At 49.5% G+C, this 70,158-nt stretch overlaps 1 protein-coding gene across 2 annotated transcripts; it reads left to right on the forward strand.

Moving 5' to 3' along the window:
- Positions 1-14,071: 14,071 nt before the first annotated feature.
- TBX5 (T-box transcription factor 5) lies at positions 14,072-55,019 on the forward strand. Of its 2 annotated transcripts, none has more exons than XM_062010011.1 (9): positions 14,072-14,344; positions 16,908-17,083; positions 18,768-18,862; positions 21,561-21,680; positions 22,358-22,505; positions 24,607-24,759; positions 34,153-34,244; positions 44,830-45,056; positions 54,000-55,019. In XM_062010011.1, exons 1-9 carry the CDS (start codon positions 14,326-14,328, stop codon positions 54,581-54,583), a joined length of 1,614 nt encoding a protein of 537 aa, XP_061865995.1. In that variant the 5' UTR covers positions 14,072-14,325; the 3' UTR covers positions 54,584-55,019. The 2 variants fall into 2 exon arrangements, with proteins under 2 accessions (XP_061865995.1, XP_061865996.1); XM_062010012.1 differs by lacking the exon at positions 14,072-14,344 and adding an exon at positions 16,748-16,800.
- Positions 55,020-70,158: the final 15,139 nt, after the last annotated feature.

Raw genomic sequence — 70,158 nt, forward strand, 5'->3', positions numbered from 1 at the left:
TCCAGGTCCCTTCCAATCCCCTGTGATGGGATCTCAAAAGACTTACCCTTACCCAAGACCTCAGTACTGAGCAATGACACCATGAAAGAAATTGGAGGTCTACAATTGTTCAGAAAATGGTCTGACATGGCACAGAGGTCTTGGACTTCCCATGCTCCTTCCAGGTGTCTGAGACCCGGAGGTGTTGCCTTTACAAGGTGGGGGGTATCAGGGTTGATAGGACTTGTCTGGGACCATCTGTGAGTGTGGGAAGTGCTGCTGGCCCTGAGACCATGAAGTGTAATAAGGACACTTATGTACTAGTGACTGCACAGACACCACTGAACCCTTTCAGAAGTGACCAATGGGGATGAGCAACAGCTCTTACTACTGGGGTTTCAACAAGCTGACAGAAACGTCTGTGTTTGCACCCCACTGAGACTGAAGCAGACACCTCACTCTCTTGATCTCATCCTGTGATTGTGTCATGACACAAGGAGCTAACATTTCCAGCTCCATGGGGAGAACAATTTGGGGCAAGGAGGACCCCCAGCTTGGGACTTCCTTGGGGTGAAGTCTTAGCCCTGGACTGTAGTGTTTGCCATGAGTGGATTGTCCTCCCTGCTCCATCTCAGTGACCTTGTTTTGGTACTGGCTGTGTTGAGGAGGTTCTTTGGCCCCAGGAGGGTGTCTTGCAGGCAGCCTGGGCAGCAGCTGCTTTTTGGAATCCAGCAGTGTTTTGCTCCTCCAAAATCTGGTGGCAGAAAAGCTTTGGCAGAAGTGGTACTGTGAGCAGCACTGGGGATTCCAGCATGCCTGGCTGGCTGGCCGTAATGGCCCCACAGAGCGACTGGTTCAAGCAACCACAGCTTCACGCTTCTTCCTGGCCCTGAATCTGCTCTGGGTGGACATCTCAGGGCCAGCCCCTTTCTGAATTCACTCTCAGGAAGCTCAGGCTGCTTTCTGGCAGCTTGGATTTGATGGGAGCCTTGCTGCAGGCTCCTTTCTCATGCTTCATGGCGTGTGGTCCACGCTCAGCGCTGGGTACCAGCCCTCTGCCCAGCTCCCACTGGTATTTCCCACACAAGCTCTTGCTCATCCAGTTTTCACTACAAAAATAGGAAATGAGAGTTAATGACAGCTAACCTGTTAAAGCTGAAGAGACAAGTGTTGCTGAGAGAGTGTTGGCATCGTGGTTTTTTTAAGAGGAGGATTTTATGTCTATTTGGAAGGAGCAGGTTAAAAGCAAAAGCCAACATTAGGTTAAAGTGTGCACGAAAGAAACAAAAATAGCCCAGCTTGGACTAGGTGGGAGGAGAGGAGGTTGCACTACTTCCATTGAAAATGTCATTTAAGTAGAAGGTGAGCTTGAAACTTTGACAGGACTGTGTGCATCCCCTTCAGAGGCTGCTCCTGTAGAGCCAGGGTGGCATGGCTTTCTCTCCCAGTGATCACTGGTGTGGCCCTTTTGGATGTGGGGAAAGCTCACAGAATATTTTCTGCAGTCCTCCTATCAAAAAGAGCTCCTGGAGCCAGATTGCTCTCCTGCTGGAGATTTAATTTGGGAACTAACTGATGTGCTCCTCTTTGTCCCTCTCTGTGAGGAAAAAGTATTAAAGGATGTGTTCAGGTGTCTCTCCTGTTTCTGAAGGTGCCATGGGGCTTTTGTCTGGACTTTATTAAAGCTCAACTCTGCCATGCTTCAGCACCTGCTGAGCCTCAAGGACAGGTCTGGAGCACATTCACTGTGATGTGGGTCCCAAATCACCTTATAGTGGGGCTGGGCCTTTGCCTGTTCCTATGGGGCTGGGATTTGCCCCACACTTCTGGCTGCAGAGGGTACAGTGGGATGTGAGTGGCTGTTTCTCCTTCCAAAACCACTCCAGGGAAATCATACCAAGAAACAAGACATGGAAGGGTAAAAGACATGAGCACAAGGGAGGGAAATAAAACAAAACCTCCTCTCCTAAAAAAAAACCCTACAAAACCCTGTATCTCCTCTTCTCCATGATTTTGAGTGGATGGTTTACAAGACTGAGACCTGCTTTCACCCAGTTGAGTGGGGGCCATCCTGCCAGTGCTGCTGTAGCAGGGCACAGCTGGCTCCATCCCCACATCCCTGCACCCCAGGGCAGCTGAAGTGGCTGTAACCTCAACTCAACGTGCTCAGCCAGGCCAGGCAGAGCTCTCAGCAGGTATTAATAACCCAGGGGAAGGCTGATGGTGCTCTGGTCAGAACAGGCCTCGCTGCTCCCCAAGCCCAAACCAGTCGTAGGGGTCAAGCTAATGCTGACACTGGGGCCTTTGATTACATTTGATTCATGTGAGTACACCACTGGTAGGTCAGATGGGCCGTTAATCCCCGAGTCCCTTCCCCCTTCCCCTGGCAAAAGGAAAGGAAAATGAGAAATAAGTTTAGGGGGTGACTTTCCAGCTTGCATCAAGGCTTGTGAGCTGCCTGCAAGGTCTGGCTGCTCAGAAATCTGTTTCCTCTGTGCTTTGAGCTCAGTTGGTTGGGGTTTGGTTGGCTTTAAATATCTAGCCTTGGTGACTAAAACAAATTGAGAGGAATAAAAACCTCAGCTGCTTCATGGAGGAGAGCTGGAGCTGGTTGTGAGGTGGTTGTAGTGTGTTTCAGGGGGACCCAGGCTCTTTGGGAAGCTGGGGGAGAAAGGAGGTGACCTCGCTTTGCTCTTTGTATTTAATCCCAGGGATTAATTTTCCATTTCCATCTTGGCACCCAACGGGTTGGAGGAAGCAGGATTGGTGCAAAAGTGCATCTCCATCCCTTGTCTGTCACAAGGAGAGAGATTTCCTCCTGTGTTTGTATGTGATGGGGGCAAGGGGAAGGTTTCTAGCTGATTAAATGTATTTAATGTCATCTTAATAACGACCTGGATAAGTTTATGGGTGCTCTCAGCCAAACAAATGCAGGGTGATCAGTGGGACTGAGGCTCCTTATGTGCACAGCCGATGGGAAGTGATTCCTGAGGGGAAGATGAGGCTGGAAACATCTCCCTCAAGGCTCCATCCTCCCCCGGGGTGTGCGGGAGGCTGTGGAGGAGCTGAGCAGCAGCTCTGCCATTGTCCGAGGATGCGAATCTTCCCCGTCAGCCTCAGCCTATGCTGCTGGGTGCGAATGAGGAGAAGCCATCCCGGGGAATTTAGGAAGCAAAGAGTACAGGGAACTACAGCCGAGTGGGGTCCTGGGGATGAGATACCCCCTTGGGAAGCTGAAAATAGAGTCTGCCGGGCCCCGGGGTGGGGAGGCTGCTGGGGGCAAATGACCAATTAGGGAATCTTTGTCAGATTCGGGAAAGCTGAGATAAGTCTCTTTTATCAGCCTATAAAAATACCACTTTCACTTATCTGGAGCTACCTCCACGGCCCAGCTGCGGGAGCCGGGCTGGGGGGGAGCGGAGCCCATCCGCAGACAAGAGGAGGAGTTAGGGACGTGCTTGATGGGGACGGTGGGGGGGATGGAAAACGAGCCGTCTAGGGAACCCACCCGCTCCCCTTGCCACAGCCTGCCGGGATCGGGGGCCCCTCCACCCAATCTTTCCCCAAATCTCTTGTTTTCCTCTTATTTCCCACCCTCTTCTCCGGCTTCGTGCCAAGCGGCAGAGAAACCGAAGAGTTATTAAGGCAAAGCCGACGGTTTGAGCGGGGAACGGGCACCCATGGGCACGGGTGGGTGCCACAGCATGAGCCCACTGCATGCCGAAAACACACCGATGCGAGTGGGTGGAGGTTGTCTCAACGCCTGTTTGTGCACTTATCTCCCCGTGTTTCCATCGAAATACTCCGACCCACGCAGCCATCCTCACCTGGAGCTGCACCCCGAGGGCCGTGGCTGGAGATGGGCCGTGGGGATGGGTGTTTTTTAGGACACCCAAACGCATTGTGCATCTGTAGATCTGTGTTTGAAGGCATCTCCGTATGGGTACCCACACGGAAGGAGAGGATCAAGCCGTGGAGAGAGTGCTAACATGCATTCCTACTGTGGGAAAACATGCTGCACTTTGATTATTTTCTCTGTGGTTTCCAGGCTATTTGGGCTGTAGGAAAACGACCAGATAGAGAGTGGAGGAAGGAGGGGGAAAAAAACCCCCTAAGATTAGGCAACCCAAATCAAACCAATGCTTTCTAGGGTTTATTTTTGAGAGGGTTGTTCTTGGAGAGAAAAATAGGGGGGAAACGACAGTTTTCGTTAAAATACCCTAAAGAGATTTGCCCAGGTGGGACATTGGGTAGGAACAGTGTGGAGAGGTGACTGCTTTCTCTTGTCCCCGCGAGGTCCAGACCCACAAGCCACCCGTCTGCTTTTTGTTTGTTTGTTTGGAGATGGGGATATAAGGCAGAACAAATAAATCTGCTGGTACAGGCAAAGGTAAAACTTCCACGAAGCCCTAACCCGTGCGGGGTGGGAGGGGAGGGCTAAACCTCGTCTGTCACGGGTGGAGATAAACAGGCTGAAGTTCCCTCTCTTCGAGCAGAGGGTTTACACCGTTTCGTGCATCGTTTCTCTTTCGAGGGATTAAACACGCGGGTGGGGAGCGGGACGCTGCCATCGGGGCGACTCTCGGGGTTGGGGGGTGCTCAGGGGGAAGGAGCAACCCCCAAACCAGCCTCTCGCATCGGGCCGGTACCTTTCGCACAGATTTGTTGGAAGGCTTTCCAAATTCTTTTCCAAATATAGCCCCGGGGCGGCCGCCTGCCTCCTGCCTCTCCCGTGTGTCCTTCACGGCTCTGAGCCGCAGCAGGGGCACAACCGCGACCCGTGTCCCCGTCCCCCCTCCCCGAGCCGTGCCCGGGGGAAACCCGGCGGGGGGAGTGGTAGTCCCACGCAAAACACGCGTGGAAACCGCGGATCCGAGCCCGGGTGCCTCCTGCTACTGCTCTTCGTTTTCCCTAGGTTTCTAGTAGGCTTTTTGGGAAGGAAATGGGATATTTCGGTCCCTTTGTCGCTGCTGTCATCCCCCGTCCCTTCACGAAAGAGGAGACCTTTCAGTGCCCTGTCCCAGAGGCAGCGAGAAGGGCTGAAGGTTTCTTCTCCTACTATACCGTCTAACCTAAAGTTGGGCATTCTGACCCAAATCACTTTGGAGGGGAGGGATGGGGGGCGTACTGCTGGTGGCTCGGGAACAGCACGAAGGAAGCACTCAGGTCCCGGAGAGAGGACACAACAGCTTTTGGGAGAGACGCACAAACACACACACCAGCATCCCAGTCCTGGGGTAGAACCTGGACAGAGGACTGGGTACCCTGACCGGCGTCTGGGGTTGGGAGGACCCCCTCCCCAATGAGCCCTTACCCTAGAAGCCTTCAAAGATCATTTTAACAGCGATAAATGTGATTTCTCCCCCTCCTTCCCATTATAAAAGGCTCCACCTGGGATATTTCTTCCCCATCACGTTTTTATAGCGAGATCAAGGACAAACTTGTTGCATTGTGATAGCGGGTCCTTGGTTGGGGTTTCTTTTTTCCCCGTTGCTTTTTGCTGGGTTTGGGTTAGTTGGTGGGTTTTAAAGTCTTTTTTTTAACCCTGCTTTCTAAATGCACTTCGGGGTACAGCTCAGAGAAATTTGCCGTTCTCCATCTGCAATTAAGAGAGAGAGGGAGCGAGACCTTGATTGCTTCTGCTCGTTCTGATCGCTTCGGAGGTGGGGAAGGGTTGGGGGGGGGTTGGAGGCGAGCGACGGGCGGGAATTGATTTTAGATTTCTCTTTTATGTCGGGTCTGGTTTCTGGTGATTAAATTTCTCTCTTATGTGGACTGAACCTAGGGATAACTGATTAATAACATGCCACTTGGCGCCAACACGGGGTCCCGAGGCCTTTAATCGGCGAGATGCACAAGAGAACAGAGAGAAACACAGAGCAGGACAAAAACTCCACCGACTATTTCAAGCCTGCTGGTCTCTGCATCGGCGGATTTTTTTTTTCCCCCACTTTTTTCTTCATCTTTTCAGTATTTCCTGCTAAACTCGTAAACTTTATATGATTTACAGCTATTTCATGAACCTGCTTAAACTAACATGTGTTCCGTCTTGTCCAACTGAATCATAAAAACCAATCTTGGATCCAATCGAGATTTTTTTAAGAGGAAAAAAAGAAGAAAGAATCGAATTATTAATGACAGAAAATAGACATTGTCTTAGACGGCTGCTCCTCCAGCCCCCGCAGAGGGGAGCTTGGCGGCTCCTGCGCTCAGCAGCCGCGGGATGGAGGCGGGGGGGGACCCGAGCCTGACTCCGCAGGTATCGCCCGGGCTCTGAGCTCCTCCGAGGGAGGATTTTATGCTGAGATTGGAACTGTTTTTCTCCCTAAAAAAAAGAATTATTCATTGGAAATGAACGGTTTCGAAGCATAACGTACCCAGAATGTGCTCTCAAAGGTATTAATCAGCAGCCCCCGTGCTGGCAGCCCGCAGGCAGGCAATGGAGCAGGTAAACACGCACACTTGCCTCCAAAAAATCCCCCAAACTCAGTCAGGCACGAAATGAGCTCCTAATATTTTCTCAAATACGTCAAAGCAGACGTTTCTGCGCCCACAACCACTTCTCCACCCAGATCAAACCAGACAAGCCTGCATCGAATACAAAATGCTCGAGAGATGTGGCCCAAGTATAAATCTACAGCAGTGTATAGACGTAGAGAAAATCGAGTTCTCCAAAACCAGCATCTCTCAGCATCTGAGTACTCAGCCCCCTTCCCCATCTCTCTCTGCGTGGAAAAGCTACCTGCAACGGGCTGTGTTATTACCCCCACGCTGCGGGCGGCAGGGCAAGGCCAGGGCACACTGCTCACCAATATCACTGATGCTTGTCCCCATACCTGTGGGGCTCTGCCCCTCAGAAGTAGATTTCTCCCCTGCTCTGGTTGCCGCGGAGCCATCCGCGCCCGCGCAGCGCACCCCAGATAGCGCGCAGGGCCCTGAGACTCGCATCTTATAAGTCCCTGTAAGGAGGAAAATGCTCTTTCCCCCTTTTCTCGTCCATCTGTGGATATTTTTTTGTACCTTTGCTAAAGACAACAAAGACAAAAAGCCTCAGGAGCTGTTTTAGTCATCCCCATCGTGTATTTTCTTCGCGCGCGCAAAAAAGTCGGGTTTTAGGATGCATGACCTCGGGATAAGGGGGTTCCTGTCGGCGGAGCAGGGCTGGGGGAGACAGGAGCCCTCGCCTCTCGAAATGTGTGGGTATCCTGTGAACAGAAAGGATAACACGGTGATAGCAGATCGGCCGGGCTCAGCTGCGTTATTTAGGGCAGGGGAAAGGAACGGAACAAGGGAGAGGAAAAGGGGAGAGAAACGTAAAGAGTGGATTGAGAAAGGGGAAGAAAGAGTTGGGAAGAAAGGAGGGTCTGTTGGGTGTCTCGGGCTGCCCCTCGTCGCGCTCAGGGCTGGTTTCTCCGGGAGCGAACGGGGCCGCGGGCCGGTCCTGCCCGGGGCCGGCGGGGGAAGGAAGGAAAGAACCATCACAGGTGTCACATGTAAGGCCTGTTTTTTCAGTGACCGATTCAAATCCTTTCGGTTCGGGCTCTTCTCCCCACCCCCTGGTCCATCCCGCCCCCGCCGCCTTCAATGTCATTGCAAGATCACTTTCGGGGACAGGCCTGGGGTGCTGAGGACTTCCACCCTCTTGCCCCCATTAGCTTTCTTCCCAGGACGAGAGCGAAGGCCTTATCTGCTTTTATTTTCTCCTTCGGGCCGAGATAACGCCCTGATTGACACCCTGTTTAGCAAGAGCAGATGAGCCTTTCTATTCTGGCATCGATAACGCTCCCGTCTCCACCGGGAGCATCGGGCATTGATGGGGGCCAGGGGAGATGCGAGGGACACCCTGCTGCCAAAAAATAATCACCCAGGCTGGTTCCCTGAGAAAGGGGGAAAAGAGAAATGCAGCCTAATTCCCCCTTGCCCTGGGTAGCACTGTGTCCACGAGAAAATTTGGGGGCAGAGTAGGGGCTGCAATTAATTCTGGAGGTGATGCCTTTTTTGAGAGAGAGATTTTTGCTCCAGGGATTCGCCTAGTTTGACTTTGAGATCATTCCCCCCCCACCTCAGGGGAGGAAAAAAAGGAGACCTCCATCCCACGGACACGCGTGGGAGGCTCCAAGGGGCAGCACTTCGCCCACCCCTCGCGAGGCTCTGCAGCCCTACCTCGGCCTGGCTGCTTATTCTTCATTTTCGTCACCGTTTTAAAGGCTGGAGCTCGCCTGGGAAATGAATGGGCTGCAGGGGAGTGGGAGGGGGAGGTGGGTTTTAATTGCAACTTCTTTTTTGTTGTTGTTGAAGTAGCCAGAAGGGCGGGAGGGAAAAAAAAAAAGAGACGAAACCACAAACTTGAAAAGAAAAACGTTGTTCACCTGCAATTAAAGAAAGAGAAAAGCTCGAGGCAGGTATCTGCCCCTTAAGGGTCGTCTAAGCATCCGAATCGCAGACCACTAACTACAGGGGTTTGAAATGGAAACACTGACATCAGGAGAAGTGTATTGGCGTTGGTTTGACATAAACATCGCGCTGATGAACCCTCACTGCTCCAGGCGTTTAGGGGGAAAAAATCCAAACGAATGAGCAAGTGAATGGACCAAAACGCTTCTAGAGAGGATGATTCTTTTCAAGGCTTGTTTTTTGCCAAAGCGGGTGCGCGGCCAGCAAAAGGGAGTTTAGAGATAAAAGAGAAAGGAAGTCAAATACCTAAAATGAAACAGAGGGGGCAAAAAAAATCCTGCTATGGGGGAGCAAATCTCTAGGAGAGAAGGGGAAAAAAAAAGGGAAGCCAAAAATGCCGACGTGTATCTGTTTTATGCCGAAATAGATGTGTTTTATAAAGTGAGGGTGGCCAAGGTGGCTGCCGAGGAGCGGCGGGCTGAACGCGAAAGGCTTTTCGGTGTGGTTAAACCTACCCAAGATGTGATTGTAAAGGGGGTGCGAGTGTGTGTGTGTTTGTGTGTGCGCGTGAGTTCATGCTCGGCACTATTTCTTGCTGCTGACACCTCGACCCCTCTGCAAGCCAGCACCCCGGCCACCCCACCCCCCCCTCCGCCCTCCCTCCACCTCTCCAGGGTAAAATCCTCCAGGGCGAGGGACACCCTCCAAAGGTAACGAGAAGCAGAAGGACTTCGCCGGGCTCCGGCCATGCGGCCCCCAAAAACAGAGCCTCCCCCCCGACCTGAGGCCTCTGGGCCGGGCGGCGGGGCCCGATCCTGCGCTCCGGCCTGCGGCGAGGAGCTGAGCCACAGGGATCGAGCCCGGAGGGGCTGCAGGAGGCTCGGCCTCCCCTCCAGCCCAGCCACGCACCCCCACACCCACGTAGGTAAGTGCCCACGGTGTGGGTGTTTGGGTCCGTGGCTGCGGATGGATGCTCCGTTATTTCTCTGCATGCGGGAGCTTAGATATCTCGACCTATAGATATCTAAACCTATAGGTATCCATGTATGTAGAGCAAAGTGTACAGGCGTTGTGCACGCCTTCATTCACTCGCCCGGGTCCTGCGCGGGTTTCCACCCACTCGCACGCAGCTGCTCGCAGCCTGGTGCTTGCGCGCACCCAAACCTGGTGTGTAAACCGCAAACGAAGTGGAAATATCCACGCGTGTGGACAGTGGATGGGGCATGGGAGGCCGGCGCTCGCGGAGGTGCTGGCGGGCGAGTGTGCACAATGTCCTTCTCATCCGCAGACCCACGCACGTAGGGTGTGTGATGTGGCCGTGTGTCTGTATGTGTGTATCTATATCTATCTGTATTTTTACGTCTACAAACAGACACCCCCACGCGAATCTGTATATCTCTGCCCTCACGCGTTTACTTTTCACGTTCGGTCTTAATGATGACAAAAGAAATCGCTCAAGTACTTGAAGCAAAGAGGAGGCAGAGTGTGCGTGGCTCCGTGCGTGGTGTGTGTCCAGATGTGCACGCAAACCTACACTTAATACGTTCTAACTTCCCTGCCGCTCATCTTTCGCCGGTACCGGGTGGCGTTCGGGGCCCAGCGGCTGCAGCACGGCGGCCGAGAGCCCGCAATGCCCGGCAGCCGGAGCGGGGTCGGCGGGGAGCTGCGGTTCCCCATCTCCCGGCTGCAGCTGCCTCAGGGGGGACCTCAGGGGGCTCGGGGGGCGGGTGGGTGGTGTGGGATGCGGGCCTGTCGGAGAGAGGCTTTTATTTCTTCTCTAGGCTAAGCCTTCAGCAGGAAGGTCCCCCGCACCTCTGGGCAGCTACTGACAGAGAATCATCCGCCGTGGAGTTTCTCCTCTCACCCTGCTTATTTTGGGGGGGCCTCCGAGCTGATGAGCGCGGTCAGATCCAGCGCTGCACTAGGGTAAATCAAGACAAGGGTAGGGGGGGATTTTCCTCCCTGACCTCCCCCCATCCCTCTTCTTTTTTTCCTTTCCCCCCCTCCTTGCGGCTGCTTTTTGCTCAGGGCCTGTCTTCCCATGGCTGGCTGCAGACGTTGTTGGGGGGTGTCCGCCCGGGTAAATCGCAGCTGCTGCCCGCAGCCCCCTCGGTGGGTGCAGTGGTAGGGGGGCCCTGCCTGGGAACACTCACCCTCGGCACCGTCCAGCTCTTGCAGCAACTTCTCGCTCTTCCTTAGGCGTTGCTCTTTATTTTCTTTCTCCCTATTTCTCCTTCTTTTTTTTTTCCCTATTGGAGAAAACATCGTTTTACCATCTTTTTTTTCCCTTCTACTTAAAAATAATTTCTTGGGGGGGGTGAAACCTTTCTGCAGCAGCCGCCGGTGCATCCCCACATCATTCCCAAGTCCCCCCATGCTGAGGAGAGCTGGGACGCACCGGTGGCTGCTTTGCAGCCACTGCCTGCTCTTGGAGGGATTTAGGGGAGTTTAAGTGATGCTTTTTTACCCCCCACCCCTTCCCTTATCCTTCTTATTTGGTAAATAATCACCCAGATTTACTACGTTTGTTTTATTTTTTGTTTTAATCAGAGAGAATAATTCGTTCCCGAAGCACATTCGAATCTGTGCAAATCCCGGGTTATCGTTTGCTATATATAGCTCAGCGTCCTTGCTTCCAGAGGCGTCTGAGCATTCGTTTGACAAGTTTCCTGCCCGCTCGAAAAGCGTTATTTAAAGAAAAGTAATTCAATTAAGATGAAGAATGACCAAACCGTTAGATTAACTGGGCTGCTCCCCATGAAGCGGAGGTTTTGCTACTGGTTTTTACCCCCTTTTCCAATCCAAGACAGAATGGGTTTTCCTGCACTTCCCAGCGACTCTGTGCCAGCTTGGGTGACACACACTCATAAATAGTATCTACTCCCTCATAGCAACATGTACGTTGAACATCTCACTGTGTGAATATATGTACTTATGTGTGTGTATATATATGTGTCTAAACAGGTTGCACACACGCTGCCTCCCTCTGTTCTGCGTTGAGCTGAATGGATTGCTTTGGGAGGAAAGGGGGGGAAAAAAAGCGAGCAGGAATCTCACTGATAGGGCTTTAAAAAGAGGAGAATAATACAAATTAACCTTCCATTACTGCTGCAGTCAACCATGACAGAATAGGCCAGTTGCGTGGTCGGTGACGTCTCCGTGTCCTATAGGAGCAAAGCTCGTGAGATAGCAGCTATCGCCTTGAACTCTCTTTATTTTATTGGAGTATGGCTGGTAATAAACAGTAATATTTAATTTGTCTGAGACCACAAATCGACTTCTAGCTGGAAAGCTCCTTCGCCTTGACATTGCCGTCCTGGAGAGCCTGGGCTCGCCGTTCCTTTTTTTTCCTCCTTCTTCACCCCCCCACTCCCCAACCTGCAGACGGAAATAAATTCCATTTATTTGCATCGTTTTCAACTTGTCTTCAAGGTGTTTGAGAGCTAGTTTGGCACTGGAGAGGTGAGTGCTTTCCCAGGCAGCGGCCGTCCTCGGGTTCGCTCTTACAAACTTCAGAGCTTTCCCCCCTTTTGCCTTTCTTTCTCGAGAGGGGAGGTAAGCTCCAGCTCCCTCTCGCTACCAGCTGCAAGAAACCTTTCTCTTCACCGCTTTCATTTGTCGTTTGGGGGTTTTTTTTAAGAGAAAAACCTCTTCTTTCGGGCGAGCTGTGGGGATGCTCCCCAGCACACGTGCGGTGCGTGGCTGCTGCGGCCGCGCCGCCGTGCTCGCTGCTCCTGCCCCGGCTTTCCCTCGGCCCCAGCAGCACGGGGAGAGCCTGCTTTTATTTTTTCCCCTCCTCAATGTGGACCTTTAGGAGCAGCGGCCATGCGATGGGAAGGGCTTTGCGGGAGCTGCCCGCTGCCCCGGGGCCGCTCCCGCCGCCACCGCCTTCCCGGCGAGGGAGAACCGCCCGCTTCTCTCGCTGGTTTATTTGTGTTTGGAAGGGCTCCACGGCTCCTTCCCCCTCTAAAAATAATGAAATATGGGACAAGCTTTGTTCTGTTTGTTTAAGTAGCGTTCTCTGGCTGATTCTCTGCGGCTACAAGTGCAGTTATTTTATTATTCCTATTTGCAACCGTTTGCCGTTGGCTGTTTCTTCTCCGGTAGCTCTTTGGAGTGGCGTTGAGGGTGGAAAGGGTTTGGGAGATGCCAAACTACAACCCCACAGGATTCACTCCCCCCCCCCTTCCCCCAATAGCCGCTCACCCCCAGACTTTTCCCTTCCTCACCTCAAACTTTGAGAGGGCTCCGGTGTTATCGCGCCCTGCGAGAGCTGAGAGCAAAGGGAGGGCTGGGGGCGGGGGGGCTGCTGAAAACTTCCGTGAAATGCAGAAGGAGCGAAAAGCAGAAAAAGAGTGAAAGACTCGAGAGTGGGAGGAAGGGAGGAGGGAGAAAAGACGATGGGACACATGGAAGGAGAAGAGGGTGGGAGCCGGAGGAGGAGGAGGAGGGTGGGCGGTGGGTAGAGTAGATCTAAACCATGCCATTTATTCCGAGTCTTATCAAAAATCCGCCTCGCCAATCTGGTTCTCTTCAGGCTGCAGAATGCGACAGGGCGGCTGTTTACCCTGCAGTGACCTATTCAACTTTACCCTCCAAATAATACATTAAAAAAAAAAAAAAGGAGGAGAAGGAGCGAAGGAAGATGCAGATAAACCCACATCCCCGCTCCTCGCTGACGGGTTGATTATTTGAGCATGGCAAAGAGCTCCGGGGGGCTGCGGCCATCGGCGGTGGCGGCTGGGCCGGGCCATGGGGCAGCAAGGGGTGAGGAAAGAGATGGAGAAGAGCAGAGGGAATGGTCCTGCATGTCTCCAGAAGCGAGGACAAGGGCTAAAACCCCGACTCACATACCCCGATGTCCCCCTTCTTTGGGTTTCTGTTCTACTAGCTCAGGTTATACCCAGTAGGCGAATCCGTTTAGGGAGGATTCTCCTCCACACCCCACCCCAAATAAAAGGCCTCTGTGAGCACAAGCAAAGCTAGAGCTGGGTTTAAATCCACACGTCTAGGCTGCCTTTGGGGGGGGGGGGGGGCGGGGGTGGTACGAGGTTAGTGGAGCCAGCGATTTATTTAAAGGGGGTGAGGGAAGAGGAGGGGGGAAGGATATTCCCATGCGTTGAATTTTCTCTTTGGTTGGGAGAGATGGATGGAAGAGGGAGGGAGCGAGCGGGGAAGGAGGTAAGGGAGAGGGGGAGGGTTGCTGGGGAGTTTGATGATTGTCTTTGTGCCTTGTTCTTGTTTGCCGGCCAGAAAAATAGGCTGGAAAAGGAGGTTTGGGGGGGGGGGGGGGGCGGGGAGGGGAGCAAGAGGGAGGTCTGTGTGCGAGTGAGTCTCTCCGGAGCAGGATCCCAGCTGGTTGGACAGTGGGTCCCGGCACTTGGCGAACAGAGCTGGACGAGCCCACGTCACCTCCGCGCTCCTCTCCGCGCTCCGCTCAGCCCCGGCGGCCGCGTTGCGAACCTGGAGCGGCGGCTCCAGCCCGCCCCAAACTTTTCCTTTTTTTTTCTCCTTTATTTTTTTTCTTTTCCCAAGGGGGTGCTATTTTCTTTTTCCCTCTCTTTCGCTCTCACCCTCTTGTTGTATTACTTTTTTTTTCTTCAGTTTTATTTTTTTTAGCTGGAGACTAGAAAGAGTGAGGTGGGGAAAACGCTTTCTTCCAGTTGAGGCTGAGAAAAGGGTGGGGGTGGGGGCTTTATCTTGGCCTCAGGATCCTTTCTAGTGCGTCTGACAACCTGGAAGTGTTTGGAAAGAGCAGGAGAGAAAGAAGCAGGCAAGCAGGCTTGCATTGGATAGATTTTTTTTTCTTCCAGGCTGGGTTTTTCACATGCTGATCCGCAAATAAATAAATAAAAGGAAATATGCACACGAGAAGCCTGATCCCATTGTAATTTCCATTGCAAAAGGGGAAAATAGACACATACATTATATATATGGAGATGCATTGATTGCATGGAATTCAACACGCAAGGTAACAGCTCTTCCATTGCCATGTATGTCCGTCGGTGTCTGGGCTCGGGCGGTGCGGGTGTGTGACCGAGGGAGAGCGAAAGTGGCTGTCGGGGGCCATTGTTAGCCACAAACTGCCTTGCTCGAGGAGCTGCGAGGCCTCGGGAGACGTGGGGTGCAGGGGCAGGGGTGCTGGGATATACGTGGGGCTGCGGGGGGGATGGGGGGGGGCAGGGCGAAGCCGGAACAAAAGCAGAGGGGTTTATTTTATATTTTCCCCCCTTTCCCCACCTTCTATTTTCCCTCCCGCAAACGCACTTGGTGCTACTTTAGCAAGGCACGATGCATTTTGCATACAGCCACGGCGGCCTGGTTCTGTCAAGCTCCATTTCTTCTCAGCAGCTCTTTAAAGGGGAAAAAAAAAAAGAGAGAAAAAAAAAATTAGAAGCCCCGGATCGCCAATTGCTCTTGGTCACCGGCTGCTTGGGGTTTTCTTTTTGCTGTCACCTCCCCCTCTTAGAAAAAAAAATATATCGGTGTTTTTATATCTGCTTAATTATGTCTCGAGGAGGAGAGCATCGGGAAGGCTCGCTGAGCCCGGCTGCCCTGCGCTGCCATAGCTGGGGCTCTCTTTGTTATAACAAACGTGCTTTAGGATTTGGATTTCTATTTTTTTCATCCCCTGCTCGCTCCCCTCTACATCCCCCCCCCCCCATCCTTAACTTTGCCAGCTCGAGGGGAATAATAACTCCAAGCTGGAGGGAAATCGATTGAAATAAAACGGACAACGGGCACTTCCCAGGCTGCAGCAAGGGCAAAAGTAAGAATATAAGAGTCCAGGAGGGGGGGGAAAAAAAAGCAGACAGAGAGGAGAGGAAGAGAAAAGCCTTAAATGGTCCCTGGAGCTGCGGCTCTGCTCCCGCGAGCCGGGCCCGGGGCTCCCGCAGCGCCCTCGGCCCCGCTCCCGCTGCCCTCCGCGCACTTCCCGCACCGCGAGCGGTTTTGCTTGGCCAGTCAGTCATTTCTGCCCAGCGCCCGGCTGCTGTGCCGTGGGGAGGGAGAAGTGGGGGGCACGGGCTGTTTCTGTACATCATCTTTTGCTCCGGAGCTGAAGTCCCTTCGCTTTTTGTCCTTTTAAATGATATACACGTATATGGATATATTCCCCACCACTAGCAGGGAAGATCATTTTCTGCTCCCTCCTTTCCACTCCCAATTTTCCTCTGCGTTTAAAGGAGAATTACCTTTATTTTTTTCTCCCCTCTCTCTCTCCTTTATTGTTTTAAAACCGACTTTTAAACGTTGTTGCAGGGAGAAGAACTCATTTCAAAACACCCTCATGTACTTAAACCCAATATTGCCTCCATATGCTTGGCCTTTCCAAACCGAATCCCCTTCTTGGAAACACGCGAGAGATAGATATTGTTTTTAAAGCTCCTAAAACTCTAAACTCCTTAAGAACAAACAAACGCCAGCAGATAATTCAATTGCTTTTATCTTTTGCGTGTGTACCGCTTTGAAACTTTTACTATTCCTGATCGAGCCTTTAAAGCTGCGTCAAAACACCGCTTTTAAAACTTAACCGTGGTCGCTCCCATCAGACAGAAACCTTGTGGGCTTGGTTGGGGTTTTTTTTCAAGCTTATTTTTCTCTCCCCGGTATAGTTTTACTCGAAATGTTCTGGCTTATTTCCCTTCAGCCCCAATTCCACTCTCTGCTCAGTAGCCCGAGAGCGTCTTACCTCGCACAGGGTCTGGGTCGATTGATTTATTTGCACTTTGGTTGCGTTATTTGGTTTCTTTTCAGAATCTCGTTGCTCTTTTTTGCTTTACTCGCGACTGTTTGAGGTGGAGAGAGAGAGAAAAGGCGCTTTTTTTGTTGGTGGTGGGCTCTTTTTTTGGCGTAGGGATGTGAGGAGTTGATTTCTCTTTGCAAACGGGGCTGTGTGAGGGGTCTTGTGTTGGTGTTTTCGTGGGGGAAACTGGAGTGGGGTACAAGCTGCCATTTCCCTGGGAGGGAAAGGGGGGAATTTTCAGCCTCCTTGGCCCAGCGAGCTCAAGGGAGAATTGGGAAGTCTCTGCCCCCACCCCACTTTGGACCCTCGACCTACAGAGTCATCTATGTGATGAGTTGGCTGGTCCATGTCCCCCCTGATGCTTTGCTCCCCATCTCCTGCCAGACAGGCCTAAAATACACTGTTTACCTTTTCCAAAAGATGCATTTAATAATACTGCCTCTCCCTTCCCCTCCCTCCTACTGCCCCCCCCCCCCCCCCCCCCCCCCCCCAATCCTCCCCCAAATCCTATCATCCCTTGCGGGCTGTGATAATAAATAAAAGTCTTTATTTCTCTCTCTCTCTCCCAAAGTTCAAGGGCCTTGTTGCCTCCCTGGGCAGCTGGAACTGAGTTGTGGGCAGCGTGGGTTTGTCAGGCAGCCCTGTCTTGGTGCTTTGGCTCGCTCTCCCTTGCCTATGTGAATGTGTGTGTGTGAAGAAAGATATATATATAAATATATCTGTTTTATTAAACGTCAGCATTGACTTATGTGTCTCTTATCTCTGCTCTCTCCCTGATGTGTGCCTGCAGTGGGGGATTCAGCGAAGGAAGCTCGTAACATGGCGGATAGCGAGGAAGGCTTTGGGCTCCCGACCACGCCGGCTGACTCGGAAGCCAAAGAGCTCCAGGCTGAAGCCAAGCAGGACACTCAGCTGGGAGCCACCAGCAAGTCCCCCACCTCGCCCCAGGCAGCCTTCACCCAGCAGGTAAGGACCCACGCTCCTCTTCCCCTCACTCTTTATTTTTCCTCTTTCTCTCTGCCTTTTCCCCCTCAAATATCAGCTCAGTTGAGTGGCTGCTCCTTCCCTGAGTGGTGAGCAGAGGTGTTTTAGGCCCCATAGGATTGAAAAGTCTCACTTGATTGTGGGCCTCATCCTGCTCTGGTGTTATTTGGGGTTGTATTCAAGCACTAAACCTATGGGGAGGTGCACACGGGAATATTGGGGGGATGTAGAGGGACACAACTGGAAAAGCACCCGAAATCCTGGAGAGAGGAACTCACTCATGCAGCAGCACACACATCCCCACTGGTGTGCAAGCATGAGTGTGCAAAAGCACAGGTGAATATACACACACAGAGACACACGTGTGTGGAGGTATTTGCCATGGACCCAGGAATACCTGTGCATTTTTATATAGGTATAAATGTATATATTCATATATATGCACCCCGGTGTACCCAGACACACGCAGCTACAGCCACACTCGTGCACACACAGCTCTGCCTGCACCCACGCAGAGGGCCCTGAGGGTAGATAATGGGTGTCACATGTGGGCACCCCTATAACTACCCCAGGGGGTCAGGCATACCCGGGGTGCCCCTCATATCCTCCATCCTCCTTCTTTCTCGCCGGGCGCCTCGTGTTGCCGGGACACGCGTGGGTTCCCACGCGAGACCCACGGTCCGCAGCTGCCGCTGGACCTCCGGAGGCGGCAGCAGGCCAGGACATCCCTCGGCTTCTTCCCCGTCCGAGCACGGCGGTGCTGGGAGCCGTCCTCCGGCCCCAGCCGGCTCGGGGCAGCCCGGGGTAGGCGGGGAGAAGAGGGGCTTTTCCAGAGAGGTTGTCTCGCCTTCCGCGCCTGCGGAGCCCCCTCCGCACAGCCCCTTGCAGGTAAACCCTTGGAGGGAAACCTCCGCCAGCCCTAGATGCTGCCCACGGGGCTGCGGGTGAGAGGCACGGCGGGGCCGGGCCGGGTGCGGGTACCAGTACCGGGGCTTGAGGCCATCGTGTGCGTTCGGAAACCGACCCCCGAAGCCTTTGGCGGGGAGCTTCGCCTCCATTTTTAGTGCGGGTAGGATATGTGCTTGTCTTGGTGAGCGTGTGCCTCCCACCCCACGGTGCGGGGATGTATCGTCCCGGCGGTGGCATCTGCGGTGCCAAGCGTGGGACTGACTGCTGCGGTGCGGGCTGGGGGGGAATATCATGAGGGGACAAGAGGAGTAAAGATGACGCTCTGCGCAGCTCCAGCCTGCAGAACCGGAGCCTGAGGGGTGTAAATCAGTCACCAATCTCCTCCGGCTGGTTCTCGAGAGCAGCTGGGCCGCAGCACCGGGCTATTTCTTCCAACGGCAGGAGGATGCGGGCTTGAGCCGGCTCCGGGGGTTGCTGCTCTTCCCGGGAGCACTGAGGTCCGCAGGATCCTGCTCCAGCCCTCCTCTCTCCTTTGACCACCATCACCCTGGCCTGAAATCCCATTCTTGGCCGGCTTTGCGAACACCCGAGCGGCCGGATTTTCCCGGGAGTGCCCCGAGCTCCGGCCGTTTTCCCTCCGAGCTTCCCGGCGGGGCCGCGCCGGGTCCCGCCGCCCCTTCCCCGGCTGTTCCCAGCGCGGAGGCTGGGTCTCCCCGCACCGCTCGGGCCTGACGGTTTGTGCCTTCCTCCCTCGCAGGGCATGGAGGGGATAAAAGTGTTTTTGCACGAGCGGGAGCTGTGGCTGAAATTTCACGAAGTGGGGACGGAGATGATCATAACAAAAGCCGGGAGGTAAGAGGCTGGCGGGGGGAGACCCCCGCGTCCCGCCTGCGTGGCTCAATCTGCCTTCGTTTGTGCATGTTTTTGCGGGGGAGGAGGGAAGAAGCATCGGGATGGGAATTGCCTAGGAGAGGGACACGCGTGTTCGCGCAGCCGCGTGGGCGGGGGTGCGTGTTTGCGGCCGCAGCATCCCTCTCCCTGGTGTTGGGACAGTCACGTCTCTCGTGTGCGGGACCCGCGTGTGTGCCACGGCCCCAGGAGGGGTCACAGAGCCCTGCGCGGCGGGGCCGGGGCGGGCAGTGAGCCCTCCCTGCGAGGGTATATACAGAAGAAACTGTTTCTTCTGGCTTCGCTCTTAACCAGACCGGTTGGATCGTTAATCCCAATTCCAGGCCTTTGGAAACTTTCCAGGCGAACGCGAGCTGCAACTTCTCGGCCAAAAACTAACCTTGTTTAGAGCAGCTCGCCGGACGACTTCGTTAATATTCTTGTTATTAGTATTTTTAATGAAAGGAGCAAAACTCAGCCCTTTGCGATTGCGTTTGGGGTTTTTTTTGCAATGCCTTGTGCAGTTTTACAGAAGTTTCTGATGTATTTTGCACACGCTGAGGCGAATATATCCAGAACACCCACGCCACCCTATTGAAAAGTCCATATGATCTTCAGCTAAGTGCTTATATACTGCGAGCAAAGCTGTTGAGATGCACAAACAGATATGGCCGCAAATAAACAGCATGAGGATCTAACTGCGTCCAGATATTCGCTTCTGGAGGGTTGTTTGTGTGGGTGTGTAGAAAAATATACAGCCTTGCAAATCCAAATTTATTGGGATTGTGCATAATCGAGTCCATGACCCGCTTAGTAAACCTGAGCCGTAGATATTTATATGTGTGTGTGTGTGTTTGAGGCGATTTAACGTCATCTTTAATATTAATGCGATGTGGGACTTTTGAAGAGTGCCTAAGACAGTAAAACTTGGTAAAATCATCTCTCCAGTCCCACTGGTAAATTGGGAGCAGCCCGAAGGAGGCTTTGCCGTTATGATTTTAAATTCAAATCCTCAGGGAAGTGTAGGGGGAAAAAATTCTTCCCGGCTTAGAAGTAACAGTAACTTCGGGTTGGGAGGGCACGATAAAAGTGGAACCAAACTTTCATTTGATTCTGGCATTTGTTGGGATCTTCCCAAACCTGCCTTTTGAAAAGGGAGGAAAAAAATGTACTACCGAGCTGGTTGTATAAAGTTGTAGTGGATAGAGGTGGCTGGCGGCTCGCCTTCCCCTCGGCCCCTGCTGCTGCTAAACCCGGCTTTAAAGAAGGGTTTTGTGTCCAAGAGGACGTTGTTTAAAGCGAGGAGTGTATGCGGGGGGAAGGTGCTGGGGGTCGGAGTCCTGCCCATCCCCGGGACAAGGGTGAGGGGAGAGAAGGATTCTCCTGTAACTATTGAGTTCACAGGAGAAAAAAAAAGCAAGCAGCGCAGGGAGAGAGACATAAACCACCTTGCAGAAATTTCAAACAACTCTCGGAGAGGCCAGAACGCTCATCTGGAGAGCAATAAAACCGGCGTTTCCAGCGCGGGGGCTTTGCGGGAGACAGGAGATAGGTGTCTTATTTACATCATTCCGCATGGTTTTTTGTTGGCCAAGTCAGTGCACTTGCTTGGGCAGGTGTTTCTATGGCCTTTACAAATCATTCTTCACGTGTAGTTTGGGTTCTTCTCCCTTAAAATGTTCGAGAAATCCCTGCTTGCTTCGTTTATAGCGCTTTTTTCTCCTCCTTCCCTCCAGCTTTTTACAACTGAATTAAACCCCATCCCAAATACCCCATCGAACGATAAGAGCCGAGCCTCAGAGCACAGAGCGAGCTCAGTATTTTTAGAGGTGTAGGGTTTTTTTGTTTATGAGTGTTTTAAATCCAGGGCTACATTTTCATCTGCTTTATTTTTAAATATTTGGAAAGCTCCAAACTAAAATAACACCAGTGTTTTAAGTCCTTGCCTTGCAGTCATGGAAAATATTTCGAAAAGCCCTTGTCTTCGGTGTTTTGCAGCTTGAGGGTTTCCAAGTATTTGTCAGGTGTGGTTGCTGATGGCTTTGTCTGTGCAGAACCCCGCACAGATTCGGGCTGAACCCCGCGCGGATTCGGGGTGACATCTCAATGCTTCTGTGCTTTTTGTTGTTTTCTTGTACTGCCTCTACCCAGAGCCGTTAATATACGTGGGAAGGGATTTAAATCTGTGTGTTTAAAATGCATATATTTACAGAAATAGAAAGATTTGAACTTGTTGTTGACAAATGTCCCCCCTCCTGCTCCAGCGCTTTAGGGATAGAGGGAAGTAACTCGCTTCCAAAGCTTCTCACGATGGGATTTGTTCAGGGAAGGGAGAGTCGAAGTCTTGGCTAAACAAATAATTACTAAACTCGCGATTAGGCGAGTAGACACACGCGTAGGTGAATAAATAACCGCGCCAGCCTCCTAATTATGCTTTTGCCTTGATAAACCGCCTGGTTCATCCCGAGAGTGGCACCCAAACACCTCCCGCGTCCACCCTCCTCTGCCTTCAGCTGGGGTATCCAAATATGACTGTGGCCTTGCCCTTTCACTAACTAACTCCCCCATCCCTGCTCTTCCACGCAAACACACACTAAAGCATCTTGAAAAAACTTTCCCACCTCGTTTTTTACACCTATATCCTTATTTCTTAATTGAATAGGCGTATGTTCCCGAGTTACAAAGTGAAGGTCACGGGACTTAATCCAAAAACGAAGTACATATTGCTGATGGATATCGTACCAGCGGATGACCACAGATACAAATTCGCAGATAACAAGTGGTATGCACGAGTAGGGGGAAAAGGGAAGGAGAGGGAGCTCCGTGTTGTCTCTCGGGGATGGCGAAACACGGGTTGAGGGGTGTCTTTGGATAGTCTTTTTCTTTTCCCTGCAAAGGATAGACGTTAGGCTGCAGGGGCTTTACCTGATCCCCTCTGGATGCTCCCACAGTCCTCGGGTGAGAAATGTGTAAAAAAGAGGGGAGAAATCCGTCACAATTAGCTGACGATAACTGCAATCCTCTTTGAGGGGATTATTGGCTATTGTGGAGCTGATAGTGTAATTATATTAAGAAAGGGAAATATGCCCGGGTAGGAAAATCTTTTAACGATGGGAACTTGGTCCCAGTCTGGATGCCGGTAATTAGGGAGGGGGAAAGGATGGGGTTAAACTGGGAAACAGGGAGAGTCATCTCGCACCGGAGAGGTGCCAAAGAGCTCAGTAAATTCCCCAAACGATGCTTTTAAATGCCTTTTTCTCCCTAAGGACGGCGTGATTGTCCAACACCGCGCTGCCCCTGCCTGTGCGGATACCCGAGTGGGAAGGAATCCCGTGGGAGGGGATGGATGGGGGAGCAGGACCCCACTGAAAGCACCCCATGGGAGGGGATAGATGGGGGAGTAGAAGCCCACGGGACAGCCCCCTCCAGTCGGAGCTCAGTGTCCTTGTCCCCACGCAGGTCGGTGACGGGGAAGGCAGAGCCGGCAATGCCGGGGCGGCTGTACGTGCACCCCGACTCCCCGGCCACCGGTGCCCACTGGATGAGGCAGCTGGTTTCCTTCCAGAAGCTCAAACTCACCAACAACCACCTCGACCCCTTCGGCCATGTAAGTAACAGGGGTGGGAGAAGGGGCTACCGGACATCCCACGCGTGCCCACAGCCCCACGGCTGTGTCCCACACCCCACTGCCAACGCCACCAAGGTCATGGCAATGTCACTCACTTCCAAATCCACTGTGTTGATAGGGTGTTATTTTCTTTCCTGAGAGGGTGGGATGAGACCTCAGTGAAAGACCCCCCCCCCTAAATGGCAGCATTTACCTTAAAAGGGGGCTGTTTCACAGCCTTGCGTGGGAATTGATTACAGACCCCAGGAGCTGGAGTTCGCGAGTGGGTGAAACTCTCTCGGCTTAATGGAATATGTAGCTACCTGGTTTTTAAGACTTCGAGAGTCCTGACGTGTTAAAAGCTGTTCACAGCCTCCGTGAATTTGCCTAACAAGTACAAATCAATCAAGCCTAATTATTCGAGGAAATGGGACCTGAGCCCACGTGGAGCCCTCGACCTAAAAATATGCTCAAATAATTAAAGACAATAAAACCCCCCCCCTTGCAATCCCTCTAGAGCTTCTCGGATATAAAAAGGTCTTTGCTGGACTCGGGGGGCTGTGAAAGCTTGTGTGAATTCTGCAGCCAGGAACAGCCCTCCTTCGAAGGTCTCCAAAGATGAATGTTCCTCTGAGCAAATATACATGTGTGCATGTATGAATAATATAGATCTCTCTATAAAAATATCTATATAATTACTTCAGCGGGTATGCGACTCCAGCTCCCACCATCCTTTTCCAAGAGCCTTATTTTTCTCCAGTCTCGATTCAACACTTAAGTTTGATTTCCCGCCCCCCCAAGTTCTTGTTGGTTTTTCAATTCGCTTTTTAAGGATAAATCTCGTGCTATTAAACCCTCGCCCACATGGTCTTGATGAAGCGAGGGGCTTGGGGGCTGCTGGGGAGAGCAGCCAGACGAGCCCCCAGCCCATTCCACTGCTGAGCATCTTTTCACGGGCGTTCCTTTCCATCTCTAATCAGGGAAAGGAGGGGAAGAGTTTCTTTTTCTCCCTTTTAATCAGTTTTCTTTCATTTTATTTTTGCCTTGAGCTGTGGGGAAAAGCAGTTTGCAAGCGCTGCTTTCCAGGCTCAGCTCCTTCGCCGCTTCTCGAAGGGAGTGGAGACTCCGCACCAGCGTAGCCAGGGAGAATCTCTCCCACCCCCCGATCTGTTCTTTTGGGGGGGTGATCCGGTCCCTGCGAGAGAGGGACGAGGCCAGGCATCCCCCGCTGCGAACAGGCGGCTTTGGGGAAAAGTCCCTCTAAACAAACCGAAGGCTCGGAGGGGACAATAAGGGACTTCAGAGGAGGAGCTGCACCGGGACTCTCTCAATTAGAGTCGCTGTAATGAAATTAAAACCCATTAGATCGTTCACCGTTGATGTCTACGACTTTCCTGGATGTCAAAGCAATTTGCTTAAACCCCCGGGACAGGGGAGGCGGCGGCGGGGCGAGCTGCGTCTCGCTGTCGCCAAGGTCCGGCAGTCATTATCGTGACCGAGCCGGCCCCCTGCCACCTTCCCCCCCACCCCACCCCGAGATTAACCCGGGCCGGAGCAGGGACCGCTCTTTATCTTGAACACAGCGCTTCCCTCGCCACCCTCCTCACTCATCCTCTGCGGGTGGCTGCAGTGGGGGGACGACGGCGACACACTAAATCCCTTCAGCCCTCCGCTTTTCTCCCCTCTTTTTGCCTCTTTGCACTCCTTGGGAGGGGGGATGGTGATGGCTTGAGATGCTCGGGCCATTGTGGTGTTGAACTAGGAGGTTTTAGGGTGGGGGAGGCCTGGAAAGAGGGGAAGGTGCTGCAGGTTCAGGTGGCTGCATGTGTTGGGGGAGCAGCTGGAGGAGGGGTATGGGGGGACAGCAGCACGATGCAGGGCTGAAGTAGGGGGGGGCAGCCACTTTTTACAGCATCACCTGGCCTTCATGAGTTCTTTGGTTGAGGGTTTTTCTTGAGACATATGTCCTCGCAGTCCTGAAGAGGGCAAAGATTTTGGAGAAGGGCCTGAGAGGACCTGTGAGCTCCTCCCCGGGCAGTGGGGGGTGTTGCGCCTCTCTGTACCCCTCCATTCCCACGGAATGTCCTCTTCTCTTGCCCAGATCATCCTGAACTCCATGCACAAGTACCAACCCCGGCTCCACATCGTGAAAGCGGACGAGAACAACGGCTTCGGCTCCAAAAACACCGCCTTTTGCACTCACGTCTTCCCAGAGACCGCCTTCATCGCCGTCACCTCCTACCAAAACCACAAGGTGAGGGGCTGGGCCGGCCCTCACACGGGCAGAGTGCATCTCCCCTCTCCCTTATTCTTGCCCCATTTCTTCCCCCCTCCCCCGTCCCTTTCTCGTTTTTCTTCCTCTTGTCTCTTTTTTCTCCTTTATTTATTTTCCCCCTTTCTTGTCTCTTTTCCTTTCCGCCCTTTGCCTCTTTTCCTTCCCCCCTTCGCCTCTTTTCCTTCCCCCCTTCTCCTCTTTTCCTTCCCCCCTTCGCCTCTTTTCCTTCCCCCTTCGCCTCTTTTCCTTCCCCCTTCTCCTCTTTTCCTTCCCCCTTCTCCTCTTTTCCTTTCCCCTTCTCCTCTTTTCCTTTCCCCTTCGCCTCTTTTCCTTTCCCCTTCGCCTCTTTTCCTTCCCCCCTTCTCCTCTTTTCCTTCCCCCCTTCTCCTCTTTTCCTTCCCCCCTTCTCCTCTTTTCCTTTCCCCTTCGCCTCTTTTCCTTCCTCCCCTTCGCCTCTTTTCCTTCCCCCCTTCGCCTCTTTTCCTTCCCCCCTTCGCCTCTTTTCCTTCCCCCCTTCGCCTCTTTTCCTTCCCCCCTTCTCCTCTTTTCCTTCCCCCCTTCTCCTCTTTTCCTTCCCCCCTTCTCCTCTTTTCCTTCCCCCCTTCTCCTCTTTTCCTTTCCCCTTCGCCTCTTTTTCTTTCCCCTTCTCCTCTTTTCCTTTCCCCTTCGCCTCTTTTCCTTTCCCCTTCGCCTCTTTTCCTTCCCCCCTTCTCCTCTTTTCCTTCCCCCCTTCTCCTCTTTTCCTTCCCCCCTTCTCCTCTTTTCCTTCCCCCCTTCTCCTCTTTTCCTTTCCCCTTCTCCTCTTTTCCTTTCCCCTTCGCCTCTTTTCCTTTCCCCTTCGCCTCTTTTCCTTCCCCCCTTCTCCTCTTTTCCTTTCCCCTTCGCCTCTTTTCCTTCCCCCCTTCGCCTCTTTTCCTTCCCCCCTTCGCCTCTTTTCCTTCCCCCCTTCGCCTCTTTTCCTTCCCCCCTTCGCCTCTTTTCCTTTCCCCTTCGCCTCTTTTCCTTTCCCCTTCGCCTCTTTTCCTTTCCCCTTCGCCTCTTTTCCTTCCTCCCCTTCGCCTCTTTTCCTTCCCCCCTTCGCCTCTTTTCCTTCCCCCCTTCGCCTCTTTTCCTTCCCCCCTTCGCCTCTTTTCCTTCCCCCCTTCTCCTCTTTTCTTTCCCCACTTCGCCTCTTTTCCTTCCCCCTTCGCCTGTTTCCCTTTCCCCACACATCCCATCCCCTCTGTTATTCCTGGCGACACAGACAAAGCGTCTAAAGACGGGGCTTAGGGCAAGCCGAGGGGGAATTAGCTCAACAGGATGGTTTTGCTCAGAGAGGAGACGACCAACCGAGGAAGTTGGCTTTATCTCCCCCCCCCTCCCCATCGGTCAAAGCCTTGTAATCTGGAGCGGGGAGCCGCGCTCCCCTCCGCGGCCGCGCCGCTGATAACGGGGCTGGCCGCGCTCCGGCCCTTTGTCTGGGGAACGGCTCCTGCCCTGGGGAGGTCGGCGGGGGGCTGCGGGCTTGGCAGCGAGGAGGGCCTGGAAGGAAAGGGAGGCTCTGAGCCTGAGATCAGCTCCCTGCCTGCCCAAGCAAAACACAGAGAGAGAGACAAAAACTATAAAGATATCCTGGGGTGCTGCTGGGCAGCCACGGGTGGGATCCTGCTGCTGGGGAGACCACCTCTCCTTCTCCTGCTCAGCTTTTGGGTTTCCTTACTCAGCAAAGAAGAGGAGGAAGGTGCAGGGCTGAGGAGGAAGGCTCAGTGCTGGGGTAGTTCCCAGTAGATACATTAGGGATGTCCACAGACCCCATAGAGCACCATGAAAAGCCAAATTTCCTTCAGAACCACACCCCCCCCAAGCCAATTCCTCCCCAATCACACAGAAAGCCATCACCACAAGATTTTAGCTGTACTTACAGGCAGGCAGGGTGGCTCCTTTGCACCTGACAAGGTGGAATCATAGTATTTTCAAATGAAGAAAGGTCATTTAGCACCACAGCTAAATCCTGGATGCTTTCCTGGAGTTGTCAGTAGGCAACTCCTAAACCTGCTTGAAGTGATTGTGTTCTCCCTGTCCACCTATTGGCAAGGGGGACTCAGAGAGCAGAAGGAGGCTGGGGAAGAAAGAGTGTTTCACAGTAACTAGGGAGAAAAGAAAATACTTCCCTGCCCTTTAAAGTAGGAGCTGTTGGCACGACCAGGACAAGCAAACTGTGTCCAAGTTGAGTCCTGGCCAAATTATGCCTTAAATTATAACTCCACTGTGGATGCTATAAAATCAAGTTTAACTTCTGCTTGATGGATTTGGAGAAAGAATATAATATGAACAGAATTGGGAGTTAATAAAACAGGACACACTGCTTGCTTTAAAGGCATTTCCCTCTGAGAAAACAGCCCCAAATTTAACTGCTTTCCTTTGAAGGAAAATAGGGCTGTTTTATAGAAAAAGAAATTATCATGCAAATAAAAAGCCCAAGCAGAAACATGTAAGTACAGTAGTTTGGGAAAACTGCCATATAAGGAGGAGCAGGAATATTTGATTGTAAATGCACAACATCTGGTTGATAAGACATGACATCTGTGTATCTGCCTCTGTCAAAACATACACACGCTCTGCAGCCCAGCAGGCACATGCACCCGCACACAGCCACCACGACAGGCTTTACACACCCCCCTACACATTTTACATGCACTGACAACCCCCCTCACTCCTTACCAACACACACATTCCTCCTCTTGCTACACTGAATCATTGGGGGAACAAATAAAGAGTGGCTGGAGCCCCGAGATAAAGATGTAACTGAGAAAGATAGAGCCATAAAAATAAACCAGGGAATGATCTGCCTGAAATGGCATCTCTCTCCAGGGAAGGGAATCAAATTTGTAGCTTGCCCCAGTGCAGATGGAGAATTATATCAGGGTTGAGGTGATGTGCTGCTGATGCTGCTGCACAAGGGATAACATCCTTCAGTGGGGTCTTTTTCCACAGGCAGAGACCTGAGCTCAGCTGTCACAGCTGAGATACTGCTTGGCAAAACACATTCTCACATTGCAATGAAGAGTGCATTGCCCCTTGCCATAAGCAATTGCAGTCCCACCAGCCTGGATCTGCAGCCTGCTCCCAAAGGAGGATCTGTCTGTCCATTCCCACTGCTCTTTGGCAGTGCACTACCTAATTTTTCCCCCCCATTTACAGCCTTCTCTCACTTCCACCCATCACCTTCAAGTCAGCTTTCCTACCCACACAATCACACACAGTTAGTACCCACACATAGTTTTTATACACTCTTGTATTTTACCCATAGACATATATATATATATACAAAAAAAAGTGTATGTATGTGTTTTGGGTTTTGAGAGCTATGTTATAGATGAATTATATACCACTATTAATTGTACAACTTGCCCACAAATGCATTTGAGTCAGTGCTTACACAGCTTACAGCAATACCTGCCTGCTTCCAGATCCATCAATTTATTTCAATAGCACAGCTGCAATCCCAGGGCAGGGCTTGTGCATATTTCCCCTGGTATTTTAGTCAGCCTGAAAAGATATTTAAGCACACTGGGATCTCCCTGTCCCTAGTCCTACTCCCCAAAAGGAGGCTTAAGCTCTGAAGAAAGTTTTGGTCAAGTTTTCAGTGCAGTTGTCAGCAGCTTGGTCAACCACCTCCCCCCTCTCTGCAACCCTGGAAAAATTACCCCAGAAATATTGAGGTGTTAAAATAGGTCACATGCACATTTCATTTCCTTGCCATTTACACAATGGATGCTTGCAATCAGGTTGATTCCCAAATATTAACTTCCCCTGCAGTTAAGCACCGTTTTGCTGTAGCTTAAATCATTGTGTTACTAGCTCGTATTTATTAGGTACTAGCTCTCTGCTTAGGACCAGGAAATGAACCCTAATAGACAGAAATAATTAAGGTTCTGCCCTCATGAGACTTCTTTCAAAAGCAAGAATTCACAACAATTATTCTCATTAATTTTTACAACCCACTTTCCCTGTTAGCTGCTCTTGGGCTTTATATTGGTTTTCCCCCCTCAGGATATCCGGTTTTATGCTGACTTTTTTCCCCCCTTCTAAGTTATTTAACATTCTTGGTAGTCCAAAATCTTGTAAGGAAACATTAGCCCCAGCTGGGATGCTGTAGGTACCCAGAAATGCTACGTGCATCAGAGCAGAGGACCAGGGAAGGACCTGGATGAAGAGTAATCTGATGCACTCCCAGGTAGCCAGTGGGCATGGAGAAATATTCTGGTGGGCTTTCTGAATGTATAGGTCCATCCTACTCCCCAAAAGAGCTCTGTATGAAATGAATGCTATGGAGCTGGCCAAGTCAACTGGTGCTCCATCCTGCCAAATTTTGGAGAGCTGCTTTGTGGCTCTCCTTTAAGCGTGTGACTTTTTGCTGTTCTGTTGAGGCATCTCACAGAGCTGTGTAGGAGCAGTTGCTGCCTGAGGTGGGCAGGTCCTTGGGCTTGAGATGTGTTGTCCTGAGAGCTCTGGTCTTGTTTTGGTTGCAGATAGTCACTTCAGTGGAGGCTCCCAATGTGGTGGTCTGGCTGGCATCCCAAGGAATGTCTTTGTGCAGAGGCTGGACCTGGTCCAGTCCCCCAAAGCAACCCTGCAGGGCTGTGTTCCCCAAACTCTCCCTACCCAGCCTGGGGCCATTGGCCCTATGTTTTCTCACCTCCATGGCAAGAAAGGGCACTTCTCTGCTTGCTCAGAGCAGGCTCTTCTCTGAAGGAGAGTCCCCCAAGACAGGACTCCCTGGAGTTAAATGAGGTGAGACCATTCATCTCCTCTTCATTAGCAGAACTGATTATTTATGGGTAGCCCGCTGTTGCTTGGGGTCCACAGTGAGCTCTTCTCTCACTGACCTTCTCTAGGGCTTCTCACATCTCTGCTCTCAAACACTTAGCTGAGTTCCAGGCTTTGGTGGCAGAATGCTCCCTTCAAGAAGTCTTGTGTCCTTCACAACCTGTGTCTGAATGTTGTCTCCCTTTCTCCTCAGTCTCGTCCCTGCTTCCCTGTCAGCCCCAGGATGGGGTGTTCACCCAGCCCTGAGCCCCTGGCCTCCTTTGGTCCTCAATTCAGATGTTTCCCCCAAGTTCTGCGATGACACCCTATCTCTCTTCAGTTTCACTCCTGCCTCTTGACACACCTTCTTCCCCTGTCTCCCAGTTCAGCCAACAGCCTCCTCAATGAGCTCCTCTGTCTCCCACCAGTACCTCTGACCAGCCACTGGCTCTCAGTCCCTCCCATTTCCTTCGCTGGCTTCTGGGTTCAGCATCTTCTCCCCCTTGCCAGCAGCTCCCCCCTTTCTCTGGCCTTTACCTTGGGTTCTGAGTCCCAGCTCACCATCCAACTCCTCTGTTTGGCCCAGTCAGATGTACACAGTGTCAGCAGGCACCTTGTCTTCATCTGTTTCTTTCCTTCCTACTTCTCTGGTTTGGCTTCCTCCTCTGTACTGACTTGGTTTCCACCTGGGATACGTGAGAGTGCAAAAGAATAAGGCTCTGTGCTTTCAAGCCTGAAGCCCAGTCTCCCAGTTTCTCCCAGCACAGCCAGCTGCAGTGGTGGCAGGGATGGTCCTGGCTCATCTCTGTCATGCTGAACAGGGCCATGGTCACCTGCAGGGCAGAGAAAGCACATATCCCCACAGCATGGGGAGGTCCATGTGTGCTCAGCTTGAGGGTAATCACCTCAACCTCTTCATCACTAAATGGTGTGACCTGAATGGTGATTTGTTTTCCTCTCACTCAGGAGGTTTTAAGTTGTCCAAATGAGGTAGATGTTCACAAGGAGACAACTCAGAAGCTAAGATTGTCCATCCTTTGCAGAATGTGAAGTCCCTTTTCCAGAGTGCTTTGCCTTTAGGACAGTTTCAGAATAGCCCAAGATGGTCAAAGGGGTTTGTTTTCTCTTAGCTCAAGTGCTCCAATAGTGGGACTGGTTTGGTTGACAGCAAAATAAGTAAAACAAATGGAGCCCAGGGCATAGTTTTGTAAAGTCAGAAGCATTTGGAAAACATCTTATGGCAAGTGCTTAACAAAAAGTAGCAGTAAGTGGTAGTTTTGACCCTGGCCACAGCAATAGTCACAAGCCTGTAGTCACAAATACCCACATAAACACATGGCTGTGTAAGAAACCCACCCAAACAACCCCAAACTAAAGCATCTTTCCTTGACCTAATGAGATGCAAAGCTATATTTTGTCAGGCTGGAGCCAAAGGTGCCATTGGAAAGGTCTCAGCAGAAGAGCTTTGTGGTCAGTTAGAAAGGAGCGCAGAGGAGCGGTGCTGAGATCTCATCAGCAACCGTCGCTTCCCGTTAAAGTGAAGATGAACCCATAGGTCAGACAAGCCTTGAGAAGTGGAAATCCTGGGAGGCTTCACCCTGGAAAGCTCTTGTCATGGAAGGGTCTGCAGCAGCTTTAGAAACCAGTGGTCAGGAGAGAATGTGGCCATTGCTTTCCTTCAGTAACAACTAGAGAAACAAAGCCCTACAGTTTCATTGGCCCTGTGCTGGATAATTTAGCCCTGGGCACTTGGTCTTTAATGGCTTTGCAGGACGTTGTATTTTTCATGATGTAATTGTCATTTGACTTTTTGACAGCTTTCTCTTTCCCCCTGCAAGGAGTTACAGTCAATTAAACAGACTTTTGCTGTGGCAAAGCTGACCCAGGAGAAGGTTGTTTCCACCCATTCGTTTGCTTTTCCACCTCTGAAATAGTTTGTAAGTCAGACAAAAACTGTCCAAACAAAATACCTTCCCTGGGCTGTTTTCTCAAGCAAAGGATTCACCAACTTCTTCTCTCTCCTCTGTTTTGTCATGCTTGATTTTGTTAGCTTGGACCCAGAGTCCAGATTTTAGTGCTTAATCTGGCTTAGTGCTGAGGCTGATGCCATCAGTTACTATCTAGGGAAGCTTTGCTCTCAAAGCCCCTCCTGAAATCCATCTGAAGTACACCAAAGGGCTGAGACCTGAGAACCTCATGTGGTCCCTGGTTTTGAGATGCTTTCAGTCTAGCAGACATCTGATTTCAAGGAGGCTGAAGTTTGCTGTGCATCACTTGGGGCTTTCTACCATCAAAGATGCATTAATATCTTCACTTGTAAGAGTGTTCCTGATGCAGGTTAAGGGACTTCTCTACTCATGTTTGGAAGATGGAGATCCCACACAGTGTTTTGTCTGACATTTTAGTGGGTGATTAAAGGCTTAATTCATCAAACAAGGCATTCATCTGAGGCCCTTAAATTAGGGGCTAGCATGTTGATGGCTGCTTCTCTGGTGAATGGAGAGTGTTGGGGACCTATGAAGGCAATGCTACCCACCTCAGAGCCCCCATGCCCTCTGGCAGTCCCCATCTCCCTCCATTGACTCCAGCAGGGAGACGAGGTTCCCAGCACAGGCGCCTGGCTTAAAAAGCCTTTGGTTAGGTTGGGATGAATCCGGCCCTTTGTACCTGTGTGTGCTGGTGCCAATACTGTAAATCCTCACTCAGTCAAGGACTTCACTTATGCAAGCAAATATTGCCATTGGGTTCAGAATGTGCTTCAGGATGCAAACTGCACAGAAACAGCCCAAAAGCTGAATAATGCCTATTATTCATTGTAGAAGTGCCACCAGCACCTCTCCGGCAGCAGCCGATGGGCAGTTTCTCTGCAAAATGCACAGCTGGTTGTCTAATTATTCAGGGCTTTTAATTAGAAAGTGTGCCCCTGTTTTACTGCTGGAGAACAGCTCAAGTGGCAACTTGGACCAAATGGATTGCTTGTTTACCCTTCTCTTTGAAACCTGAAATGTGTGACCACCCCAAACCCCCAGTGCAATGTTCTGTGTACTAAATGAGGCCCTGATCTGATGGGAATGCCCATGGGGACAGCTTTTGTGTGAGATTTGGGGCTGAATTGGGCAAAATTGGCAACTAAACAAATAGTCTTTGGCAAAAAAACCCCACCAGTATGCTGTAAGATGAGAAAACAACAACCCCCAGTTTGGTCATGCAGATACCTGGCGGGGTTTGCTGTTGACAGTAGCTGAGCCAGATTTTTCTCTTGGAGTTTTGGTTAAGAGGTGTGTCCAGTTGTGTGTGCTTGACTTGGTGAACATGAACCTCTCTCTGTTCTCCCACTGTTGCTCTGGAGCTCTTGCCTTCCCCTTGGCCAACTTTCAACAGGAAGGGAGGACAGTGCTGCCATAAAACCTGGTGAGTGCGTGAAGTTCCTCCAATGGCAAACACAGAGTTGTTTCTCCTCCTGGGCAAGTGCAAGTGTCTCTTCTGCCTCCTGGCTGAGGGTTCAGACTGCCAGGCAGTGATGGAGAAAGAGAAGAAGGGGAATTACTGCCTTTTCTGATTGCAGCTACATCCAGGCTCAGTCTGGCTCTGCAAAGGCACCAAGTGTTTGCATCAATCTCAGAGTGAGTTTGTACAAGATCAAGAAGGTGTTTGAGGGTGTTATTGGACAAATATTAACTATTTGCTTAAAGGACAACCCCTGGCTTGAGAAAACTTGCTCACCTAAGCCCTCAGAAGAAGTGAAGGAGCAGATTGCACTTTAAGCAGCCCAGTTGCTTTGGATAAAGGCACATTCTGTACAACAGTTGCTTTAAATACTTCATTTAGACATTGTAGGAGGACCAAAGCTAGGAGCCTGATGGGGAGTCACCCCAGCAAACTTTAGATGCTGAAGGTAGCCAACTAAGTGAGCAAACTAGTCCCTCTAAATTCCTTCTAGAATTAATGAGGAGACAAATATTCCCCCAGGGCACAAAGATCAGGGGTGGAGCTGCCCTCCAAGAACCTGAGGTAGTTAGTCCATCCAGTGCTTACAGGTGTGGGGCTGGCTGGGGAAGAGTGTCAGATGCAGAGCACCTGGAATGTTTTTAACCACTCTGAAATACAGAAAGGATGAGCCTTACCAGTCTAAGTGAGAGGATCCAGGGGTCTGAGAGGTAAGGTTTCAATCATGGCTGGACATGAATGAGAAAATGCTTCTTCTGGTTGATGGCAATATGATTTTAATCCCTTTTCCTCTGGTCAGTGCAGTTTTTTCTGTCCTGATAGCAAAAAGAAAGTGACTGTAACGAAGCAGATTTCCTCCAGAGAGAAAATTCTGTGTGTGCCTGTGCAGTCCCAAGTGTTGGTTATGGATCAAGCCTGAGAGAAGTGAGAGGTTGTTGACAGGAGATATTTTTCCAGCAGAGGGATCTAGAGGAAGGCCCATCTGGAGTGGTCAATGATGCCGAAGGATGACTTGAGTTCCTGAAAGCTGTGTTTCCCCCCACATCCCTATTGGCTTGGGTTTAACAAACAATATCCCCTCTCTCCCAGGCCATATTTTGGACTTGGAATGAACCCATTGCATTTCCTCCCTTTCAGATCACCCAGCTAAAGATTGAGAACAACCCCTTTGCCAAAGGCTTCCGTGGCAGCGATGACATGGAGCTCCACAGGATGTCCAGGATGCAGAGGTAACGTGTGTCTCCATCGTGGGCACCTGCTCAGCACCACGAGAGCCACCTGGGCTTTGCTTTGCATGTTTCTTGTGGCCTGAGCTAAGCCAGGACTTAGTGGCAGTCCCTTTTGTGGCATCTGCATGTGTGTTTTACGTCAAGCTGTTGAGATGTTGTCAGGACGCGGGGCCAAAACTCAGGGCTTCCTGCTCTGAGGTGAATGCCTTAACTGCTGGGTATGGAGGCAGAATCTGGCCTTGTGGGTTGTCCTCTTGGCTTCAGGAACCTTGTCACTTCTTCCTGATGTGTCCCCATCCAGTAAAACCTCTGACTTTGTGCTAAACAGATGTCTCTGCAGCTGCATGTAGGCTTAAAGCTGTTTAAAGCAACAAGAGACTTGGGCTATCTCTGAGAAGCTCTGGCCATCGGGCTACCGTGGAAGAGCTGTTGGGTGTTTCTTCCCTAGGTGGCAGTTCTTTAAAGACAAAGCTCACAGCCTTGTGCAGGGAGCAGGTTTGTTGAGGATACTGCAGGGACCTCTGGAGATCTTGGTGTGGACACCTGTGTTGTGCTGCTTTTTGGCTTTCAGAAGGTCTTTGGCAGGAGGGCAGCATTTACCTGGCTGGCTCAGGACGTGCAGAGCAAGAGCATAGGTGTGATGATCTCAGGTTGAAGGAGGAAGGTATTAGAAAGCATTGAGACCCCAAGGGCTAGGTGGCTGAAGGAGGTCTTTTTGAATCTCTGGTTTGGATGCAAGTACTTAAGCTGAAACTCAAGATGAAGTTCTGTTTAAAAATCCTGTTTATAGTCCTTTTCTAAATGTCAGGTCCTGCCGGTAATTAACTTCGTGCCTTTCACTTCACTTGGAACGTTGTCCGTGTGTCAAGTTGCTTCCTGGTGCAAATGTTTTGCAGGAACAGTGCCATACCCATGATTATAACTAAGATGTAGATGCTCAATATAGCATTTTCCACCCAGGAGAGCAGGAAGGTCTCAGCTCCCTGGTTCACTAGGACCAGCAGAGTTGGCTCTTGGTGTTGTGACCTTCTGCTGGGAGGGCTTTCTCCACCACCCACCTAGGAGCTGGCTGGAGTTCAGATGCTGGTGTAGCTACAGGAGTCTGTTCTGGTTGCCACAGCTGATGGCCTGAGCGTGGCTCTTTGTGCAAATCCTGCCAGTGGGCAACAAATGCTGCCTGTGATGCTGCACACGCTGACACATGGAACCCTCCTCCAACAGGCACTGGGTACAGCTTTGGACTCCTGGGTACAGGCTTGTACTCCTGGGTACAAACGTTTTCAGGCTCAGACCCAGAAAAGCCAACATGTATTTATATACATATATATTTAACACTTACCCTTCTCAACCTAAATCATCTCTGTGGTCTTCTGAATGTGCCCTATGTTCCCTGCCTGCCCTTTCCAACGACGACACAGATCCTGGCATGACATGTCAATACTTATTTATGGGTGCATTACCACTTGAAATAGCTTTTTCCCCCTACTCTCCCTCCTGTACCAGCTTCCCAACCTCTACTGGAACTTGAGTAACCATGTCCCCTGCACGTATTTTTTGTTGCTAAACTACCCTTTCATTGCAGTCAATGGAAAGATTTGAAGGTTTACATTCATCCTGGGGTTGTTTTGAAGCAGGAGGGAGGAGGTAAAACAGTGAGGACTATTAGAAGGGCTTCATGCCATATGAAGAGTGTGGCATCTAGCCATGCTAAGCCTGTGCTTAAAAAACCTTGCTTGGCATTTTTATGTGGGCCTGTGGTTGTAGTTGATGCTACAGCAAACAGAAACACAGAAACAGTTGGAATATGTCCACTCAGACCTGGCAGGGTTGAAAGGGTTAAAGCCCACAGTGTTGGCTTTACAGGATAATTTCTAATGCTTAATAACTTCTCCTCTGGACTGATAGCACAGGAATGACTGTGTACCTCTACACAGATGTCATGTTTTTCCTAAGGGAGAGCAGGATAAGATTATTATAGTAAAAGAAAGACCCATTCAGGGTTGAAAATATTAGACAAATATGTGCCCACCTTTGTGGGTTTTTTATATAGGTATATCCCTGAATATATACCAAATTTATCCATAAAATATCTATGAAAACATATATAAAATAAACTGCATCTATAAGATAAAGAACCATTCAGGATTATGTTAGAGAAACACGACCTACCTTTGTGGGCTCGCATAAGTTTAACATATAAAAAATATGTTAAACTAGAACTGAATCTATATAAATGGGTTTTTTTGTATGAAAATACATGTGTGCACATGTAGGGCAGTTGTTTCCCACTGATGGACCCACTCCCAGCTGGTAAGTAGGAGTGAGGTCTGTCTTGGCTTTAGGGAGTGATGCCCATTTATGCCCTTGGAGAAGATGGTGGGCTGTATTTACAGTGCTCTTCTTTCATTATAGAGGAAAAAAAGAGAAGGAGCTGGAAAACCCACACTTGTTTGAAACAGAGCACAGCCTTTTGTACTGGAAACTGGTGACCTGACATTCATCAGGTCATTGATCATCTCATTAAGGGGTATAACCATGGAGGGGATGAATTTTTCATGCTGAGGAAAGCCTCAGCACCTCTGTGTTTTCTTTATTCAAATCCCAAATGTTTCTTAATTCCCTGCATGAGGTTATTGCAGAGAGGCATCTCCAAGCTGAAAATAGTGTGGGGAGAAGCACAACAAGGCAGAAAAGGCTGAGACTCAGCAGCTGGGTGGTGTATGAGTTAGCTTGTGGCATCTTATTCTTGGGGCACACTGGCCCTAGCCATGGCTGGGTTCTAAATGGTTTCACTCCCCTCAAAGCAGGTCTTGCAAGGAGGTGAAGCAAAAGTAGGTCTAGATGCTGGTGGATGCTTGGCCTGATGATTTGTCCATTGAAGACCAAATGATAGGGACTGAGAGGAAGAAAGATGAAGTAGAGGAGAGAGACAACTTCCAGTTCCAAGAGTGAGCTCAGAGTGAAGTTTTGGGTGCCTTGTTGAGGGCTCTCCCTTCATCTCAGCTTGTCTCCACGTGCTCTGGCCATGTGCTGTTGACCTGAGGGGCCTCTGAGGACAGGAGCTTTGCCCAATGGATGAGGATGTCTTTGTGAGTCCATCTCTCTCTGTGACTTTCTGCTTTACAAGACTTCTATGTTGTTTTGTTTTCTCCCACTGTTTCCCAGAAGAAAAGTCCATCAAGGTAGAAAACTTGATTCAGTAGTGATGTTGAGCTTTCCAGCAGCAGATGAGAACCTGCCACGAGCTCCAGACAGATCCAAATTCCAAGTGAAGACAGACTTGAGATACACATTCATTTTCCTTCCATTGCTTTTTCTTTCCCGAGACACACAGGACCCCTTTTAGGGGTAAAGAAATGATGTAGCTGTGTGATGCTGGGAGTTTTAGGCAAAGTATTCTTTTGGATCTCTTGCCCCTTTGTACTGTCAAAATGTCTTTTGTCTCTGCTTAGAACTTCTGCCTGTGCCAAGGGGAATTTGGTGTGGAGAGCAAGAGCAAAACACACAGCAGCAATCCACAGAGGGGGAAGTTTGGGAGGAGATTAAGGGCTCTGCGTTGCAGATGCCAGTGTAGGACTTTGCCCTTCAAATTCTCCATGTCAGAGAGTTGATGGAGCTGCACTAACAAGCCATAGCTGTTGGGGGATTTGGGTGGTTGCATGCAAGTCGTAGCTTTTAGGGGTTTTTTTGCAATCTGTGGCTGCCAAAAGACAGCAGGGGAGAAGTGTTTGTGGGTCTGGGGCTAGTGCACTGTGAAAGAGCCATTCTGTTCAACCCTTTAACCAATTTTTGCTGATCATCTGCAAGTCCCATTGTCTTTGGTGGTTATTAAGGGTGCTGAAGAGGTTCTGGAAGTCTCAAGCCCTAGTTACTGTTCATTCAAATTAGTGCAATTGAGCCCTTGAAGCTTCTTATTGGGAAAGCTTTTTGAGAAGAAAGATGATGAAGTGAAAGGGTGGCTCTTGGCTCCTTTGATGAGTATCCTGGGCACTTTCAAAGTGAGACAATGATCCAGAATGATCCACTTGACACAGAAGAGTGGCAGTGTAGATTGACCTTATGTATATGTGGACATTATGCATATGTTTTCTCTGTCAAAGCTCAAGAGCCACAGTGTGCTGCCTCTGTCATTAATCCACAGTCATCTTCCTGTCTCCAAAGCAATTATTCCCAAGGTTTCCTGGTGTAACTGAGAACAGAAACTGGGCCAAGTGCCAAGGGTGTAAAATCAGTACCATCATTCAGAGCTGGCATAATCATAGAATCATAGAATGGTAGGGTTGGAAGGGACCTTTAGAGGTCATCTAGTCCAACCTCCCTGCAGAGGCAGGTCCAATGGAGAAGATAATGCATTTTGGGGTGCCCTTAGAAGAAATTGGATGAGTCTCTAGACTCCCAATGGGTTGTTTCCTCTAGCATGCTGGCATCTGATAGACACCAGTCTGATTAATGCAAGGTCTTGGTCCACTGTAAATGACCTTGCCCTTGTTGGTGCTTCTTGTTGTATCTTTACATCCACTTCCAGTTCCCATGTTCTCTGTCACTGTAATCTCCTGAGAGCCACATGCTGTCTGAAACCTTTTCAGTGTGAGACACAGAGTTACAACATCTGTTGGAGAGATGATGCTTTCCTCCAGCAAGTGCCCCCAAGGACATTTTCCTGGTCAAAGCCCCAGTGGAAACTAGAGGCTTGAACTGTGTTCTATAGGATTTGATGGAATTCAGATGAAATCCAAAATAAGGCTCTACAGACTCCAATGGAGGGTATCCACAGCTCTTTTAAAGTGAAAATGTCAGCTCAAGAAACACAGGGTAGCTACTATTTCTTCCATTTCCCCTTTTTTTGGGGGATCTGCCCTCCAGGACCTGATCTGCAGAAGCTCAGCCCAACATGAGGGGATGCTGATGCTGTCTCTCTTGGCCAACATCCATTCTCCATCCCCCCTAGAGTTCCTCTTACTCCAGCATGAACAGTGGGATTTGCCTGCTGGAATCTCTTTAATTGCCTGATAATGATAGCTCTAGATCTCTAGCTGCTTCTTTTCACTGCTGGTTCTTGGGTTTGTTGCAGTGATCCGTGCTGCTCAGATTAACTGCACGGTTAATCAGTGGTGGAAGCAGTGATTAACATACTGTGCATGCACCCAAGCCAGGGTTGTTGGACCACATTCTGGCAAGAAGGTCAGGACAGTTGATATGTTGGTGGAGAAGGCTGCAATGAATGCCTCCCATACTTCTCAGTGAACATTTTGACTTGTGTTACTAGACATCTAGCCTAGGGTGTGATTTTCTGTGCAGTTGGCCTCCAGTCTGCATGCAGAGAGAGCTCATATCTGATGGTAAGGAAGTGCTCAGGAGTTCTTCTCCTACCAAGCCCTTTCCTTCTGTAGCTCATCCATTTCAGACTCTCCAGACAGTCTGTTGAGAGACTCTTGGTTCAATTTTATTTCAATATGCTGGAAACAGGCTGAAATGAATGCACATTGACAATTGGCAATTGTTTTCTGGTTTATTTTTTAGTTCCCAGGAGATGGTATATTTATCCCAGTCCTCTTTCTTTCCAACCCCCTCCTCTTCCTCTTTCTATATCTGTTATGGCTGGCTTCCATTTCTTTGCTACTCTTGAGTCTCAGCAGGAAGGACAACAATTGGTGGCCTGGGAAATATAAACCCAAATGCCTCTGAGTTATAGTTGCACATCTGGAGTTGGGGTCTGACTCTGCACCACTGTATCCAAACGTGCTGGGTAGGAGGACAGCAAGCATTTGTAGTGACTGATCAAGGAGGAATGAAAATCTCCTGGCATTTTGGCAAGAGTGGAAAGGAATCCCTGTGTCTGGCCACTGATATATACCTCTGGCCAGGTTTTCAACTAGGAATTGTACCTAGACAGTACCTAGCCTCAAAGGATACTGTAAGAACATGGCAGCAGCAAACCATGGGGAAATCCTCTTCCACCTTGACATCTAACAGATATCAGTACCATTCCTGGGACCTGACATTTGATAAGTCTTTTGAAGCCTTGTTACCATGAGCTGAGGCAGAAATATGCTGCAGAAACATCACAAGCCCTTTCTAAAATCATTTGCTTAGGGCCAGTGTGAGCTGGAAGTTTCAACACAGAAGTTTCCTGGTTATAAAATGTGGATCTCCAAAGTGATTTTAACAAGTGTGTTTTTTTTGTCTGACAGCTGCATTTTCTACACATTGGCTGGTGCACTGGGAAACAAAAATCCATTCAATGTTATTACTCTCTCACACTGTAGTGATGAGCAAGAAAGTGGGCTGGATGTCACTCTGTAAAGGTCTCTGTTGATTAGGGATTTTTTCCTCCAGTTTTTACTAGCTTGCAGAGGCCAACAAGATTTTCAGGTCTGAGATTACAAAACCCTCTTGAATTTGCCCCTGTGAACTCTTTGTGAGATGTGAGTTTGTGGTGTAAGTGATGTTACAGGGCTCCTGAGTCGGTCATGGGGAGGGCATCATGTGAGGATGCATCAGAGGGGAAGATGTCATGAGAGTCTTGTTCTTGAAGCTGGAACACAAAAAGTTCCATTGAAACATAAGAAAAAACTGTTTCAGTGAGGGAGCCCTGGCCCAGGCTGCCCAGGGAGGGTGTGGAGGCTCCTTCCTTGGAGCTCTTCAAGACCCATCTGGACACGTTCCTGTGTGACCTGATCTAGGTGACCCTGCTTCTGCAGGGGGATTGGACTGGATGAGCTCTGAAGGTCCCTTCCAACCCCTACCATTCTGTGATCCTATGAAAATGAGACTGAGTCTGCTCATTCCAGCTGGCAGAGCGCTGAGTTGGTGGAAGAAGTGCTTGGGAAATGCAAGGAGGATTCACTAAGGGCTCTAAAGAGGAATGTGTGTGCTATTAAGAAACAGTTTATACAGAGCTGGTGTCCAGCCCTATGGGTCTGGGAAACACCTAATCAGGAAGCCAGACTTCAGGACCAAGTGCCTTCATTGTAGACTTGGACCTCATCCCTTCCACCAAGCTTTAATGAAAAACCAAAGGAATATTGTCTCCTGGTGTTCTTTCAGCTGGAAGCCCAGTGGTGCAGAGACTGGATGGCACCTTGCACAATGCTGCTCCTCCTTTCCTCCCCTTTCCCCTCTGCTATTGTAACACACCAAGGATGGTAACTGAATATTCATCCTTAGTCTCCAACAGGCTTTAAATAGACCAGTGACAGCTTCCTTCCTTGTGAATTCTTTCCCCAACCAACTTTGGGGTTTTTTTTCTTCTTCTAAATTTACAGTTTTTAATGCAAAAAAAATGTAGCTTATTAACACCCTCATGTAAAACTAACTCACATTCTGGCCCAGGAACAAAGCATCCTCTCCCTTGCTGTGTGGACAATTTCCTACTTTGCCTGTGTTAAGTTAAACTTGAATGCTTTTGCTTTCCCTTCCCCATTTCTACTTTGCTGCAGTTTTTTTGGACAGAAAAACATCTGGACACAACTGCCATTAAAGTGTGGCTCTGGCTTCCAACTGGCTGTTTTGGGAGTGGTGAATTCTAGGCACTGAGAAAAAGGAATCTGTTAAGTTTTGAAGCCCAAAGGGTGAACTAAAAGGGTAGCTGTGTATATTGAGTGGGCTCATGAAATGATACAAAGGTTTCAATAGTCATCTTGCTATACAAGGTATCAAAGGTAGATCTTTGGGTAGAGCTCAGCTCCTATAAGGAAAAAGGTAGAAATGCAGAGATACCTGCCTTTGTGTTTAGAAAAACCAGCAGAGTGAAAGAAAGAGGTTATTTTGTTTCCTTTAGAAAATATTTTCCTTCCTCTCCCTCCTCAAACAGTTGAGTTTTTGGCCAAAATTGCACCCAATATGTTTTGACTGAAATGGAAATATTTCAGTCTGGAGAGAAGTCATGGAGATACCTCCTGGGAAATGCTGTTTGGAAACTTGGTGTCTCCAACCTGTTCCCTCTCCAACGTGCCCCTGCTTCTGCTGAAGGCCACAATCCTCTCTGATGGCCATGGAGGCTGTCACATACCCTGGTAAATGCAGTGTGAAAGCAATTTGGTCCCCAGTGCATAAAGGGAGTGTGGGATCCTGCCACCAGCTATGCTGGCACTTGGAGAAAATGTTGCTGCTTCAGCTGTACATATCCTTTATGGAAAGAAAATGCTGCTTAATTTTATCAAGAAAAACCAGTCAGGTTGTGAAATCTCCCCTCTCTCAGCTCTCCAATGACACAGAGAAAAGTGTTGATTTAGGTGAGAAGTACCTGGGATAGGGATGGCTTCTTGGTGTTTGTGTGGTGCTTCACATAGTGAGGATTTGATGTTGATGGGTCCCTTGTGAGCTACTGTAAGAAACTGCCATGCAGAGCTAACCCCACATCCCAAAGAGACATCCAGTTCTTCCTCCCTTGAGGCAGGGAGAAACTGTGAGAGCAGTCATTTCTGCATCCTCCAAACAAAAAAGCCACAGAGAACACGGTGTGGCATCATGCTGTGGTGTGTCCCTCCTCTTCCATCACAGCTTACAGGTACCTCACTGGAAAAAACAACAAAAACAACATTTCTGTCATTTCTTGGGGGATTGGGTGTTGGTGGTGTGAAGCTGAGGAACAAGGAACCAGCCAATCCATGCACCAGCCTCTAATTAAGGAGGAGAGCCAAGGGCTCTCTATATGTCACTCCCTAGCAGATTTTCTTCTTCTTGGAAGAGAAACATGGCAGGAATGGAGCTTTGGGGTGTCATGCTGGTACTATTTCCAGGAGGATTGCTATGTGAAGGTGAAGCATGACAGGAGCAGACAGCTCAAAACCATGACCTGGTAGGGCTGGGAGATGCCATAGAAAGTTTGAAAGTCAGTATGAGGTTTGAAGCTCTTGATCTTCCTGAAAAGCTGCCAAAGCTGCCCTCCAGCAAGAGGGAATGGAAATGCTAGTTCTGGATGCCTACAGGCAAAGAGGTCCTCAGAAGCCCACCATACACCCTGGCATCCATTGCTGTCTTGCATACCTGACTGATAAGTCTCTGTCTCCTCCCAGTCCATCTCTCTCTTGTTCCTTGTGCACAGCCTGGGCTTCAGTTCTGGGAAGAAGCTGGCCAGCCAGCCCAAGTGGGTATAAAGCCATGTTCCTGCTGGCCCTGAGGGGAGGAACTGCTGGGCTTCCAGGGGAAGAAACCCCACCTTTGGAATAGGCTCTCCTTGGCAAGCCACCAGTGCCCAGGCTCTGGAAAGCTTTCGTGGCCCAAAATGAGAGACAGATTTATTTGGTTTTGAGCTCCTGGGTGAGTTTCCCCCTCCATTACAGCTTGTTTGCTGATGTTTCTGGCAGGCACCACAGCAGTGGTTTGGATGAAAGCTCCCTGCTGTGAGTAGGTTTATATAATTGGTATTGTTAAACTCTGGAAATGAAGTTCTGAGCTGCTGCAGCCATAGGTCCCCTCTAAGGGACACAGTCAGAGATTCAGGCTCCTCCTCCATGTGTGAGTGGCCAGGGGAGACTGTTGATGGGATTTAAGGATCTGTCCTTGATCCCACATAATTGTTTTGGGTAGGTGAGTAGTGCAACTCAAAACCAGCTTGATTCAATGGTTGCAGCCCCAAAGAAGAAGGTTTGTGTTGCAATCTGGGCTCTGGTTCATGGCTGCTCTGAGCTTGGTGGCACTTTGTGAGGTGCTGCTGTCCTACCTGATCTTTACACATTTTAACAAGCCCTTGGGTTCAGGAAGCATCCAGCTGTCTTGGAGACATCCCAGGAGGGGGGATTGCCTTTCATCTGAAGTCTCTGAGAACCCCTGCTCAGCTTTGGTTCTCTTCTCTGCAGACCAGGAATAATCTTGCCCAGCCATGTCGCCAATGTGCTCAGAGAATTGTCTCCAAACCACACTGTAGGGTCTTGCAGGAGAGGGGATTTCCAGACAGTGTTGGCAAAGCATCCCTGCTTTAAACCAGATTTCAGAGCAAGGGAACAAAGCAGAGTTTCCATCAGTGCTCACCCTCCTAGCCTGGCTCTGCTGAGGCTCATGGCTCTGGCATGTATCACATTCCCAGTGATCTATTTGTCTCTTTTCTGAGCGGTCTGGAGTGGAGCTTATTCTCTGGTCCAGGGATTCCCTCATCCAGGACAACCAGGCTGCAAGATCCTGGCAAAAAGGAGTGGGGGTAACAATCATAAGGGGGAAAAGTAGACCTAAATATTTAATCTACCTCTAAGTCAGCTTGGCAGAAATGGGGGGTTGTGCACACGTGCACATCTGCACATACAGTATAAATAACACATCATTTATACATGCTATCATCATATGTAAATATAACCATGGTGTACTTCACTATAAGTGCATATATCTGTTTTAGGTATGTGTGTAAAACAGTAGTTGTGGTGGAAAACAACTACTCTAGAGGGAGAGACACTAAAAGGAAAGTGAAATGGAAGAGTGCTGCACAGATGAAGAGTGATGGGTCTGCAGTCACCTGGGAGGGATGTCTCTGTTGCCCTGAAAGTCTAAACAAATACCATGACACTAATGTGCTGCCCTAATTTATCAATCCACTGATCTATTAACTGATTGCTTTTCTGCCTTGTTTGTTTGTCTGTTTCTTTGCTTTTAGTAAAGAGTACCCGGTTGTTCCCAGGAGCACAGTGAGACAAAAAGTGTCCTCGAATCACAGCCCCTTCAGTGGTGAGACCAGGGTCCTTTCTGCCTCCTCCAACCTGAGCTCCCAGTACCAGTGTGAGAACGGGGTGTCCAGTACCTCCCAGGACCTGCTACCGCCTGCCAACCCCTACCCGATCTCCCAGGAGCACAGCCAGATCTACCACTGCACCAAGAGAAAAGGTCAGGCCTTGGCTGCTCCCTGCTCAGTGCTTTCCCCCTTCCCAATGTGTTTCCTGATATTTCCCCTTGCCCACAGGCTGGATAACCCTAACCTGCCTTACCATGACACTTGAGGATGGGTAAGGGATGAGGGTTGTGTACTGGGGCTGGCAGCTCCTCCAGGCTGGGCTGGGAAGCTCCTCTCATCAGAATTAGCCTAAAATGCCATCTCTGTGGCTGGGCTGGGACAGAGCTGTCTGTAGGAGTGGCAGTGCCTTTCACCCACATTGAATCCACATTCAGTAAGATAGCTGGTGCCAGAGATAAAGATGACTTATCTGTTTCCATAGCCCCTTAATCTCTGAGTGGAGATACCCTGACAGCTTGGATTTTACACAGTTTTCAACTAAGAGTCTCACAGCTGGGGGACAGTTACCTGTCTGCAGAAAGCAGTTCCACTTCAATACTTGGTCTAATGAATGGGGTGTAGGCTTGAAAATCATGATATCTATGTTTGTTCCTTTCTGGTGCAAATGACCTGCTTTGACAGAGCTTGAGGGATCAAACTGAGGGCTTTACACTGCCTGCTCAGCTTGTCCTGGTGTGAAGAGCTCTGTGATATTGGTGGTTAATTGTTCTCAGACAGGAGTGAGCAATCTGGGAGAGAAAGGGAGAGATTGCAATGGGGATGCTTAGATACAGGAGCACTTGCAGGATTGAAATAGCAAAAAGCTTCCCATCAGCCCAGCCTCACACACTCAGAAGAAAATAGGGAGCTTCCAGGGCTGAGTGTGACTCTATGGGGTGGACAGGAGATGGTTCCTGCCTACATCCATTCTCCTTTCCCCTATATTGCATGGGAAAAGCTAACAGCAATCAGCCTGCACCATGGCATTTGAATGCACCAAGAATTTCTCCAGCCCTGGAGCAGATCCCTTCCTGCTTCCCTGCACTGTCCTATCAGTCAGCCACATGTCAGTATTTTTAGAAACATAACCCTTGGGGCACTGGGATGTGCAGCCTAGACACACAGACTAAGGTGATGGATGCTGGGAAGTGCTGGCAGATGAGGCAGGAGGGCAGTGGAAATCTCTTTCACAGCCTTGATGAATCCCCTGAGTGTTGTAACACTGGGTGTTGTGTACCAGTACATATGCAAAACAAAAGGGGGGAGAAATCTTTGCATATTCCTGAGGTTGGGATAAGCAGTGGAAGACAGAGGCAGCGTTTGCTGACCCTACAGCTGACCAGGTGACTCTTGTGCTCATATAGAGTGTGTCAAAGCTGTGACTGGAAATGAAATTGAAACCCTAGACTTGAGCTAGCTGTAGGGTAGGGAATAAGGAGTTGCAGTGGCCTCCCAGAGTGTCCCTAAAGGTCAGAGGTGGGATGTGTGGCCCTTGTTGATGTGGGACTGTGGGTGTGAGGTGCTGGGATGCAACCAGGTTGTCCCAAAGCCCTGCTGTTGGCCATGCAAAGGCAGCTCCCATTCACCCTCGGTGTCCTACCATCCCTTCTCAGTGCTCCTTTGCCCTGACAGCTGAGCTCTCAGCTCTCCTCTTCCCCTTTGCAAAAGCTAAGCAAAACAAGCTGGCCCAAACCCTTTGGCCAATGTGGGTCTGCTGCGTGTCCCCGCACCGCAGGGCAATTCATCATTCGCCTCCACACTGCAACGTGATAAGGAATCAACAGAGGTTTCCTTCCAGTTTTGGGATTCCCACTAAGTGGTGTCTCCATGGGTGGTTTCCCTCAATCCCCCAATTATCTCACTTCCTCTTATTGTCACAAAAGAGACGACTATCTGCCCTGTAATAAGCTTTCCCCCTCCTCTCCCCACCCCTTTTGGCCTGCCTGGCCCTTGCAAAAGTGCAGGAGACTGGCAAAAGGAGCCCTTGTCTGAGTCCAACGGCCCCTCATTATCTCTGTGATGGCTTGAGTGGCACAAGCAGTTAAGGGCCTTTTATCAAAGCCTCCAAATGCTTTAATCAAAGAGAAGCAGCGTCCTGTCCCGATACCACCGGCTTCTTCCCGTGAAGCTGCACCGTCTAGAGAGCCTGAAGCTCTGCTTTCCTCCCTCTGCCTTTCCCCCCACACCCCCACCCACCCCATGCATCCAGTAAATCGAAAACAGCCATCAAGGCTTAAAGAAAAGCAACCCAAAGTTAATGGGAAACAGAGAGCCAATGTGAGCTGCCAAGCAGCGCTCTGCAAAGTGAAATTGATAGTGAAAAGAAGTCACTGGAGATGAGCAATTCTGTTCAGATAAATCAGGATGGGGTCCAAGGTTTCGTTTCAAACTCTGACTGAGCTGGGCATTTTCTTCTAGCAAGGATCTTCACTGAACTTGGGGAAAATAACCTCACCTAGAAGGTTCCTCTTTTCCTTCAGTTCTGAGTGTAATATTAAGCTTTCCTTCCCAACTCTCTTTCTCTCCTGAATAACTTTTAACAGGCCTCACCATCTAAGAACATGAAAGCAAGAGTGTGTTCACTCCTGATGCACCTCCAGCCATTTTCTGGACTGGAAGTGCTCTTGATTTTTGCCTCAGCTGCAGTCATTGAGGGTTTATCTCAAGCGGATTATTTCCTTCCCCCAAGGCTGTGGTTACAGATAAAGTGTTTGCAGGGCCAGAGGGCAATTCAACTGGTTTTGAGACCAGCTGGTGTCTGTATCTTCTGCAGCAAATGCCACCACTAGTTTTCAAGATAGTGTCTCAGGTATGTCTCCTTCCAGCTTTGACATCTCATGATGTTTCTCTTGCATCCTTTTTAATTAGGAGGTCAAGACTTGGTTTTGGGCTCAGTTAAGAACAGGTCTCTGCTTGAGCAACTCAAAGGCATCTCATTCAACTTCTACTTCCTCGGTGACCTAAGACAAAGATTTAGCTCTGTGGTTGACAAGTGTTGTTCTCAGCTGTCAAGTCAAGATGGATTCACTCTGGAGATCTGATATGGAGCTGCATTAGGGGAGAGCAGCAGGGCTGCAAGGGGATGTTATCTCTGAAGGCTCCTCTGTTTCAGGGAGGTGATGCTCTTCTGGGTGAGAAAGGAAGGACACATCCCAGAGCCTCAAATCTGGCAATTGCTGGTGTGCAGGTGGGAGTGAGGGGTTGCAGCATTGGGAATGATTCCAGTTTGGTGCAACGGGGCCACTGCTCCAGGCACCTTCTGACCATGTAGAACACTGGGGAATGGCAGCTTTCAATATGAGAATCCTCACACCCCTGCTCCTCACTGAGATCACTTGTGGCATCACACAGTCACTGGTCTTGAGAGGATGGGTTAACTCCAGTCCTGTGTCCTATCAAGGAGCAGCCTCAGTTCCTGATGTGGATTTTCAGGCTGCAACAGAGGCCAGTTAGAGCCTTGTCTCTTTTTCCAGTTGTTTTCCACTTCTCCCTCTTTCATTGTTGTGCTTGGAGAAACCCAAAAGGACTTACCAGCAGGCAGTTTGCTTTCTGTCTTTCATATTAGCCCCAAATCACAGTTAAGGCATTGGGACTTGTTTTCCCTCGTGTTACCCTCTCTCTCAGGCTTCCTGTGAACTAAAAAGCCATCTCTCTAAACCTCTGCTCCCTCCCATCCTTACACAATCTCAACCACTTGGCAGATTTCTGGGATGCTTGTGATGCTGAACAGGAGGCAATTGGAACAGCCTCTCCCTGGGGAGGTTATAAAAGTTGTCACGTTGGCATGCTGAGGGAGAAGAGGGATGTGGCAGAATCCACTGGCTTCAGCCATCAAGGACCTTCAGACACCTAGCTTCATCATGACCCTGACCATAAAGAAGATCTCTCTCATCTCCTTCCTGCTGTGATGAGATGGAGATGTGGTGGAGATACAGCAATGTCTTTCCCCATTCTCCTCCAGAACAGGCACTTTTAGGGTGGATAGACCACTTTGTTGACTGAACAGGTTTCTCCCTCATCCCACTCAGCTTTTCTCTCACTCAAAGAATCTGTAGGGCAAAAGTCAAGCTGTCTTGGAGGACATACTTCTTATCCTGCTGATGTTAGGAGACGCAACAAATTGGCCAAGGCTTGAGCTAAGCTGCAGCCAGAGGTGTTTGCAGCTTGGATTGATGCAGTGGAGCTACTGGGATACCTGAGGTGGAGAAGAGCCTTCCTGCATGGTGAAGAGATACTCAGGGGTATGATGTCCGCCCAGGTTTTGCTGTGTGGCTGTGCTGCCTGTGGCACTGTAGTTCCAGCAGCTTCATTCCAGCATCCCACCCTCCCATCAGGAGGGGCCTCCCGTGCCTCTGCAGGCAGTGCTGGCAACTCACTGAGCCTGGAAGAGGTTCCAGCTTTTGGTATTGGATTGTCTCTGCCTCAAACTCCCTTCTCTGTGTGGCAACACAGCCACCTTGCAAACTATGTGACTGCTGAAACAACTTTGGTTGTGTGTCCTAAGGATGTGTGTCTTAGTTGACCTTAAGGGTTGTTAATTTTGACTGATTCTGCCCTTTTCCTCTTGGACAGCCCTTGTCACTCTTGCACACTGGTATTGGCTCTTTGAGCTCAAGCTAGAAACCAGACTGGATAAACCAAGAGTGTTAGTGATAATCACCCATTGTGTCTGCCTCACAAAGTTGGGATGAACCTCCTGTAATGCCCTGGAAGTGTGGCTGACACCAGCCGAGTCCCATTCTTCATTGTCTTCTGTCCTGGGGAGCTGATTGTCATGAGTTGGAAAGGAGCTCTCCTGCTTTACAGCAAGGGAAGAGGTGAGCCCAGTGCACCCAGAACTCCAGAGGTTTCTACATGTTTGCATTTCATTCTGGACAGCCCTAATCTTGGAGATTGGGAGAAATTCCATCTAAAAAGCCATTTGTGTGGTATTTCCAACCCAGCTGGAAGTAGTAAATACCGGAAATCTTGGAACAGCTCCTTCATCAGATAGATCATCAAATTCCTTGTGAGGGAGCCAGTTTCCACCCCATTCTGCAGCCTCCGTTTTCCTTGGATCCTGCTCACTCAGAGCAGCTTCTCCCCAGTGTTGGCAGCTGCCCCTGCTTGGCAGGACCTTTTGCTTTTTGATGTCTGTGCAGTATTGGAGGGGCTGAGCACAGGAGCTGATGGGCCACCCTTGGCTTCCACAAATAGCAACACACAGCAGAGGATGGTCAGCACCTCCTGGGGCTCAGTAGCAACAAGAAAAGGGTGAGGAAGTGTTATCAGGGAACCACTATCAAGAATCAACCCAGAGCAGATCAGACATCTGCTATGTCCTGCTGATGCTGAGGAGATGAGGGGAGCTTCAGGAAGAGGATTATGGTCTTGGGCTGGACTGTCCAGGCTCCAGAGCAGGTGGGGATGAATTGAAACTGCAGTCTTGAGCATTGTGTTAGAGCTCTGTTTGACTTGGCCTCCTTTTGCCATTCTCTTAATTGAAAATGTCCCCTTTCCATCCCCAGATCTGCTCCACACATGCTGGGGATGCACTTCATCTGTTCTGTGTCAGCTCTGGTCTGCTCTGCAAGGAGTGCTGGAGTGTTCCCAGAGATGGCCAACAGAGCTGGGGAAGGGGCTGGAGCACAAGTCTGATGAGGAGTGATTGAGGGAATGGAGGTGTTGAGCCTGGAGAAGAGGAGGCTGAGGGGAGACAGCAGCATTCCCTGATAGGAAGCTGCTGTGAGCTGGGGGTCTGTCTCTGCTCCCAAGTGACAAATGATGGGACAAGAGTTGTGTTAGAAGAGGTTTAGATTGGAGCTGAGGCAGAACTGTTTCCCTGAGGGGGTTGTCAGCCCCTGTGCCAGGCTGCCCAGGGAGTGCCCGGCCCTGGAGGGATCCCAAAGCCATGAAGCTGAGGTGCTGAGGGCCAGGGGTTAGTGGTGGGCTGGGCAGGGGGATGGGAGGGCTGGGACTGCAGGAGTTGAAAGGGTTTATCTAGCCAAAATGATTCTGTGATTGTATGTGTGGTGGGACAATGCCAGATAAGAGTAGAGAGCCTGCAGCAGTGTGAATGCATCAGCTGCCTCTGGTCTGCATCATCCTATCCAATGATGAAGATGGACTGTTCTCTTCTTGCTCCAGTACTTGAGGTTACATAGATGGGAGAATCACCAGAAAGAGGGACCAGAGGGCAGGCAGAACCTGTTAGGGTAGGCTGTAATCATTTGCTAGTGACTATGTCATCTTTGCAGACGTGTATGGCCCCTTACACTGAAATTCTGGAGCAATGATGCCCTTTGCATGTATGACATCAGTGAGCCTGGCTCTAGAGAGACCAGCAGAGTGATTGTGAGGGCTCACAGCAGGAGAAAGGGCACTCACAGGGCTTCCACTGAAATCCTGATTGGTTTTGTTTTTTCCCCCTTCACCTGTGATCAGTTCTGGAAGTGGGTCTGTGACGTTGTGGCTGTGGCAGGCACTGGAACGGCTGGGCTAAGTGGAAAAATCAGCAACCTCAGGTTGCAAGTCAGGCAAATCTTTACACAATGGGAGAAAGAAAAACCCACCCTAGAGTTTGACTGTTTTGTGTTGTATGTTTAAAAAAAACTAGAACTAAAACAAACAGTCCAACCCCAAGCCAAGGACTCCCAGTGCCAGCAGAGCAGTGCGGCTCGATGCTGAAAACTTTATTAGCAGAACAATGCTTCATTTTACAAGACATTGTTTTTCCACCCTAGTGCTCTTATTACTCAGTGGTAGCTTAGGGATCCAAAACCTTTAAGCTGTCTGGAAAAGCTAGAGCTCAGGCTGCTCTTCCAGATGTACCTCCTGTGATAGCCCCGTGCTCAGGAGGGAGCTCAGACCTGTGCTTCCAAGCTTTTGTCTTTCAAGGGGCTGCATCCCGTCCAATGCTCCTGCATAAAATGAACCCAAGGAGGATTAAGGAGGGTGCTACACTTTTGCATCTCTCTACCCACTGTTTCAGCTGATTTAAAGATGTGATTGCATTGCTTGCTTATCCCATCCTACTTTTTATCCCTGTTTAAGAGAAGGCAGAGGTGGAGGAGAACTTGATTATCAGAGCTCTGCACTGCTGGGACTAAGCAGCCAGATTTGGCTGTTGTCAAGGAGAAAGCATGAATGGGACTCTGGCTTTCCAGCTGAATTTATAGGCAGCTGCTCTTCAAAAGCCAAAAGGGCCACGAAGGGGAAAGTCCCCATGGTGTGTGCCTCAGTATCTGGGTTGTCAGGCCAAGACTGCCAGCAGCAGTTGTTCCAGTTGGACCTGACAGACACCTGAGCGAGAGCAGTGGGTCATTTTACAAGCAGAGTGGGTGCAGCTTTCAGGATGCTGTTTATAGCAATAAGGGGATGCATTTGTGTGTGTTTAGAAGAAATAAAAGGTGCCTTGCAGTACCCATCTGCACCTTGTGAAGCTGAGATATGGGCATTGGGGCTGGAGCAGCCCAGCAGCAACACCTAAGGTTGTTACCAAATGCTTCCTGGGGGAGAAGATGCTTTTAGTCTTCTTATTTGTGTGTGTGTGTGTGGAATTGTTGTGAGCTGGTTTTGAGTTGGGTTGGGTTTTTTTTTCACCTTGTGTTTTGGAAGTGAAAGAAACCTGCATCTCAACATGTGTTGGTTGAGGAAACTTGAAAAGGGGCTACTTCTTGAAGTGTTCTTTCAAATATTCCCCCTGTTGAAAGGGTGAAGCCAAGAAGGCTTTAAAAGAAGTGAGATGTTCTTCTGCCTACACCAAAACTCTTGTTCTTGAAGCAGCAGCAGAGTTACTCTGGGTCAGATTCAACTCCCCTTCACTTGCCTTGCTGTCCTTAAAATCTCTTGAAGTGCTTATCCCTGGGAACGTTGCCACTCATTCCAGCAGAGCTGGTTTTCATTTGATGACCCTGAGAATGAAGAAATGAGTGCATATTCATTTTCCCTCACCCCTAGAGATTTCACCTAAATTGTTTATCTTCTTCCCTCTGCTGGCCCTGCCTGCTGCAGGAAACAAAGGGCTCTGCAAGCTGTGCCTGCTTGCTGCTAGCTGGGAAGTTGTACTTTTGTTTTTTGTTCCACTTGGCTCCAGCACACAGCCCTGTGTGGATTTCTGTGCCCAGCTCAAGACTGGGGTTGTAAAGCTCCCAATCTGATTGTCTCAACTGTGCCGTGGCTGATGTTCTCCAAGGGGGAGACTTTTATTGTGTTCTCCATTTAGTTTCATTTATCACAGCAAATATGTCAGTGTAAAAGCTTTTAGTGACCAGCATCAGCTCTGAGTCCCTCAAGTGGGAGTGGGGACTTCTGTTAGGTGAGCTGTACCTGCAGGCAGATGGTACTTCTCTGGTCGAAGTGCTGGCAGCAGAAAGGAGATGGGGAGCTTGGTGGGGCATCACCAAGGTGTGGGGCATCACCAAGGTAGGGGGCATCACCAAGGTATGGGGTATAACCAAGCAAGCTAAGCATTTGGATTCCTCCAGCCTTGAATTTTCCTCCCAGAGCTCCTAGATAATTCCTTCACCAGTCCAGCAGACAGGGCCAAGTGCCAGACATGGGAGGAGACATGATCACACTGCACAACTCCCTGACAGGAGGTTGTAGTGAACTGGGGGTCAGTCTCTTTTCTCAAGTGACAGGACAAGAGGAAAGGGGCTCAAGCTGCCCCAGGGGAGGTTGAGGCTGGAGCTGAGGCAGAACTGTTTCCCTGAGAGGGGTGTCAGCCCCTGTGCCAGGCTGCCCAGGGAGCTGGGGGAGTGCCCAGCCCTGGAGGGATCCCAAAGGCATGGTGCTGAGGGGCAGGGAGTAGTGCTGAGCTGGGCAAGGGGAGGGGAAGGGGTGGACTTGATAATCTCCAAGGTCTTTTCTGACCAAACAATTCTGGGGCTTGGTTTCAGCAGGATTTTTTCAGATCAATTCTAGGGAAGAGATCTGGATTCCCACTGACATAACTGAGAAGTGTCTGCATCAGCTGTGTGCAGACTGTGTCCTTGGTAAATGAGGATGCTGGAGAGGGAGGTTCAGCTGAGGGCACAGTATTGGTGTTTGCTACCAAGAGTTTTCTCTCCCAACAGATGAGGAATGTTCCACCACCGAGCATCCCTACAAGAAGCCCTACATGGAAACTTCACCAGCAGAAGAGGATCCTTTCTACAGATCCAGTTACCCCCAGCAGCAGGGACTGAACACTTCATACAGGACTGAATCAGCCCAGCGCCAAGCGTGTATGTATGCCAGCTCTGCTCCCCCCACGGACCCCGTGCCCAGCCTGGAAGACATCAGCTGTAACACATGGCCGAGTGTGCCATCCTACAGCAGTTGCACAGTGTCTGCCATGCAGCCCATGGACAGGTTACCCTACCAGCATTTCAGTGCCCACTTCACCTCGGGGCCACTGATGCCGCGGCTCAGCAGCGTGGCCAACCACAGCTCCCCCCAACTAGGAGACACCCATAGCATGTTTCAACACCAGACCTCAGTTTCTCACCAACCCATCGTCAGGCAGTGTGGACCTCAAACTGGCATCCAGTCCCCTCCCAGCAGCCTACAGCCTGCAGAGTTCCTGTATTCCCACGGCGTGCCTCGAACCCTTTCACCCCACCAGTACCACTCGGTCCACGGTGTGGGAATGGTGCCAGAGTGGAGCGAGAACAGCTAACGAGGCAGGCAGGAGAAGTGCAAGAGCATTGGTTATGGGAAAGAAAATAAAGGAAAGGGAAAAGAAATGGGAAAAGGAAAAGGAGGGGGGATAAAAAAAAATGACCCTGTTGATAAGAAAAGGGAGAGACTCCTTCAACTGAATGTTCACCGACAGCACTCGAGAGGGATGGACACTGACTGAAACCACAGATGAAAGAGTCATCAGCCTCGCTGTGTGACTTGTGCCCTCCCCTCCCCTTCTTTCTTTTTCTTTTGTTTCAAAAGGAAACCCATCAGATTGGCACACTTCTGCCCCACCACAGCCCCCAAACCTCCCGTTGTGTTGCTGCCACCGCCAGCCCTGAGCCCTCGTTTTCCTCCCCTCACCCCTCCCGCCCTCCTGCTCTTTTTGTTCTCCAAGGGACACCAAACTCCTGCTGCCTTTCTTGACACAGTCAGAGTGCTTGAACAAAAACAACTAAGATGTTACTTTTGTTTTTTGTGGTGTTGATGTTGACAATGTTATATAATAAATAATAATATATATATTTTCTTTCAATTTTCTCAAAGAAAACAAAAAGCCACCCTCCCTTTTTACCAAGGGGAGATGTTGGAGTGGTGTTTCTTCCTTTCTCTCTTTCTTTTGTTTCTTTTCCTAGTATTACCATTGTTACTTTTCAACAGAAAGAGGTTTTTTCCCAAAGCCACAGCTAAGAAAAGCAGGTACCTACCTCGCCCAGCCGTTGTGCCCTGAGTGAATCACTCCTTGCAGGGTCCTGTGTTTCCTCACAACTGCCGCAAAACATGTATCTGCAGGAACAAGGCTCATCAAACTCATCTTTATGATGAGGTGGCAGAGCACTGGCACAGGCTGCCCAGGGAGGGTGTGGAGGCTCCTTCCTTGGAGCTCTTCAACACCCTCCTGGACACGTTCCTGTGTGACCTGCTCTAGGTGACCCTGCTTCTGCAGGGGGGTTGGACTGGATGAGCTCTAAAGGTCCCTTCCAACCCCCACCATTCTCTGATTCATTCCCACTTGCATGTAATGCTCTCCCTCTTCTTTCCCTCCCATCTCCTGCTCTTTCCTGGCCCATCAGCTGTCTCTGACAGAAGCACAGGGATATCTTTCAAACTTGAAAACATCCCCAGCTTGTCTCCTGCCAATTTCTTACCAGCATGTGGAAAGTGAGGCTCTGAGCCAACTGTGAGGCCAGGGGAGGAGAGGATGCAGACAGCAAAGGGACAAAGGTTGTGCATAAAAATGGTGGGGATGCTTGTTTGCAACCTCAGCCTTTCATTTGATTGTGTGTTCTCTTAATTCCTCCCTCAAAAAAAACCCCAAACTAGAAAAAAGAGATATTGGTCTGGGAATACGAAGTGAGATTGGAAGTAAAAGTGCTTAAAAGGAGCAGAAAATGACCCTGAGAGGCAAGAAGAGAAGGAAAAAAACAAATGAGTGCAAGTAAAAACGTCTCCTGGCAGAATTTTTCAGGTGTAAAATTTCCTGGTACTATTTATTTATACCTGGGAGTTGAAATAACTCAGTTACATCATGACTCCAGCAAAGCTTCCAAGGGGTTCCAGTTTTTTCCTGAAACAGAAGTTTATTGTCTTCTTTTTTCTTCTCTCCAAGCTGTGCACACTCTATATAATTGACATATATTTTTAATTAAAAGGAATTCTAATGAACCAAAGAGGTACAACCTGTGTGTCAGCAACTGGGCACGTGAGTGGGAATGTGTGGGAAGACTGGTGTGAGTGGGAGGGGTTGGAGACAGGTACCCCAAAACCATAGAGGATAAAAAAGAATCCCTCACCCAGCTACCTGTTCCTATTCTTGGGTGCCAACTTCTGTCTAATAAAACCAGCAAGGGATGTGCCCAAATAAGTGGGTTTTCTTTGTCTGAGGTGGGTTTTTTCTGTTCTTTCTGCTCAGTGTCTATTTGATTGGTTTTTGACTGTATTTCTAGTGGGCCACTGGAGCTGCAGCATCCCAGGAGGGAGGGTGATTAGTGGTGGCTGAGCTTTTGGCTGCTGTGTCTGGGGCTGTGTGTTTGTCTGCTACAGGACTGCCTGAGTCCCCCAGGTCTCTCCCTCCCAACCTGTCCCCAAGGGACACGCTCCTCTGGGGTCACTTTCCTGTCCAGGTAGGTTTAGAAGTGACCTTGGGAATACAAGTAGGTGCTGGGGTGGCACTGGGGAGTCCTCATGGAGGTGGAGCTGCCCCTGTTCCCATGTAGATGAGGTTGATGGGGGACCTCTGGCCCAGGAGAGGTGTGAGGCTGTGTTACAGCCTCAGTGAAGGAGGGGAAGGTGGTAGATGCTTTGCAGAGTGGGAGCTCCAGAGAAATAAAGAGATTGCATCCAAGAAGCCCAGCAGAAAGGTGTTACCTGTGTGGCTGGTGAGCCACAGCCACCTCAGGGAGCAGCATCCTGGGAACAAGCTGAGGAGATGTCCCCAGCCTGCCCCACCTCATCTGGCCCTGCCAATGCTTGGCCAGCAGCTCCTCCTCCCGTGCACCAGAGATTTGCAAAGGGACAGAAAGTCAGCAGAATCAGTAGAGCCCCTTCACAGGTGTTGTTCCCACGTCCCATGGCAGGTGGGACCTGGGGTTTTGCTGGGGCTGTTAAAACCCAGATGTCTTCCTTTGGCTGGCTCTGCTTTTACTGTCTTGCAACCAGTGGCTTAGAGATGTGATCCAAATGTGATGCTGGGCCACTCTGGGAGCTTGTGCTGGGTATCAGGCCCATTTGGAGGCAGAAGGGGCTGTAGGCATCATGTAACCCTTCTGTGGGCATGGCTGGGACCTCAGGTTAGGCACAAAGCTGTTTGTCTTCATGGAGCCTCACCCTGCAGGGAATTAGTCAAATGGTGTACTGCTCAGTAAATCACATGCTGTCCCTTCAGAAGAGGAGATTAATGACTGGGTGAATTGCAGTTTGAGTTAAGAAATGAAAAATTACACTGTATTTAGCTGTCAGTTACATCCAGGCCTCGTTATCCCACTGCTCATCATGTAATCATCTTATCACTCTATGGTAATCTACTTGTAATTAAATGGCCAGTGGTTACTCTGGAAGTGAAGAGGTCTTACCAGGAGTCTGTGGTATGCATCTCAAAGAGTACTGAGGAAACTAAGCCCCCATGGTAAGTGATTTCTCAGGCTTTGGAAGGAAAGCCTTAAGCTTTCAGCTTGGCTAATTCCCTCATGTTGTTTTTTTGGCTCTTCAGGGAAATGCTGAGGCTTCTTTTGTGGAGTTTGTAATGCCTTGATGGGCACTGATGGGTTTTGGTTCCTGGAAAGCCAGGTAACTGCCTGAAGGTACAGCCCTGGGGAGCCATGAGGAGCAAGGAGCCCATCAGTGGCAGCAGGATGGACCTGTCACACCAGCAACATCTGAGATGAAGGCAAAGGTGGGGGGAGGATGCAACATAGCTTTCTCCTCCTCTTTTTAAAGAGTTTGTTACCAGCTACTGCTTCAATATGACATGTCACAGCATCCCTGAATGATGGGGGTTGGAAGGGCCCTGCAGAGCTGCTCCAGCCCAACCCCCTGCTACAGCAGGTTCCCCTGGCTCAGGGACACAGGAACATGTCCAGGTGGGGTTGGAAACCTCCCAAGAAGGAGCCTCCACACCCTCCCTGGGCAGCCTGGGCCAGGGCTCACCTCAGCACCAAAGGACTTTCCCCTCCTGTGCCAGTGGCACTGCCTGTGTGCCAGCCTGTGCCTGTTCCCCCTTGTCCTGGCACTGGCCACCACACAACAAACACTGGCCCCATCCTCTCCCCACTCACCCTTTAGTTATTGATCAGCATTGATGAGGTTCCCCTTAAGCCTTCTCTTCTCTTCTCTTCTCTTCTCTTCTCTTCTCTTCTCTTCTCTTCTCTTCTCTTCTCTTCTCTTCTCTTCTCTTCTCTTCTCAGGTCCCACAGCCTTTCCTCCTCACACAGATGCTCCATCCCCTCAGCATCTTGGTGTCCCTGCACTGGCCTCTCTCCAGCAGTTCCCTGTCCCTCTGCAGCTGGGGAGCCCAGAACTGGCCACAGGACTCCAGATGAGGCCTCAGCAGAGCAGAGAGGGGGCAGAACCTCCCTCAACCTGCTGCCCACACTCTTGATGCCCCCAGGCAGCCATTGGCTTCTTGCCCACGAGGGCACATTGCTGGCTTGTGTTTAATTTGCTTCTCAGCTACATGAACACAGTTTGTTTTCCCTCTTGACTGAGTAGCACTGTGAGGAGTCAGATAGGATGTGAAAGAAAAAGGTGACTTGTTCAAAGGCCCATGGTGTCTCCCAGCCTGGATGTGAACATGCCTGGTCTATGTTGAGCTTGTACTTTTTCCCAACTGGTCCAAAGCAACAGTGTGAGCTGTCAAGGAAAAGAGTGTCCTGTCCCTTTGGTTGGGATTTTATGTTACACAGAGCCTCAAAGGATTAATTTCTCTTCTTACTAATGCCCCTTAGGAGAGGATGATGATGATGATAATAATAAAGAGAAAAATGTATAGGAGTTATTGTAATTAAAACAACTGGTCAAAAATGATTGTAAAATTCACCCTATTCAGAGCTGAGACAGCAATTGATCCATAAAAGACCTTGAAGCTTGAGGAAGACCATCCTAGAACGGTACAAGAGACCAAGCATGGCCACTACTGGCCTTTTGCTTCATGCCTACAAGTCCCAGGAGCCACAAAACCATCCTCAGAGTTGCCAGGTGGTTTCCCATAAGCATCCGAGGGTATAAGGGGTAGGCTGGACCTGGGCTGCTTCTGACATGGGTTTGGGGATGGTGAAAAGGTCCAGGAGAGGGAAATTTGCTGGGGAGTGAGCATTGTCCCTGGGCAATGAGGGAGCTGGGCTCCAAAGGCAGCACTGAGAAGGCAGTGGAGGAGGAGGGTTGGTGTGGTGGGTGAAGACAGGGGTGGCCTCTCCTCCTCTTTATGGGCAGGGGACCTCCTTGCCTCAAACCTCTCTCTTTTGGTGAGGAGCCTTGGAACAATCTTACTGCTCTGGCAGTGTGGAAAGGAGACATGAAATATCACCAGGCAGAAGAAAAACAGGGTTTTATGGATGCAGCTTAATAAATAAGTGCAGGCTGTGCAATTCCTTCAGGAAGAGGAGGAGAGAAAGAAACCCAGCCGAAAACATCTTTGAAAAAGCAAACACAAATTCCCAGGCTGTGGTCACAATGCTGGTTCTTTTCAGCTGCCTTCCTGGGCTAAAATGCTCCCTGTAGTTGCCATGCCTTGTACCTGGGGAGGCTGCAGAGGCCCCTATCACCTCACCTCCACATTTCAAATTTCAGCATCTAGGATGCTGGGTGTGGTTTTTGGGAGGTGGCATTTTCCTGTCATAGTACCTCCTGAGACCAGCAGCTCCCAAACCTGCATGGGTGAGGTTTTAATCCTGGGGATAAGGATGTTTGGAAGGTGCAAAGGCATTCCTGTCCTGCTCAGTGCTGCTCCAGGTTGTACTCCCAGGGCACAACCAGCCTCCCCAAAACTACCTTTGTGTCTTGAAAGCTGAGGGGCAGAAAACATCCCAAAGCCTCAGGGTTCTTATAAATCCAGGCCACAACATCACAGCTCTTGTGGTGCTGCCAACTCTGACAATGTTATGATGGATCTCATGCAATTTGCACAAATGTTTTTTGGTGGCTGGTTTTTTTTGCTCCTTTTTCCTTTTTTTTTTTTCTCCTAAAGTTTCCAGTTCCTGGAGTCCTGGGATTATGGAAAAGCCTCAAGAAATTCTGTGTCTTCCTCCTCCCTGCTTTTTTCTTCTTTATTGGCTTTTAGGATTGCTAATGAAGTTGGACATTTTGCTGCAGAGGAAAGGCAGGGAACAACAAATGACATCTGGAGGTGGGACTAAACCATCAATAGACAAAAACCTTTCATCTCTTTTGTAGTTCTTTTTAGCAAAGTGAAGGCTTCTGCACATTTTTATTTGAATAATAACAATCTCAAGGTTTTAAATGAAGAGAAAATACTCAGAAAGCAGATGAATAAATTCCCACCACCAAAAAAGGGGAAAGATTTCATTTACATCTAGGAGATCTTTTACTCTTTTGAAGTCTCAAAGGGAGTTTTTCAACCTGAAGCCGTTTCAGAGTGAAACACTGATGTGTTCCACTTGGAACCCACCACACCTGGTGTCTCTGATGGTGTCACTTCCTTTGGTTGAAACAAAGTCCCACAGTCTCAGTGGCTGCTTTCATATCCCCTCCCCTGGGAACACCTGAGTGATGCCCATTGCTGCCCATCAGTGGGAGGAGAGTCCTGTGGGGTCTACAGGTGCCCTGAGTCAGGCAACAGCAGCTGGAGACACTCCCCAAGGCTTCCCATCAGCATTATTTCCACCTGGACAAGTCCTCCCACCATAGGGATTAAAGGCAGAGCAAGAGGAGGGTTGAGCTTTGCTCTGGAGGACTTGCATTGGCAGCTCCTGGGGATGATGTTGTTGGGAGCACGTTGAAGCACCAGTAAGTAAAAAAGGGGCATGTGATGAGGAGATGGAAATGGGTCCCTATGTGAGTGGGTTTCTAGGTAACTTGTGCAGGGGTGTGTAATGTGTTGTGATTTAAAGAGGGTTTGGCTTCTACTTAAGACCCAACAAATGACTTGTGATGTGACTCAAGGCAAAAAAATGTTGCTGGAATTATGACTATAGCCTTCAATTAGAGGAGGGAATGGGCAGAAGCCTGCTACAGCACATACTGAGCTTTTTAATAGCAAAGGGCTGACAGCCTGGTAGCACTTCTGTCCATAAATGTTGGTGTTGAGATGGTCTTGCTGCATAAGACCAAACAAGTGTATCAGCTTCATCACTATAACATACTGCTGCTCTTTCTCTGCTCTGTGTGATCTGGCATGTGGAGAATGTGATATCCCCAGTGCTGGCTTCAGAGATCCCAAAGTCATCAATACTTCATTGCAGCTTTTACTTAGAGCTGGGCTCTGATGAATAAGAAGTTGGCTGGTTGCCCCTGGGGTTTCAGAAGGTTCTCATCAGTGAGGTGGTCACACATGGAGTGCTGCTTCCTCTTCTCCTGCTCTTGGTGTCTGGACTTCCAATATATCCTTTATGACCACATCCTTGGACCTGCTGGCTGTGTTTCTGCTCATACAGCTTAAGGTGTAGTTGATCTCTGTGCAGGGTTACATGGTTTGCTCTTGTTCAACCTGTTGTTGTCCAGGACCCCTAAGCCCTTCTCTGCAAAGCAGCTTTCTAGCCCCAGCCTGTCCTGTTGTATGGGGTGGTCCATGCCAGAGGCAGGGCTTTGCCTTTGAACTTCATGAGGTTCCTGCTTCTCCAGCTTGTTGGGGTCCCCCTGAGCATCAGCTCTGCCTTCCAGTGTATTGTCTGCTCCTCCTGTTGGGTATCATCTGTGGACCTGGGGATAGTTTACTCTGTCCCATCATCCCAGTTGTTAATAGATGAAGATAAGAGAAGGCATTGGTGGCAATGCAGACCCTTGAGGGGTGCTGCTAGTAGCCAGCAATCAGCTGGACTTCTTGTTTTGCTGCAAGTGATCACCCTTTGCACCTGATCATAGAATCATAACAGCCTTTTCCCACCAGAATGATTCCAAGCTCATCAAGCCCAGCCACTAACCTCACACTGCCAAGCCCACCACTAAACCATGTCCCTCAAAAGTCAGCTGGTGGTGCAGCCAACTTTCCACCCACTTTTGTTGCCTGCTTATTCAGACCATGCCTTGTCAATTTGGACTTGGAGAACGTGGGAGGAGACTGTCAAAGGCAGTTGCAGGTCCTGATGTGAGAAGCTTGGGCTGGGGGAGGGGGATGTGGTCTCCAGATCACTGTAAACCTGGGAATGTGTGCACTTGCCTTCCTCAGAGCTTTTCATCAGGAACACCACGGCCCACTTAAACACAGAATGGTATCTGGGGAAGGCAAGCCTAGATGAAGCCTGGCTGAAAAGCTTGCTTAGCATGATGTATTTGCTGCTGTTCAAGCAGTGTTGGCTACTCTGCCTGAGTCTGGCTTTTGGCATGCCTGAGCAGGGAAGGAGAGGTAATTCCAGACTTGGAGAGCCTTTTAATTTAAGGCAGAGGGTCAATGGACCACGGATGGTCCATGTAAGCAGCCTGCAGCTGGTCAGTGAGTTATGAAAGTGTGCCTGGACACAGACACTTTAACAGCCTCACTGAGTGACAGGCACCAATATTGCCATTGGGTTGATGCCAGTCAAGGTGGTGATGACAAACCCAACTTGGCAGTGGCTCCAGCACTTGCCTACGTGGGCAGCAAATAATAAAACCCTGGTTTGGTTCATTTCCAAGTGTCTTACACTGAGATTATGTAGCAAGGGGAGGAGGCAGAACTGCATAGCTGGGTTCATGGGCCACAGATGAGGCAACCTTGTACTGCTGGGTGACCTTCAAAAACCTCCAAAAACACTTTGCAAAGGAAATTAAATAGTACTATTGGACCATTGTGGATCATTGCTTTTTTTTTCCTTAGTGTATTTAACCAGCACCAAAACACTGCTGAGCAAATGATGTCATTCAAGCCTTAGCTTACAAAGAAATAATTGTACTGTTCCCTCCATCTTTAAATGAATCACCTGAAACAATAAAGTGTGTTTCTACATAAGGCATCTCCTAGAATAAGAAACGACAAAGCTGTGTAAGAGTTGACATAAAACACTGCTGCTGGGATGAGGGCTGAGAGGAATTCTCCTAGCAGTTGCTGAATTCCCTTCCTAAGAGCTGTTTGATTTGTTTTGTGGAAAGACAGTGTTTGACTAAATCATCCCAAAATGGTGCTTGTCTCTAATTGGTATTCAAAAGAACAATGGACCGTGGCAAAGCTAGGACTAGGAACCTTAAGGTCCTAGTCCTTAAGGACCATGGCAAAGCCAGGACTAGGAACCATAAGGTCCTAGTCCTTAAAGACCATGGCAAAGCCAGGACTAGGAACCATAAGGTCCTTAAGGACTAGGTCCTAGTCCTCAGGTCCTAGTCCTTGAGGACCGTGGCAAAGCCAGGACTAGGAACCATAAGGTCCTAGTCCTTAAGGACTGTGGCAAAGCCAGGACTAGGAACCATAAGGTCCTAGTCCTTAAGGACCATGGCAAAGCCAGGACTAGGAACCATAAGGTCCTAGTCCTTAAGGACCATGGCAAAGCCAGGACTAGGAACCTTAAGGTCCTAGACCTTAAGGTCCTAGTCCTTAAGGACCATGGCAAAGCCAGGACTAGGAACCATAAGGTGCACCTCAGTCCTTGGTGTGCTGGGGCATTAAAAACCTTCAATCTGTAAGTCTTCACTGTTTTCCTAATGTCTGTCTGCCAGACAACGTGGTTCAATCTATGCCAACATTTGAAGGCTCTTGCCCACGAGGAGGGGAGTTCTTGGTCTGAGCAGGATTATCACCATCCCAGGGTGTTGCTGATCTTTACATGGGACTGTTTTTAACGTTGATTTGCTTGGATTGCACTTGTGTTTAAGCAGCTGTGAACGAAGTGCAGGGAAGCTGTGTGCAATAGCTCCATTCTCATCTCGTTGTGGCAGCTTTAAGGACAACTTTAACATCTTGGTCAGTTATTGATGGATGGGGCAAGAAGCCCCTGTGTTCATTAGCTGGGTTCAGGCTCCTGTTTCTGCTGGTTGGCAGACAGCTGCTGCTCTTTCCAAGAGGACTGACTTGCAGGAGAGGTTGCCCTGTTTGCAGTGTGCTTCTAGCTGTGATGTAACAATAGCTGTATATAACCTAAATTAGGACTTAATCTGAAGCCAAATCTGGAGGTTTTGTGAGCCAGGAAAAGTTTAACAGGTCCTATTTAAAGAGTGAAGTAGCTTGAAAAACACTTCAAGCTCAAATCTTCTTGTTGAGACCCTCAACAATATCCAACCTGAAATCCCAACTTTTGTCTTTTTGTTGAAGAAGGTTGATTTTTGGCTTATGAAGGTAAAAAGCTCCCAAGAGACAGCTGCAGTGATTTGATTAAGCCCATTTCTTTGGGAAATTAAGCTACAGCATCCTCTCTGGACCATCTACCCCTTAAGCAAAAGGCTTTATCCATCAGCCTTGTCTGCAGTGGGGCTGCTATTGGGATTCCAGTAGGAATATTCCTGTGGATACATTACAGATGTGTCCATGCAGGTTAAGCTTGGAAGAAAAAGATCTTGTGGGGTTTCTTTTTGAGCCTGAGCCATCTTGATATCAAGTTCAATGTAGTGGAACTGTACTAATTGAATCCTGTGCTGCTGGGAGTCTGCCCTCCTGCAGGACAGATGAGTGGGATAACTGGGAGATGACTTATTTGTACATTAATAATGACAGAAAGTGCAGTTGTTGTGGAGTCTTGGCTTGTGCAACTCGTTGCTTGTACCACTTGGGATTCAACCAAGGATGTGAGGCTCTTCTGGAGAAGAGGGATGAGATAATAGGATCAAACCAGTAAAATGGCAAAGGCAGGGAACTCCTTCCCTGTCCCAGACTCCAGAAAAGCCAAGCAAACAATTGCTTTGTCCTCACCCTTTGGAGTCACCCTGCAGTGCTGGCAGGGAGATGCTCCCTTGTATCTCGACCCTTCCAAAGTGCTTGGTGCTGCTCTTGGTGTCACCAAGCAGCTTGTGTGGTGACACAGCCCTGACCTGTCCTCTTCTCCTTGTGCTAGTGCTGAGGGGGCTTTTTATTAGTGTCATTGATGGCCATGACCTTTCCATTCAGTCCCTGTCGGTGTTCACAGTGCTCCCCTGTGCTGGGGAGGAATCAATCAGGCTGTGAGACTCTGGCAGCGCTTCCTCCTCATCCATCTCCTGGCTTTAGGTGAGATGGAAAAATCCTCAGGCTACCTGCCTCCATTTCTTGAAGCAAAGGGGATGAGGGGAAATGGAGGAAAGCCCCTTACATCACTGCAATTTTTGAGACATAAAAGCTTTTTCTTTGAGAGCAAATCCATTTCCCCCCCTTTTTGCCTCCTCATGGCATTAGGGCTCAAGAAATTCCTCAGAAAATAATTTGTCAAGGCCCTGACTGATCAAAGACACATATAAAAGGACCTTTTTTTTTTTTCCCCCCTCCTTTTTAAAGGAGAGAAAAAAAACCTCCCCCTCTGAGCTCAGAATGAATTGGCAATTCATTTACCAACTGTCAGATAAAGTAGCTCAATCCCTATCACATCTTTAGCTGGAGCTGTGGCCAGAAGGAAGCAATTCTCAGCCCACTGTGTGGACATGTTTGGGGTATGTTAGTGATTAGGGTATTCCTGCCTGGGGGATGTAGAAAGATATGACTCAGATTTGCAAAAGAGCCATAAATCTCCCTCTTTTTATTCAAAATGTGTGTTTTATAGCAGTTTCCTGGCCAATTTCTGCCTCGAATAAATATGTAACCTAGCTGTGTGTGTGTAGCTTTTTAGGAGCCTGAGCCTTGGGTTCCCTCTCAAGAGGGAACTATCTGCTCAGGGAAAGCCTTCATGTGGTTCTCTTGTTCTTTCACTCCTGGTAAAACTCCTCATCAAGTTTTAATTGGCTGAGCTGTGTCCTGGTCACACCTGCTCCTGTTCTTGCTCATCTATGGTGAGGTGACCTGCAAAGGGACTGTGGGTGGGAAGTATGATCCAAAGGATCCCAAAAGGTCATCCAAGGCAGGATCAACTAGATTGAAAACTGGAGGTTTTGGTCCAAAGGCTCAAGCAGGATTTGAGTAATCCTAACAGTGAGCCAGGCCTCACACAGCACTGGATTTGAATGTCAACAGCACAGGAAGCTCAAAAGCTCAGTAGGTGCTCTGCTGACATCCAATGACTCGACTGATGCTCATCCAGGAGCTGGGCTTACTGTGGTCTTCAAGTCCACTTGAAATGTCTAGTTCCCATTTTGTGGGTGGCAATATACCTTTAGCCCATGGTATCTGTGGAATTGCTTTTTTCCATCACAAGAGCAGCAGCATCCATCCATCCCTCCTCATCCTCACACCCACTTTCCTTCTAGCTAATGGGGCATCTCCCAGTATATTCCTCCTTCTCCCTCTTTGCCACCACTGTTTCCTGGGTGTCATCTCTTTCAGATGATACAGAAACACAGACCTGAAGGAAAAGACCAGGGGGAGATGGACAGCAAAGCAGGAGGAAGAAAAAGCACAAGTGTTTCTCTGTTCTTAGATCCCCATCATAGGCTGCACAAGTAGAATTGCCCAATGTCTTTTAACTGTGTTATCTTTTGACACTACTGGGCTGCATTTCTTCCCTGAAATCAGCAGAAGTGGCTGAGAAATGCTGACAAAGAGGCTGACTCCTTTGCTCTTCTCCATGGTTAGCCACAGAATGAATCCCAGGAAGAAAGAAGAGCAAGAGGGATGACTCAGCTCTTGGATTTCAGTATCACACAGCTTCCCACCAACGTCCTGCTCTCCCAAGTCATGCAGAAGGCTGATCCCCCTAGTAAAACATCAGGAAAACCCATCCTCTTTGCAAGGAAAGCAGTAAAAGGTTGGGGTCTGGATTGCTGGTACTTTATTTTTAGCTCTTCCTTTTAATCCTTTAAGCCTGTAGCTACTTTCTGTTTCCTTTTCCCCTAAACCAGGAGCTGCAATCATTTGGCCCCGATTCAAAGTCTCAAAGCCAAGGGCAAACCTCCCAGATCCCATGCCAGAGAAGTCTGGTAGGGGCCTAAAGTTTATCTTGTGGAGGCCTTGATGTGAAAGCTGCTGAAGCTGGTGGGAATCTTACCACTAGCCCTGAAGAACTTCTTTTACCATGCCCTTAAATGTACTCTGCCTATCTGGCAGTGTCCTGTTACTTAAAAAGAACACTTGTGGTTGCAAGGAACAGTCTCCAAGTTTCCTAAACTTTGGTCTAAGACTAGAATTGATCTCACATACACAATGGGATACTTCAAATAAAGCATAAGCCAAGACAGACATAACAGGTTAATGACTGTGGGATAAAGGGAATTTCATTTAGAGGTAGGTGGCAGGGGGTAACATCCTTCACTGGAGTGAAATATGTGTCTGTATGTGAGCTTTGGAAGCCCCTCAGGGCAAAGGCACTGCCAGGATGCCCTTTCTCTGTTGTTCTTTGCTCAGTGATCTCTTCTGGATGAATCTGGGCTTCTCATTGCAGGTTTAGACTCTTCTGTGAGGCATTTCCAGCAACAGTCCTGTGCATCTCAGTGGCAGGAGACATTTATTCCCTTGAATTACCTCCTTACTCCTGCTACTGCCTCTACATCAAGCACTGGTGTCATTTATTAGCAGAAGAAATGACTTTTGGGGATCTCCTGAGTGCTGGTGTCAATCATTCTATACCTGGGGTGACAGTTTGATTTTTTGAATCAAGAAATAGCAGATCTGAAACCTTCCAGACAAGTGTTTCTCAGCTCTGGCTGCAGCTTTTAACTTGAATTCTTCCTCCCTGCCTCCATGGTATCTCCATTTAAGGCCCACTGATGTAAACATCTATAAGCACATGATGGTTTTAACAATGATTCATCCTATTAAAGTCCAAGTGGCTACTCACAGGATGGTTTCCAGAACTAGGCAATAGATATAAAAAGGGCAGGGACTGTGATATCTCAAGTGGCTAACACTTTAGACACAACAGACTCGATTTCAGAGGAGCTGCTCTCCCTTGGCTGTGTACTAAAGCTGCTTAGAGGTAGGATTTGGGGGTTTTTTGCCCTCTAGGAAATCCTTTGTGTTCAAGCATCCTAAATAGGCTGAGACTGTTAGGTTAGCCCCAGCGATGGTTCAGAGCAGGGCTCTCATGTGAGTGATTCTGGGAGAGAGTGGGATGTGACTTGCTGTGCACAGAAAGGTTTTATTACTAGCCAGAAAAGAATCATGTTGAGACAAGCCAGCTTTTCTTTTCTTGACCCAAACAGAAGGCTTCAGGGCACCAATAGAGACATATTCCTTTGAAAAGCCTTGTTTCCCCTCCTGACTTGTGCCACTGTTTTACCCATTATCAAAATGCAGGGGGTGGAAGGGCTCTGGAGGGATGAATCTGGTCCCCAGCTCAGTGCAGGCATTTGAGAAGCCACTTGTGTGCATGCTGGAAGCAGCAGTGAGCAGTGGTGGCAGCTCCTGGCTCTGTGTAGGGACCACATGCTGTCCTGGAGAAAGCACTTAGCATTTAGGGCTGTGTTCAAGCACTTCAAATGCCACTGTGAAGTGGCCTGTTTACCCAGCTCTGCCCCTGCTCTGGGAACCCCCATCCTGGCTGGGAGAGGCAGGTTTAACCAGCTCTGTGCTGCTGCCATCAGCCATGTCCCTACCAGGTGGTGTCACCCAGCATGTCCTCCTATAGCAAAGGTTCTCCAAGAGCCTGATGGGAGGTGAGGAAAAGCCAGGCAGGATGGAGAAGGGGCAGCCCTGGACCATTTCTTAGCTCCTGTTTGTGAAAGACCATCCAAGCTATCTGAGGAATGGGTCTGTCTGTGATGACTCCCTCTGCATTTAAGCAAAGAACCTCAGAGGGATTTCAGGGGATGTCTATGTGGGGTGCTGCAAGCAGGCATGACCTTGGCTGTCCATACCCTCAGCTGGCTGGCTTGCAGCCAGTTCTGCACTAGGAGACCAGGAGCTTTGGCAGCATGGTGCTAAGCCTGAGCTATTACCAAAAATAGGAATTAAAAATGCATTCAGTCCTTTCTGGTTTTGAGTGACTCTTTCCCATGAAAAGTAGCAGAGGTTTTACCAGCAAACAGTGTGTTTTTCATGTGAGACTTAGATGAAAGCCAAGAAATCCCCCCCAAAAAAAGGTTTTCAAGAGCTGAAGCTGCAGCAAAATGAATCTTTTTCATTCCAAGATGATTCAATGCAGAGAAGTGTTTCACTTACTGATTTATCAACTGCCTTCAAATGCACCAGGTGATTTAAGTTACACACTATCATTTTGTTGAAAACATTACATTTTATCTTGGGGAAAAAGAAATTTTTCAAGAGGAGGGGGGAAAAAGCAGCTTTGTGTGGGTATGAGGGAAGGGCTCCTGGAGGTATGCAGCTCCCTGATGTGGTGATAAGGAAAAGGAATGAAGCAGAGTGATTAAATATAGAAGGTATTTGTAAGGTGTCTATAAAATATTGTTCATCTATTTGATTGGTGGGCAACCAAACAGTGAGGTAGAGATGCCAGCAGAGTATCTTTGGGGGTGGTTACAAGCTCACCAAGATGCTTGAAGAAGGTTTCTATGGACTACTGAGACTTCTGCAAGAAAGTAAGTGGTAGCAAGATGTTACCAGGGAGAAAACACAAAGCCAAACACCCTGAGCATGGCCAGGCAGTTGCTTTAGGGGGGGAAAAAAAGAGTTGCCAGGAAAAACCTCAAGATGATGGTGGTAAGGTTGAGTGAGGGAACACCTGGGCAAGATTGATTAAGAGCCAGCCAATGTGTGTGTGTGATTTATGAGGAGTGGTCCTGGCTTGAGTAGGAGTTCTTTGGAGATATTGCTGCTATGGTGCAGGACAAAAGACTCCTGGATGCAATATAGCTCCTGGGTTGTCAAACATCACTTGATAAGGTTCCACAAGTGAGATTATTAGCTTAGGGAGGCAGAAACAGAATATGAGGTCAAATAAGCTGTGGGGCAGGAATTTGGTTCAAGAAACTGTGGTTCTC

Source organism: Colius striatus, chromosome 17, assembly GCF_028858725.1.
Source record: "Colius striatus isolate bColStr4 chromosome 17, bColStr4.1.hap1, whole genome shotgun sequence".
Classification (NCBI taxonomy): domain Eukaryota; kingdom Metazoa; phylum Chordata; class Aves; order Coliiformes; family Coliidae; genus Colius; species Colius striatus.

Excerpts from the sequence above, each read along its gene's own strand:
- TBX5 (XM_062010011.1), top strand. Across the intron at positions 18,863-21,560 it reads ATCATAACAAAAGCCGGGAG|GCGTATGTTCCCGAGTTACA; the intron begins GTAAGAGGCTGG and ends TTAATTGAATAG. Across the intron at positions 34,245-44,829 it reads AGGATGTCCAGGATGCAGAG|TAAAGAGTACCCGGTTGTTC; the intron begins GTAACGTGTGTC and ends CTTTGCTTTTAG.